This window comes from Salvelinus namaycush, unplaced genomic scaffold (assembly GCF_016432855.1).
Source record: "Salvelinus namaycush isolate Seneca unplaced genomic scaffold, SaNama_1.0 Scaffold1383, whole genome shotgun sequence".
Classification (NCBI taxonomy): domain Eukaryota; kingdom Metazoa; phylum Chordata; class Actinopteri; order Salmoniformes; family Salmonidae; genus Salvelinus; species Salvelinus namaycush.
The window spans coordinates 1-67,985 of record NW_024058101.1 but is presented as its reverse complement, the minus strand read 5'-3'; the positions used below and the strand labels follow the sequence as shown (position 1 = coordinate 67,985).

General features: G+C 42.1%; 1 protein-coding gene across 1 annotated transcript; it reads left to right on the top strand.

Annotated features, from left to right (window-relative positions):
- The first annotated feature begins 34,684 nt into the window (after positions 1 to 34,684).
- On the top strand, positions 34,685 to 56,639 carry LOC120036603 (NLR family CARD domain-containing protein 3-like). The gene is made up of 6 exons (XM_038982983.1): positions 34,685 to 34,882; positions 37,293 to 37,421; positions 38,080 to 38,208; positions 41,324 to 41,452; positions 41,922 to 42,044; positions 54,566 to 56,639. Exons 1-6 carry the CDS (start codon positions 34,743 to 34,745, stop codon positions 56,637 to 56,639), a joined length of 2,724 nt encoding a protein of 907 aa, XP_038838911.1. The 5' UTR covers positions 34,685 to 34,742.
- The last annotated feature ends 11,346 nt before the right edge of the window (positions 56,640 to 67,985 follow it).

Below are 67,985 nucleotides of genomic sequence, written 5' to 3'. Positions count from 1 at the left end.
GCCCTCACTGCCTTATCTAACTATCCCACCACTTAGCTGACAGTTCCAGTTAATGGAAAACCTGGGAATGCCCTCACTGCCTTATCTAAATATCCCACCACTTAGCTGACAGTTCCAGTTAATGGAAAACGTGGGAATGCACTCACTGCCTTATCTAAATATCCCACCACTTAGCTGACAGTTCCAGTTAATGGAAAACCTGGGAATGCCCTCACTGCCTTATCTAAATATCCCACCACTTAGCTGACAGTTCCAGTTAATGGAAAACCTGGGAATGCCCTCACTGCCTTATCTAACTATCCCACCACTTAGCTGACAGTTCCAGTTAATGGAAAACCTGGGAATGCCCTCACTGCCTTATCTAACTATCCCACCACTTAGCTGACAGTTCCAGTTAATGGAAAACCTGGGAATGCCCTCACTGCCTTATCTAACTATCCCACCACTTAGCTGACAGTTTCCAGTTAATGGAAAACCTGGAATGCCCTCACTGCCTTATCTAACTATCCCACCACTTAGCTGACAGTTCCAGTTAATGGAAACCTGGGAATGCCCTCACTGCCTTATCTAAATATCCCACCACTTAGCTGACAGTTCCAGTTAATGGAAAACGTGGGAATGCACTCACTGCCTTATCTAAATATCCCACCACTTAGCTGACAGTTCCAGTTAATGGAAAACCTGGGAATGCACTCACTGCCTTATCTAACTATCCCACCACTTAGCTGACAGTTCCAGTTAATGGAAAACCTGGGAATGCCCTCACTGCCTTATCTAAATATCCCACCACTTAGCTGACAGTTTCCAGTTAATGGAAAACCTGGGAATGCCCTCACTGCCTTATCTAAATATCCCACCACTTAGCTGACAGTTCCAGTTAACAGAAAACCTAGGAATGCCCTCACTGCCTTATCTAACTATCCCACCACTTAGCTGACAGTTCTAGTTAATGGAAAACCTGGAATGCCCTCACTGCCTTATCTAAATATCCCACCACTTAGCTGACAGTTCCAGTTAACGGAAAACCTGGGAATGCCCTCACTGCCTTATCTAACTATCCCACCACTTAGCTGACAGTTCTAGTTAATGGAAAACCTGGGAATGCCCTCACTGCCTTATCTAAATATCCCACCACTTAGCTGACAGTTCCAGTTAATGGAAAACCTGGGAATGCCCTCACTGCCTTATCTAACTATCCCACCACTTAGCTGACAGTTCCAGTTAATGGAAAACCTGGGAATGCCCTCACTGCCTTATCTAAATATCCCACCACTTAGCTGACAGTTCCAGTTAATGGAAAACGTGGGAATGCACTCACTGCCTTATCTAAATATCCCACCACTTAGCTGACAGTTCCAGTTAATGGAAAACCTGGGAATGCACTCACTGCCTTATCTAACTATCCCACCACTTAGCTGACAGTTCCAGTTAATGGAAAACGTGGGAATGCACTCACTGCCTTATCTAACTATCCCACCACTTAGCTGACAGTTCTAGTTAACGGAAAACCTGGGAATGCCCTCACTGCCTTATCTAACTATCCCACCACTTAGCTGACAGTTCCAATTAATGGATAATGGATAATGGATAACCTGGGAATGCCCTCACTGCCTTATCTAACTATCCCACCACTTAGCTGACAGTTCCAGTTAATGGAAAACCTGGGAATTCCCTCACTGCCTTATCTAACAATCCCACCACTTAGCTGACAGTTCCAGTTAATGGAAAACGTGGGAATGCCCTCACTGCCTTATCTAAATATCCCACCACTTGGCTGACAGTTCCAGTTAATGGAAAACCTGGGAATGCCCTCACTGCCTTATCTAAATATCCCACCACTTAGCTGACAGTTCCAGTTAATGGAAAACCTGGGAATGCCCTCACTGCCTTATCTAAATATCCCACCACTTAGCTGACAGTTCCAGTTAATGGAAAACCTGGGAATGCCCTCACTGCCTTATCTAACTATCCCACCACTTAGCTGACAGTTCCAGTTAATGTAGTTAATCTATGCTAGTCAGCTTTTTGTTTGTTTTGTTTGTGACTAGTTAGAGGTTAATGGAAAACGTGGGAATGCACTCACTGCCTTATCTAAATATCCCACCACTTAGCTGACAGTTCCAGTTAATTGATAACCTGGGAATGCCCTCACTGCCTTATCTAACTATCCCACCACTTAGCTGACAGTTCCAGTTAATGGAAAACCTGGGAATGCCCTCACTGCCTTATCTAAATATCCCACCACTTAGCTGACAGTTCCAGTTAACGGAAAACCTGGGAATGCCCTCACTGCCTTATCTAACTATCCCACCACTTAGCTGACAGTTCCAGTTAACAGAAAACCTAGGAATGCCCTCACTGCCTTATCTAAATATCCCACCACTTAGCTGACAGTTCCAGTTAATGGAAAACCTGGGAATTCCCTCACTGCCTTATCTAACTATCCCACCACTTAGCTGACAGTTCCAGTTAATGGAAAACGTGGGAATGCCCTCACTGCCTTATCTAACTATCCCACCACTTAGCTGACAGTTCCAGTTAATGGAAAACCTGGGAATGCCCTCACTGCCTTATCTAAATATCCCACCACTTAGCTGACAGTTCCAGTTAATGGAAAACGTGGGAATGCACTCACTGCCTTATCTAAATATCCCACCACTTAGCTGACAGTTCCAGTTAATGGAAAACCTGGGAATGCCCTCACTGCCTTATCTAAATATCCCACCACTTAGCTGACAGTTCCAGTTAATGGAAAACCTGGGAATGCCCTCACTGTCTTATCTAACTATCCCACCACTTAGCTGACAGTTCCAGTTAATGGAAAACCTGGGAATGCCCTCACTGCCTTATCTAACTATCCCACCACTTAGCTGACAGTTCCAGTTAATGGAAAACCTGGGAATGCCCTCACTGCCTTATCTAACTATCCCACCACTTAGCTGACAGTTCCAGTTAATGGAAAACCTGGGAATTATCTCACTGCCTTATCTAACAATCCCACCACTTAGCTGACAGTTCCAGTTAATGGAAAATGTGGGAATGCCCTCACTGCCTTATCTAAATATCCCACCACTTAGCTGACAGTTCCAGTTAATGGAAAACCTGGGAATGCCCTCACTGCCTTATCTAAATATCCCACCACTTAGCTGACAGTTCCAGTTAACAGAAAACCTAGGAATGCCCTCACTGCCTTATCTAACTATCCCACCACTTAGCTGACAGTTCTAGTTAATGGAAAACCTGGGAATGCCCTCACTGCCTTATCTAACTATCCCACCACTTAGCTGACAGTTCCAGTTAATGGAAAACCTGGGAATTCCCTCACTGCCTTATCTAACTATCCCACCACTTAGCTGACAGTTCCAGTTAATGGAAAACGTGGGAATGCCCTCACTGCCTTATCTAAATATCCCACCACTTAGCTGACAGTTCCAGTTAATGGAAAACCTGGGAATGCCCTCACTGCCTTATCTAAATATCCCACCACTTAGCTGACAGTTCCAGTTAATGGAAAACGTGGGAATGCACTCACTGCCTTATCTAAATATCCCACCACTTAGCTGACAGTTCCAGTTAATGGAAACCCTGGGAATGCACTCACTGCCTTATCTAACTATCCCACCACTTAGCTGACAGTTCCAGTTAATGGAAAACGTGGGAATGCACTCACTGCCTTATCTAACTATCCCACCACTTAGCTGACAGTTCTAGTTAACGGAAAACCTGGGAATGCCCTCACTGCCTTATCTAACTATCCCACCACTTAGCTGACAGTTCCAGTTAATGGAAAACCTGGGAATGCCCTCACTGCCTTATCTAACTATCCCACCACTTAGCTGACAGTTCCAGTTAATGGAAAACCTGGGAATTCCCTCACTGCCTTATCTAACAATCCCACCACTTAGCTGACAGTTCCAGTTAATGGAAAACGTGGGAATGCCCTCACTGCCTTATCTAAATATCCCACCACTTAGCTGACAGTTCCAGTTAATGGAAAACCTGGGAATGCCCTCACTGCCTTATCTAAATATCCCACCACTTAGCTGACAGTTCCAGTTAATGGAAAACCTGGGAATGCCCTCACTGCCTTATCTAAATATCCCACCACTTAGCTGACAGTTCCAGTTAATGGAAAACCTGGGAATGCCCTCACTGCCTTATCTAACTATCCCACCACTTAGCTGACAGTTCCAGTTAATGGAAAACCTGGGAATGCCCTCACTGCCTTATCTAACTATCCCACCACTTAGCTGACAGTTCCAGTTAATGTAGTTAATCTATGCTAGTCAGCTTTTTGTTTGTTTTGTTTGTGACTAGTTAGAGGTTAATGGAAAACCTGGGAATGCCCTCACTGCCTTATCTAAATATCCCACCACTTAGCTGACAGTTCCAGTTAATGGAAAACCTGGGAATGCCCTCACTGCCTTATCTAACTATCCCACCACTTAGCTGACAGTTCCAGTTAATGGAAAACCTGGGAATGCCCTCACTGCCTTATCTAACTATCCCACCACTTAGCTGACAGTTCCAGTTTATGGAAAACCTGGGAATGCCCTCACTGCCTTATCTAACTATCCCAGAGCTAAAGTTGTGTCGGTTCAACCATAGGTTAACGACCCTCTCTGCTTACTTAACCCACAACCCAACCTTCTCCAACCTGGCTGGAATGGTATTTATTTAAATGTAATTACCCCCTGTTTCAGGCTCCACAATCCCTCACTTATGAACTCCTATTGTTAATCAGATATAATAAAACAGAGTATAAGTTTACTTAGTTACAGTTCTATTTAAAATGAGGATATTGTTTAATCATTTATTCATAATATTCCTAACAATGAGTAATGTAGGGTACGGTGCCATTATAGCTGGTTTAACAGTATATACATATGAGATGAGTAATGTAGTGTATGTAAACATTATAGCTGGTTTAACAGTATATACATATGAGATGAGTAATGTAGGGTATGGTAACATTATAGCTGGTTTAACAGTATATACATATGAGATGAGTAATGTAGGATATGGTAACATTATAGCTGGTTTAACAGTATATACATATGAGATGAGTAATGTAGGGCATGAAACATTATAGCTCGTTTAACAGTATATACATATGAGATGAGTAATGTAGGGTAACATTATAGCTGGTTTAACAGTATATACATATGAGATGAGTAATGTAGGGTATGGTAACATTATAGCTGGTTTAACAGTATATACATATGAGATGAGTAATGTAGGGTAACATTATAGCTGGTTTAACAGTATATACATATGAGATGAGTAATGTAGGGTAACATTATAGCTGGTTTAACAGTATATACATATGAGGTGAGTAATGTAGGGTAACATTATAGCTGGTTTAACAGTATATACTTATGAGATGAGTAATGTAGGGTATGGTAACATTATAGCTGGTTTAACAGTATATACATATGAGATGAGTAATGTAGGATATGGTAACATTATAGCTGGTTTAACAGTATATACATATGAGATGAGTAATGTAGGGTATGAAACATTATAGCTGGTTTAACAGTATATACATATGAGATGAGTAATGTAGGGTATGACACATTATAGCTGGTTTAACAGTATATACATATGAGATGAGTAATGTAGGGTATGGTAACATTATAGCTGGTTTAACAGTATTACACCTCTTGATACTTACGGGTTCCAGCTTGTCTCCAGTAACCCAATGAATTGTTTTGCTTCTTCTCTGTGACGTAGGATCAATTCCCTGTTAAGAAATCCCCCTCCACTCTACCACATTTGGTTTGACCCAACAATTATCCTTGGACAATTCCAAATTTTATATGGCAACAACAAAAAATTATGCTTTCATTGTTTTCCAACATGATTTTAATGTATAAAATGTGTCTGCATTTTCCTTATAAATAGTTGTAAAAATAACAATAGAATCTCCAAATAAAACGCCACCCGTGGTGTAATCAAATGTCGACTGCATTATCTACCAAGGGAATTCTCTTCGATTATAATCACAGCCGTATATATTCCACCCCAAGCAGACACATCGATGGCCCTGAACGAACTTTATTTGACTCTTTGCAAACTGGAAACCACATATCCTGAGGCTGCATTCATTGTAGCTGGGGATTTTAACAAGGCTAATCTGAAAACAAAACTCCCTAAATTGTATCAGCATATCGATTGCGCAACCAGGGCTGGTAAAACCTTGGATCATTGCTATTCTAATTTCCGCGATGCATATAAGGCCCTCCCCCGCCCTCCTTTCGGAAAAGCTGACCACGACTCCATTTTGTTGCTCCCTGCCTACAGACAGAAACTAAAACAAGAAGCTCCCGCGCTCAGGTCAGTTCAACGCTGGTCCGACCAATCTGATTCCACGCTTCAAGACTGCTTCGATCACGCGGACTGGGATATGTTCCGCATTGCTTCCAACAACAACATTGACGAATACGCTGATTCGGTGAGCGAGTTCATTAGAAAGTGCATTGAGGATGTCGTTCCCATAGCAACGATTAAAACATTCCCAAACCAGAAACCGTGGATTGATGGCAGCATTCGTGTGAAACTGAAAGCGCGAACGACTGCTTTTAACCAGGGCAAGGTGACCGGAAACATGACCGAATACAAACAGTGTAGCTATTCCCTCCGCAAGGCAATCAAACAAGCTAAGCGTCAGTATAGAGACAAAGTAGAGTCACAATTCAATGGCTCAGACACAAGAGGTATGTGGCAGGGTCTACAGTCAATCACGGATTACAAAAAGAAAACCAGCCCCGTCTCGGACCAGGATGTCTTGCTCCCAGGCAGACTAAATAACTTTTTTGCCCGCTTTGAGGACAATACAGTGCCACTGACACGGCCCGCAACCAAAACCTGCGGGCTCTCCTTCACTGCAGCCGAGGTGAGTAAAACATTTAAACGTGTTAACCCTCGCAAGGCTGCAGGCCCAGACGGCATTCCCAGCCGCGTCCTCAGAGCATGCGCAGACCAGCTGGCTGGTGTGTTTACGGACATATTCAATCAATCCTTATCCCAGTCTGCTGTTCCCACATGCTTCAAGAGGGCCACCATTGTCCCTGTTCCCAAGAAAGCTAAGGTAACTGAGCTAAACGACTACCGCCCCGTAGCACTCACTTCCGTCATCATGAAGTGCTTTGAGAGACTAGTCAAGGACCATATCACCTCCACCCTTCCTGACACCCTAGACCCACTCCAATTTGCTTACCCACTCCAATTTGCAGAATTACACCATGGCTTGATGTTTTAATAACACCAGGTGGTGTAACTGCAGTAGCAGAATTACACCATGGCTTGATGTTTTAATAACACCAGGTGGTGTAACTGCAGTAGCAGAATTACACCATGGCTTGATGTTTTAATAACACCAGGTGGTGTAACTGCAGTAGCAGAATTACACCATGGCTTGATGTTTTAATAACACCAGGTGGTGTAACTACAGTAGCAGAATTACACCATGACTTGATGTTTTAATAACACCAGGTGGTGTAACTGCAGTAGCAGAATTACACCATGGCTTGATGTTTTAATAACACCAGGTGGTGTAACTGCAGTAGCAGAATTACACCATGGCTTGATGTTTTAATAACACCAGGTGGTGTAACTGCAGTAGCAGAATTACACCATGGCTTGATGTTTTAATAACACCAGGTGGTGTAACTACAGTAGCAGAATTACACCATGGCTTGATGTTTTAACAACAGCCCGAGGTGTAACTGCAGTAGCAGAATTACACCATGGCTTGATGTTTTAATAACACCAGGTGGTGTAACTGCAGTAGCAGAATTACACCATGGCCTGATGTTTTATTAACATCAGGTGGTGTAACTGCAGTAGCAGAATTACACCATGGCTTGATGTTTTAATAACACCAGGTGGTGTAACTGCAGTAGCAGAATTACACCATGGCTTGATGTTTTAATAACACCAGGTGGTGTAACTGCAGTAGCAGAATTACACCATGGCTTGATGTTTTAATAACACCAGGTGGTGTAACTACAGTAGCAGAATTACACCATGACTTGATGTTTTAATAACACCAGGTGGTGTAACTGCAGTAGCAGAATTACACCATGGCTTGATGTTTTAATAACACCAGGTGTTTACATATTTTAGCTGTCATTCAAACTTGGCAGACGTGAAACTAAAACTTAAGTTTAGCCTTTAATTCCGAATGGTTAAGATTAGAGTTAAAGTTAGGGATAGGATTAAAAAATACAACAAAAAACATTCTAGTGCTAGATTTGAACACTCCTCCTTTAGTGTGGTTCTTATATATACATGTAACATGTCTTACTGAGCCTTTCCATCAGTCCACTCCAGTTTATATATATATATATGTAACATGTCTTACTGAGCCTTTCCATCAGTCCACTCCAGTTTATATATATATATATATGTAACATGTCTTACTGAGCCTTTCCATCAGTCCACTCCAGTTTATATATATATATATGTAACATGTCTTACTGAGCCTTTCCATCAGTCCACTCCAGTTTATATATATATATATATGTAACATGTCTTACTGAGCCTTTCCATCAGTCCACTCCAGTTTTTATATATATATATGTAACATGTCTTACTGAGCCTTTCCATCAGTCCACTCCAGTTTATATATATATATATGTAACATGTCTTACTGAGCCTTTCCATCAGTCCACTCCAGTTTATATATATATATATGTAACATGTCTTACTGAGCCTTTCCATCAGTCCACTCCAGTTTATATATATATATATATGTAACATGTCTTACTGAGCCTTTCCATCAGTCCACTCCAGTTTATATATATATATATGTAACATGTCTTACTGAGCCTTTCCATCAGTCCACTCCAGTTTATATATATATATATGTAACATGTCTTACTGAGCCTTTCCATCAGTCCACTCCAGTTTATATATATATATATGTAACATGTCTTACTGGGCCTTTCCATCAGTCCACTCCAGTTTATATATATATATATGTAACATGTCTTACTGAGCCTTTCCATCAGTCCACTCCAGTTTATATATATATATATGTAACATGTCTTACTGAGCCTTTCCATCAGTCCACTCCAGTTTATATATATATATATGTAACATGTCTTACTGAGCCTTTCCATCAGTCCACTCCAGTTTATATATATATATATGTAACATGTCTTACTGAGCCTTTCCATCAGTCCACTCCAGTTTATATATATATATATGTAACATGTCTTACTGAGCCTTTCCATCAGTCCACTCCAGTTTATATATATATATATGTAACATGTCTTACTGAGCCTTTCCATCAGTCCACTCCAGTTTATATATATATATATGTAACATGTCTTACTGAGCCTTTCCATCAGTCCACTCCAGTTTATATATATATATATGTAACATGTCTTACTGAGCCTTTCCATCAGTCCACTCCAGTTTATATATATATATATATATGTAACATGTCTTACTGAGCCTTTCCATCAGTCCACTCCAGTTTATATATATATATATATGTAACATGTCTTACTGAGCCTTTCCATCAGTCCACTCCAGTTTATATATATATATATATGTAACATGTCTTACTGAGCCTTTCCATCAGTCCACTCCAGTTTATATATATATATATGTAACATGTCTTACTGAGCCTTTCCATCAGTCCACTCCAGTTTATATATATATATATGTAACATGTCTTACTGAGCCTTTCCATCAGTCCACTCCAGTTTATATATATATATATGTAACATGTCTTACTGAGCCTTTCCATCAGTCCACTCCAGTTTATATATATATATATGTAACATGTCTTACTGAGCCTTTCCATCAGTCCACTCCAGTTTATATATATATATATATGTAACATGTCTTACTGAGCCTTTCCATCAGTCCACTCCAGTTTATATATATATATATGTAACATGTCTTACTGAGCCTTTCCATCAGTCCACTCCAGTTTATATATATATATATGTAACATGTCTTACTGAGCCTTTCCATCAGTCCACTCCAGTTTATATATATATATATGTAACATGTCTTACTGAGCCTTTCCATCAGTCCACTCCAGTTTATATATATATATATATGTAACATGTCTTACTGAGCCTTTCCATCAGTCCACTCCAGTTTATATATATATATATATATATGTAACATGTCTTACTGAGCCTTTCCATCAGTCCACTCCAGTTTATATATATATATATATATGTAACATGTCTTACTGAGCCTTTCCATCAGTCCACTCCAGTTTATATATATATATATGTAACATGTCTTACTGGGCCTTTCCATCAGTCCACTCCAGTTTATATATATATATATGTAACATGTCTTACTGAGCCTTTCCATCAGTCCACTCCAGTTTATATATATATATTTGTAACATGTCTTACTGAGCCTTTCCATCAGTCCACTCCAGTTTATATATATATATATGTAACATGTCTTACTGAGCCTTTCCATCAGTCCACTCCAGTTTATATATATATATATGTAACATGTCTTACCGATCCTTTCCATCAGTCCACTCCAGTTTCTTCAACTGTCTTCTGACTGTGATTAGAGCGATGTTGATGTGCCATGAAGCCAGCAGATTACAGATGGTCTTTGCTGATCGCTCATCATCTTCATTCATCAGTGAGTCAATGGCTTGAATAGTCTCTCTGGAAATACAGTTGACAGTTGATGCATTGGTCCAGAGACAGGAGACAGCTGATACATTGGTCCAGAGACAGGAGACAGCTGATACATTGGTCCAGAGACAGGAGACAGCTGATGCATTGGTCCAGAGACAGGAGACAGCTGATACATTGGTCCAGAGACAGGAGACAGCTGATACATTGGTCCAGAGCCAGGCGACAGCTGATACATTGGTCCAGAGACAGGAGACAGCTGATACATTGGTCCAGAGCCAGGCGGTATTGGCATATTTACTACAGTATGTACTGTAGGCTGTGTTTACTACAGTATGTACTGTGGGCTGTGTTTACTACAGTATGTACTGTAGCCTGTGTTTACTACAGTATGTACTGTAGGCTGTGTTTACTACAGTATGTACTGTAGGCTGTGTTTACTACAGTATGTACTGTAGGCTGTGTTTACTACAGTATGTACTGTAGACTGTGTTTACTACAGTATGTACTGTAGGCTGTGTTTACTACAGTATGTACTGTAGACTGTGTTTACTACAGTATGTACTGTGGGCTGTGTTTACTACAGTATGTACTGTAGGCTGTGTTTACTACAGTATGTACTGTAGCCTGTGTTTACTACAGTATGTACTGTAGGCTGTGTTTACTACAGTATGTACTGTGGGCTGTGTTTACTACAGTATGTACTGTAGGCTGTGTTTACTACAGTATGTACTGTAGACTGTGTTTACTATGTACTGTAGGCTGTGTTTACTACAGTATGTACTGTGGGCTGTGTTTACTACAGTATGTACTGTAGGCTGTGTTTACTACAGTATGTACTGTAGGCTGTGTTTACTACAGTATGTACTGTAGTCAGTGTTTACTACAGTATGTACTGTAGGCTGTGTTTACTACAGTATGTACTGTGGGCTGTGTTTACTACAGTATGTACTGTAGGCTGTGTTTACTACAGTATGTACTGTAGGCTGTGTTTACTACAGTATGTACTGTGGGCTGTGTTTACTACAGTATGTACTGTAGGCTGTGTTTACTACAGTATGTACTGTAGGCTGTGTTTACTACATTATGTACTGTGGGCTGTGTTTACTACAGTATGTACTGTAGGCTGTGTTTACTACAGTATGTACTGTGGGCTGTGTTTACTACAGTATGTACTGTGGGCTGTGTTTACTACAGTATGTACTGTAGGCTGTGTTTACTACAGTATGTACTGTAGGCTATGTTTACTACAGTATGTACTGTAGACTATGTTTACTACAGTATGTACTGTAGGCTATGTTTACTACAGTATGTACTGTAGACTATGTTTACTACAGTATGTACTGTAGGCTATGTTTACTATGTACTGTAGGCTATGTTTACTACAGTATGTACTGTAGACTATGTTTACTACAGTATGTACTGTAGGCTATGTTTACTACAGTATGTACTGTAGGCTATGTTTACTACAGTATGTACTGTAGGCTGTGTTTACTACAGTATGTACTGTAGGCTGTGTTTACTACAGTATGTACTGTAGGCTGTGTTTACTACAGTATGTACTGTGGGCTGTGTTTACTACAGTATGTACTGCAGGCTGTGTTTACTACAGTATGTACTGTAGGCTGTGTTTACTACAGTATGTACTGTAGGCTGTGTTTACTACAGTATGTACTGTAGGCTGTGTTTACTACAGTATGTACTGTAGACTGTGTTTACTACAGTATGTACTGTAGGCTGTGTTTACTACAGTATGTACTGTAGGCTGTGTTTACTACAGTATGTACTGTAGGCTGTGTTTACTACAGTATGTACTGTAGGCTGTGTTTACTACAGTATGTACTGTAGGCTGTGTTTACTACAGTATGTACTGTAGGCTGTGTTTACTACAGTATGTACTGTAGGCTGTGTTTACTACAGTATGTACTGTGGGTTGTGTTTACTACAGTATGTACTGTAGGCTGTGTTTACTACAGTATGTACTGTAGGCTGTGTTTACTACAGTATGTACTGTAGGCTGTGTTTACTACAGTATGTACTGTAGACTGTGTTTACTACAGTATGTACTGTAGACTGTGTTTACTACAGTATGTACTGTGGGCAGTGTTTACTACGGTATGTACTGTAGGCTGTGTTTACTACAGTATGTACTGTAGGCTGTGTTTACTACGGTATGTACTGTAGACTGTGTTTACTACAGTATGTACTGTAGGCTGTGTTTACTACGGTATGTACTGTAGGCTGTGTTTACTACAGTATGTACTGTAGGCTGTGTTTACTACAGTATGTACTGTAGGCTGTGTTTACTACAGTATGTACTGTGGGCTGTGTTTACTACGGTATGTACTGTGGGCTGTGTTTACTACAGTATGTACTGTAGGCTGTGTTTACTACGGTATGTACTGTAGGCTGTGTTTACTACAGTATGTACTGTAGGCTGTGTTTACTACGGTATGTACTGTAGACTGTGTTTACTACAGTATGTACTGTAGGCTGTGTTTACTACGGTATGTACTGTAGGCTGTGTTTACTACAGTATGTACTGTAGGCTGTGTTTACTACAGTATGTACTGTAGGCTGTGTTTACTACAGTATGTACTGTGGGCTGTGTTTATTACAGTATGTACTGTGGGCTGTGTTTACTACAGTATGTACTGTAGGCTGTGTTTACTACAGTATGTACTGTAGACTGTGTTTACTACAGTATGTACTGTGGGCTGTGTTTACTACAGTATGTACTGTAGACTGTGTTTACTACAGTATGTACTGTGGGCTGTGTTTACTACAGTATGTACTGTAGACTGTGTTTACTACAGTATGTACTGTAGGCTGTGTTTACTACAGTATGTACTGTAGGCTGTGTTTACTACAGTATGTACTGTAGGCTGTGTTTACTACAGTATGTACTGTAGACTGTGTTTACTACAGTATGTACTGTGGGCTGTGTTTACTACAGTATGTACTGTAGACTGTGTTTACTACAGTATGTACTGTAGACTGTGTTTACTACAGTATGTACTGTAGGCTGTGTTTACTACAGTATGTACTGTAGGCTGTGTTTACTACAGTATGTACTGTAGACTTTGTTTACTACAGTATGTACTGTAGGCTGTGTTTACTACAGTATGTACTGTAGGCTGTGTTTACTACAGTATGTACTGTAGACTGTGTTTACTACAGTATGTACTGTAGGCTGTGTTTACTACAGTATGTACTGTAGACTGTGTTTACTACAGTATGTACTGTAGGCTGTGTTTACTACAGTATGTACTGTAGACTATGTTTACTACAGTATGTACTGTAGGCTATGTTTACTACAGTATGTACTGTAGACTATGTTTACTACAGTATGTACTGTAGACTATGTTTACTACAGTATGTACTGTAGACTATGTTTACTACAGTATGTACTGTAGACTATGTTTACTACAGTATGTACTGTAGGCTGTGTTTACTACAGTATGTACTGTGGGCTGTGTTTACTACAGTATGTACTGTAGGCTGTGTTTACTACAGTATGTACTGTGGGCTGTGTTTACTACAGTATGTACTGTAGGCTGTGTTTACTACAGTATGTACTGTGGGCTGTGTTTACTACAGTATGTACTGTAGGCTGTGTTTACTACAGTATGTACTGTAGGCTGTGTTTACTACAGTATGTACTGTAGGCTGTGTTTACTACAGTATGTACTGTAGGCTGTGTTTACTACAGTATGTACTGTAGGCTGTGTTTACTACAGTGTGTACTGTAGGCTGTGTTTACTACAGTATGTACTGTAGGCTGTGTTTACTACAGTATGTACTGTAGGCTGTGTTTATTACAGTATGTACTGTAGGCTGTGTTTACTACAGTATGTACTGTAGACTGTGTTTACTACAGTATGTACTGTAGGCTGTGTTTACTACAGTATGTACTGTAGGCTGTGTTTACTACAGTATGTACTGTAGACTGTGTTTACTACAGTATGTACTGTAGGCTGTGTTTACTACAGTATGTACTGTAGGCTGTGTTTACTACAGTATGTACTGTAGGCTGTGTTTACTACAGTATGTACTGTGGGCTGTGTTTACTACAGTATGTACTGTAGACTGTGTTTACTACAGTATGTACTGTAGGCTGTGTTTACTACAGTATGTACTGTAGACTGTTTACTACAGTATGTACTGTAGGCTGTGTTTACTACAGTATGTACTGTAGACTGTGTTTACTACAGTATGTACTGTAGGCTGTGTTTACTACAGTATGTACTGTAGACTGTGTTTACTACAGTATGTACTGTAGGCTGTGTTTACTACAGTATGTACTGTAGACTGTGTTTACTACAGTATGTACTGTAGGCTGTGTTTACTACAGTATGTACTGTAGACTGTGTTTACTACAGTATGTACTGTAGACTGTGTTTACTACAGTATGTACTGTAGGCTGTGTTTACTACAGTATGTACTGTAGGCTGTGTTTACTACAGTATGTACTGTAGACTATGTTTACTACAGTATGTACTGTAGACTGTGTTTACTACAGTATGTACTGTAGACTGTGTTTACTACAGTATGTACTGTGGGCTGTGTTTACTACAGTATGTACTGTAGGCTGTGTTTACTACAGTATGTACTGTAGGCTGTGTTTACTACAGTATGTACTGTAGGCTGTGTTTACTACAGTATGTAGTGTAGGCTGTGTTTACTACAGTATGTACTGTAGGCTGTGTTTACTACAGTATGTACTGTAGGCTGTGTTTACTACAGTATGTACTGTAGGCTGTGTTTACTACAGTATGTACTGTAGGCTGTGTTTACTACAGTATGTACTGTAGACTGTGTTTACTACAGTATGTACTGTAGACTGTGTTTACTACAGTATGTACTGTAGACTGTGTTTACTACAGTATGTACTGTAGGCTGTGTTTACTACAGTATGTACTGTAGGCTGTGTTTACTACAGTATGTACTGTAGGCTGTGTTTACTACAGTATGTACTGTAGGCTATGTTTACTTGTCAGACAGTAGCCTAATAAACAAATGCAGGCGTCTTCTATCTTCAAAATGCTTTATATGGTTTATTATCCACATGTTACAAGTGTGTGTGGGTGACCTCATGCAACCACAACATGTCCTATAAAGCTGTACAGTACTGTATTTCTTCATCAGCATCTTTATGCTTTCGTTAATAAAACAATGATAAAAATACTCTTTCAAAATGCAGATGTTTATTTAGTTATGGATCCATAACGAATTACTATGGGAATAAATATCACTGAATTACAGAAATATTGGAACAAAGTTGTCTAATGAAGGTTAACAGTTTGTTGCTTTCTGGAAAATTCTAGTACAGTGCCATTATGGCTATTAGCAGCGCTATTAGCAGAACAATAGACTTGTCTATTAGCAGAACATTAGACTTGTCTATTAGCAGGGCTATTAGCAGGACAATATACGTGTCTATTAGCAGGGCTATTAGCAGGACAATATACTTGTATATCAGGACAATATACTTGTCTATTAGCAGGGCTATTAGCAGAACAATAGACTTGTCTATTAGCAGAACAATAGACTTGTCTATTAGAAGGGCTATTATCAGGACAATATACTTGTATATCAGGACAATATACTTGTCTATTAACAGGGCTATTAGCAGGACAATAGACTTGTCTATTAGCAGGGCTATTAGCAGGACAATAGACCTGTCTATTAGCAGGGCTATTAGCAGGACAATAGACTTGTCTATTAGCAGGGCTATTAGCAGGACAATATACGTGTCTATTAGCAGGGCTATTAGCAGGACAATAGACGTGTCTATTAGCAGGGCTATTATCAGGACAATATATTTGTATATCAGGACACTAGACTTGTCTATTAGCAGGGCTATTAGCAGAACAATATACGTGTCTATTAGCAGGGCTATTAGCAGGACAATAGACCTGTCTATTAGCAGGGCTATTAGCAGGACAATAGACTTGTCTATTAGCAGGGCTATTAGCAGGACAATATACGTGTCTATTAGCAGGGCTATTAGCAGGACAATATACGTGTCTATTAGCAGGGCTATTAGCAGGACAATATACGTGTCTATTAGCAGGGCTATTAGCAGGACAATAGACTTGTCTATTAGCAGGGCTATTAGCAGAACAATAGACTTGTCTATTAGCAGGGCTATTAGCAGGACAATAGACGTGTCTATTAGCAGGGCATTTAGCAGGACAATAGACTTGCCAAGAAGGAGGGTAGGGTGACAATTCTATCGTCAAATGTATTTCTTAGTTAGGTTGGCTGTATCACAACCGTCCGTGATTGGTTGCAATTTCAGTTTAATCCACCAGAAAATACAGAACAAATAATACAACACATATTGTGGTTAAACTCAAATATACTAATTGATAAAAAAATATGTGGAAGGGGACAAGTATTATTATTGTTATTGTTAACCTGTTTTTCAGGCTGTGAATTCTGCAGACAACATTTCTAGGATGGGCTGTTAGAAGGACAATATATATTGGTCATATTGTTCATGGCTCCCGAGTGGCGCAGTGGTCTAAGGCACTGCATCACTACAGTCCCTGGTTTGAATCCAGGCTGTTTTGGCTGGCCAGGGATGTCCTTCTCTCCCTCTAAAAACAGAAATAAATATTTTGGCCTTTATAAATATTATTTTAGCCTTTATTCAGATTACAATCGCTCACTTTCTTTATAAAAAAAACCCGAAATAATCTCCAAAATATTGTTACATAGAGCCTAACCGTTGTGGACGACTGTTTCAGCACCGTTTCTGCTCTGACACAAGCATGGAGAAAATAAAATGTTCAATTATATTCCATTATATTATTTTTTTTTAAACGAAACCGTCTCCAAAATATTGTTCTATATTATCAAGTTCACGGCACAGTCATATAGCCCCGACACCTACATAAAGCTCAGTGACTCACTCATTCATATCTTTGGATCAAAATAAATAAGTACCTAGGGTCCTTTTTTCAGAATTTCCGCCTGACCTACGTGTCCAAAGTAAACTGCCTGTTACTCAGGCCCAGAAGACAGCATATGCATATAATTGGGAGCATTGGATAGAAAACACTTTGAAGTTTCAAATAATTTTTAATCATGTCTGAGACTATAACATAATTGATATGGCAAGCCAAAATCCGAAGAAAAATACTCTTATTATGGAAAGCTATGGGTCCTATGTAATTCCGGCTCCCAGATTGCAATTCCTATGGCTTCCACTAGATGTCAACAGTCTCTAATCAAGGTTTAAGGCTTGTTTTTTGAAAAACAAGAAAGAATTTGGAGTTTTGTTGGAGACCACCGGAACAAATTCAGTCTTTTGGCACGCAAGGAAGAGGGAGCGCACTTATTAATTTCCTATTGAACATACTACTTTCCGTATGAAATATTATAGTTTATTTACATTTTAGGGTATCTGAGGATTAGATAGAAACGTCGTTTGACTTGTTTGGACAAAGTTTAGCGGTAGCTTTTTGGATACCTTTGTCTGCATGTTGAACGAGTGGATTACTCAAATTGATGGCGCCAACTAAACTGACTTTTTGGGATATAAAAAAATATTTTATCTAACAAAACGACCATTCATGTTGTAGCTGGGACCCGTGGGATTGCAAACAGAGGAAGATTTTCAAAAGTAAGTGATTTATTTAATCGCTATTTATGATTTTGTGAAGCCTGTGCTGGTGACAAATATGTTGATGTGGGGCGCCATCCTCAGACAATCGCATGGTATGCTTTCGCTGTCTATTGTAAATTGGACAACACAGTTAGATTAACAATAATTTAAGCTTTTAAATGATATAAGATACTTTTATGTTAATGAATGTTTAATATTACGATTGTTTATTTGAATTGCGCCCTCCAACGTCACCGGATGTTGTCGACTGGTGTCCCACTAGCGGGACGCCTAGCCTTATTAATAAAGAAATGTTTTGGTTATCCTGATCTGGACACCATGTACAGTATTATAATAGCCCATTATGGACTGTTAGCGGGACAATATACCTTTACCAACACTTCTCTGTATTTTAATGCTTTGTGAATGGGGCCTCCTGATTGGATGGGGCCTCCTGATTGGATGGGGCCTCCTGATTGGATGGGGCCTCCTGATTGGATGGGGCCTCAGGAGTGGCGCAGCAGTCTAAGACACTACATCACAGTGTAAAATGCGTTGCTACAGATGCAGGTTTGATACCTGTGGAGGTTTCAGGTTTGATACCTGGGAGACCCGTAATTATTGGCGGTCACGTCATTGAACCATTTTGTTGTTGTTGATATACTGTAGGCCTATCGTAGGCGACATGAGTCTCACTAGTGTTGAGTAATGTTAAGGGAATCGCGGTCAACAACATTCAGTGAAATTGGAGGGTGCGCAATTCAAATAAATAATCGTAATATTAAAAGTGGTGTAGGTCTTATTTATTTAAAGAGCATATTGAAGTTAGAGGCAATAGGATTTGAAGCAATAGCCTACCTGCTGTAGTCAACTATTTTAGCACAGTCTCACGCTGCTCTGAGACAAGCACGTGGACTGGTCTTGATTAATCTATAACATTTTAATTTTCATTGAATCTCTGTTTGGGTTTTGGTTAGACTACAATTATACAATTAGGGTGTGGAAATGTTCTGCTCTTAATACTGTAGCCTACTACTGACCGTCACGTTGCACAGCGCCATATTTTCCGTTCCATCCTAACGGAAACCCAGAGGATTTTTCATTTTTCTTGAAATAGAAACATTATAATTCTTATAAAATGAATTAAGCAACATTTATTAAAATCAGTCCGATAAACTATGTTATTACAAAAAAAGGTTTTAAATTCTCTAGTACAGCCACTATTGAAGGCTATCGAATGATTCTCAAAGATACCTTCTGGTGGTCAAACTAGCACTAACTAGCATTAATGGTAACAGTGGCTGACACTTAAATAATAGAAGCTGTGCTGCAGTACGCTGCAACTTTTAAAGAACAAACCAATGTACGCTACATGGCCAAAGGTATGTGGACACCCCTTCATAAAGTTGGTGCTGTCTTTTCAATGATATTACCTTCTAACCTTGTTAAAGGAAAACAACCTTGAATCATGACTCATCATCCTTCTCTACAGGGGAAATGACATTACCTTCTAACCTTGTTAAAGGAAAACAACCTTGAATCATGACTCATCATCCTTCTCTACAGGGGGAAATGACATTACCTTCTAACCTTGTTAAAGGAAAACAACCTTGAATCATGACTCATCATCCTTCTCTACAGGGGGAAATGACATTACCTTCTAACCTTGTTAAAGGAAAACAACCTTGAATCATGACTCATCATCCTTCTCTACAGGGGGAAATGACATTACCTTCTAACCTTGTTAAAGGAAAACAACTTTGAATCATGACTCATCATCCTTCTCTACAGGGGGAAATGACATTACCTTCTAACCTTGTTAAAGGAAAACAACTTTGAATCATGACTCATCATCCTTCTCTACAGGGGGAAATGACATTACCTTCTAACCTTGTTAAAGGAAAACAACCTTGAATCATGACTCATCATCCTTCTCTACAGGGGGAAATGACATTACCTTCTAACCTTGTTAAAGGAAAACAACCTTGAATCATGACTCATCATCCTTCTCTACAGGGGAAATGACATTACCTTCTAACCTTGTTAAAGGAAAACAACCTTGAATCATGACTCATCATCCTTCTCTACAGGGGGAAATGACATTACCTTCTAACCTTGTTAAAGGAAAACAACCTTCAATCATGACTCATCATCCTTCTCTACAGGGGAAATGACATTACCTTCTAACCTTGTTAAAGGAAAACAACCTTGAATCACTACTCATCATCCTTCTCTACAGGGGAAATGGAAGCTCATCCAGAGTCCGCAGCTCATCATCCCATCGTCCTCTGAAAGGAGCATTAAACATGACAGCTGCTGAGATCTTATTAGCCTTTACTATTAGGAGGCACAGCCTTATAATAATAATAATATATAGTTAATAATAATCAGGAAAACCAAGTAGAAAACGCTGCACGCTGCAGTCCAGCCACCGCTGCAACCCCAACTTCCAAACAGGGATTCCAACCAAGTTGCAAGCATCCACTTTGGTTTCGGGGAATTTTTCTAAGCCGCAGTGGCAATGTATTCTGCAAGATCAGTCACATTAGAAGAGTGATCTGGGAGAACAAAAATACAACATTCATCCCCAATGATTGCACAAGGGCCCCCTTGACCTGCCAGAAGATAGTCAAGAGCCTCTCTGTTTTGCAGAGATAACTTTAGCAATTCTTTTAGTTCCCCATTCAATTGTTCCTGGGCATTTCTACTTGCATTGCCAATGTTCTCTATGTGTCTAGAGATGTCATGGATTTGGTCTAGGGCACATACAACTCCATACCCAGAGAAAAACACAGCAAAGAACCTGGAGGCAGGTGCCTGAGTGTGAGTGATGTCAGCTGGAGACCTCTTATCTCTCCTCATTCCAGGAAGTTTGTAGTCTCTAAACAGAGCCATCAGATCCCTCTGATTATTTGGAACGGTTCTCATAGCTGTCACCACAAACCCAACAGTACAGGTACCTCCCCAGTTCGAGGGCAGGCTATAGTAAGCCATCTTACCACACAGCCAATAGGTGCCATTTGGGGCTCCTCTCAGAGTTGTGCTATGTTTGTCAACCCACATTTTAAATGGTTCCTTATCTGCCTGACCATTCTCCTGTATTACTGTTAAATTGCAAGCATTTGATCCATTAAGGTTCATAATACAATTACATTTCAATTCACCCAAATGGTGATCTCCATATCCTCTAACACACCAAGGGGCAGTCATCACCCCAGCCAATGAAATGGGCGGGATTGAGACATTACCAGGCCTCAGGTAATAGGATACGTGGGGTTGATTATATACCTTAACATTGCTGGTCATAGTCTGGAAAGGAATTTTTCCTGCCAATGCTATAGTAAAGTTCACTCCTATTGGGACTCCCATAAGGGGCAGGCCTGCCCCTACCTTAACCGGACCCATCCCACACACCCAACAGTCCTTTTCTTTGGATGTTAGGTTGGCAACCATTTCTGCTCGAGATAAGAACGAATTGTCCTCTTGTTTTTGAGGTCCCAGCAGGGCTGTCCTTCTACGATGACCATCTACTTCTAGGCCATTACTACAGCTCTGCATTGATGCCTCTTGCTCAGGACTCCTTCTGTCATTACCATCTACTTCTGGGCCACTACTACAGGCCTGCGTTGGTCCTTTATGCTCAGGACTCCTTCTGTCATTACCATCTACTTCTGGGCCACTACTAGAGGCCTGTGTTAGTCCTTTATGCTCAGGACTCCTTCTGTCATTACCATCTACTTCTGGGCCACTACTAGAGGCCTGTGTTAGTCCTTTATGCTCAGGACTCCTTCTGTCATTACCATCTACTTCTGGGCCACTACTCCGGGCCTGCGTTGGTCCTTTTGGCTCAGGACTCCATCTGTCATTACCATCTACTTCTGGGCCACTACTCCGGGCCTGCGTTGGTCCTTTTGGCTCAGGACTCCTTCTGTCATTACCATCTACTTCTGGGCCACTACTCCAGGCCTGCGTTGGTCCTTTTGGCTCAGGACTCCATCTGTCATTACCATCTACTTCTGGGCCACTACTCCGGGCCTGCGTTGGTCCTTTTGGCTCAGGACTCCTTCTGTCATTACCATCTACTTCTGGGCCACTACTACAGGCCTGCGTTGGTTCTTTTGGCTCAGGACTCCTTCTGTCATTACCATTTACTTCTGGGCAACTACTCTGGGCCTGCATTGGCCCCTTTGGCTCGGGACTTATCTCTCCCTCTGTCAGTTTTCCCAGAAGAGGACAACCTACTGTTCTTATTAGCACTCCTGTGCTAACGTAGAGGAGGGCCACACTGCACCACCGGCCAATCTTCTTCTGGATCAGGAACTCGTCTGCAGTGCGACAGGTGGGTCCAGGTATCTCTCTCAGCAACCTTTACCACAGTGGGGGGGTCCAGGTATCTCTCTCAGCAACCTTTACCACAGTGGGAGGGGGGTCCAGGTATCTCTCTCAGCAACCTTTATCACAGTGGGGGGGGGGGGGGGGGGGGTGTCCAGGTATCTCTCTCAGCAACCTTTACCACGGTGGGGGAGGTGTGTCCAGGTATCTCTCTCAGCAACCTTTACCACAGTGGGGGGGGGGTCCAGGTATCTCTCTCAGCAACCTTTACCACAGTGGGGGGGGGGGGGGGGGGGGGGTCCAGGTATCTCTCTCAGCAACCTTTACCACGGTGGGGGAGGTGTGTCCAGGTATCTCTCTCAGCAACCTTTACCACAGTGGGGGGGGGGTCCAGGTATCTCTCTCAGCAACCTTTACCACAGTGGGGGGGGGGGGGGGGGGGGGGGGTCCAGGTATCTCTCTCAGCAACCTTTACCACAGTGGGGGGGTCCAGGTATCTCTCTCAGCAACCTTTACCACAGTGGGGGGGTCCAGGTATCTCTCTCAGCAACCTTTACCACAGTGGGGGGTCCAGGTATATCTCTCAGCAACCTTTACCACAGTGGGGGGGGGGGAGTCCAGGTATCTCTTTCAGCAACCTTTACCACAGTGGGGGGGGGGGGGTCCAGGTATCTCTCTCAGCAACCTTTACCACAGTGGGGGAGGTGGGTCCAGGTATCTCTCTCAGCAACCTTTACCACAGTGGGGGAGGGGGGTCCAGGTATCTCTCTCAGCAACCTTTACCACAGTGGGGGAGGTGGGTCCAGGTATCTCTCTCAGCAACCTTTACCACAGTGGGGGGGTCCAGGTATCTCTCTCAGCAACCTTTACCACAGTGGGGGGGGGTCCAGGTATCTCTCTCAGCAACCTTTACCACGGTGGGGGAGGTGTGTCCAGGTATCTCTCTCAGCAACCTTTACCACGGTGGGGGAGGTGTGTCCAGGTATCTCTCTCAGCAACCTTTACCACAGTGGGGGGGGGGGGGGGGGGGTGTCCAGGTATCTCTCTCAGCAACCTTTACCACGGTGGGGGAGGTGTGTCCAGGTATCTCTCTCAGCAACCTTTACCACAGTGGGAGGGGGGGAGTCCAGGTATCTCTTTCAGCAACCTTTACCACAGTGGGGGGGGGGGGGGTCCAGGTATCTCTCTCAGCAACCTTTACCACAGTGGGGGGGTCCAGGTATCTCTCTCAGCAACCTTTACCACAGTGGGGGGGGTCCAGGTATCTCTCTCAGCAACCTTTACCACAGTGGAGGGGGGGGGGGGGGGGGGGTCCAGGTATCTCTCTCAGCAACCTTTACCACAGTGGGGGGGTCCTCCAGGTATCTCTCTCAGCAGCCTTTACCACAGTGGGGGGTCCAGGTATATCTCTCAGCAACCTTTACCACAGTGTGGGGGGGGGGGTCCCGGTATCTCTCTCAGCAACCGTTACCACAGTGGGGGAGGGGGGTCCTGGTCTTGCATCACTGCAGTTCCTGGTTAGAATCCAGGCTGCATGATTGGGAGTCCCATAGGGTGGCGCACAATTGGCCCAGCGTCGTCAAGGTTTGGCTGGGGTAGGTCGTCAATGTTAATAAGAATTTGTTCTGTCTTACCTAGTTAAAAAAAAGTGATATAAAAATAAAATACCTTCCACTAGATGGCAGTAAACACCTGCTGTAACCTGACTTTACAGCAGTATCATTATGATATAAAAAGCTAAACTGATCTGAGATCAGCTCTCCTATGAATACTGTCACAGGTTTACAGCAGTATCATTACGATATAATAATCTAAACTGATCTGAGATCAGCCCCCCAATGAATACTGTCACATGTTTACAGCAGTATCATTATGATATAAAAAGCTAAACTGATCTGAGATCAGCTCTCCTATGAATACTGTCACAGGTTTACAGCAGCTGACAGTTGCAACTTCATCGATACTAACTCAAACTGACTTGGTTTAAATAAAGACAATATCTGTAAAGATAAAAAAGTATAAGGTTAAGTATTTCTGAACAATAATTTATTCATAAGGACAGAGTATGGGAATTAATACAAGAAATGAGATATTACTAGTTAGTAGAACTGTTACTTGAGCTGAGTTGCTGACAGACAGCAGTTTTCAAAGTGTAAACTAATCAGTAGGCCGACATGTTATCAGTAACACGTCTGGTAAAGATGGTGGAGGAGCTTTTCAATTATATGGTTTTATGTTTATCTCAGGGTTTCTCAATCCTTTTGTTCTTACCAGCACTTACAACACCTGATTCAACTAATCATCAAATATTTTAATACAGTTTAATATTTGAGGCATACAATTGAACACTCTCAAATTAAAAGCTTTTGGGTCTGGTAGACCTGTTAACAATTATTATATGCCTACAGTAATTCATATTTTGGAGAGAAAAATACACAACTGAACCTGGTTTCGAGTAAATTATAAGTTTAGCTAAAATAATGTAAGAGAGATGTATTGAAGAAAGACTATAATAAAATTGAAGCAAGATGCGGCACAATGTCAGGATTTACTGCTGTCGCATGAAACTGACTGTTTGCCCCACCCTCTGGTTACTGTTGTTATATGAAGGGGTGACGCCTTGACTGCAGTTGAAACTGACTGTTAGCCCCCCCCTCTGGTTACTGTTGTTATATGAAGGGGTGACGCCTTGACTGCAGTTGAAACTGACTGTTAGCGCCACCCTCTGGTTACTGTTGTTATATGAAGGGGAGACGCCTTGACTGCAGTTGAAACTGACTGTTAGCTCCACCCTCTGGTTACTGTTGTTATATGAAGGGGTGACGCCTTGACTGCAGTTGAAACTGAAAACAGAAAGTATCTGTACAGGGCCATTTTGAGATGACAGAGCAGCTCATAGTTTCATCTCTAAACTGCAACACAGTTTCACAGTAAAGTGAGTATTTCAGGTTAATAATATAGAATAAAGTAGAGGGAACATGTGGAATACAGTAAACTCCATCTTAAACAGACATCTCCAGCTTAAACAGACATCTCCAGTTTAAACAGACATCTCTAACTTAAACAGACATCTCTAACTTAAACAGACATCTCTAACTTAAACAGACATCTCTAACTTAAACAGACATCTCCAGCTTAAACAGACATCTCCAGCTTAAACAGACATCTCTAACTTAAACAGACATCTCTAGCTTAAACAGACATCTCCAGTTTAAACAGACATCTCCATCTTAAACAGACATCTCCATCTTAAACAGACATCTCCAGTTTAAACAGACATCTCCAACTTAAACAGACATCTCTTAACTTAATTAAACAGACATCTCTAACTTAAACAGACATCTCCAGTTTAAACAGACATCTCCAGTTTAAACAGACATCTCCATCTTAAACAGACATCTCCAGTTTAAACAGACATCTCCAGTTTAAACAGACATCTCCAGTTTAAACAGACATCTCTAACTTAAACAGACATCTCTAACTTAAACAGACATCTCTAACTTAAACAGACATCTCCAGTTTAAACAGACATCTCTAACTTAAACAGACATCTCTAACTTAAACAGACATCTCCAGCTTAAACAGACATCTCTAACTTAAACAGACATCTCCAGTTTAAACAGACATCTCCAGTTTAAACAGACATCTCTAACTTAAACAGACATCTCTAACTTAAACAGACATCTCTAACTTAAACAGACATCTCTAACTTAAACAGACATCTCCAGCTTAAACAGACATCTCCAGCTTAAACAGACATCTCCAGCTTAAACAGACATCTCTAACTTAAACAGACATCTCTAACTTAAACAGACATCTCTAACTTAAACAGACATCTCCAACTTAAACAGACATCTCCAGCTTAAACAGACATCTCCAGCTTAAACAGACATCTCTATCTTAAACAGACATCTCTAACTTAAACAGACATCTCCAGCTTAAACAGACATCTCTAACTTAAACAGACATCTCCAGTTTAAACAGACATCTCTAACTTAAACAGACATCTCCATCTTAAACAGACATCTCCAGCTTAAACAGACATCTCCAGCTTAAACAGACATCTCCAGCTTAAACAGACATCTCCAGTTTAAACAGACATCTCCAACTTAAACAGACATCTCTAACTTAAACAGACATCTCTAACTTAAACAGACATCTCTAACTTAAACAGACATCTCCAGCTTAAACAGACATCTCCAGCTTAAACAGACATCTCCAGTTTAAACAGACATCTCTAACTTAAACAGACATCTCTAACTTAAACAGACATCTCTAACTTAAACAGACATCTCTAACTTAAACAGACATCTCCAGCTTAAACAGACATCTCTAACTTAAACAGACATCTCTAACTTAAACAGACATCTCCAACTTAATCCCTGATCGTACCTGTTTCAATACGCAGAGACAATATCCCTGATCTGACCTGTTTCAATACGCAGAGACAATATCCCTGATCTGACCTGTTTCAATACACAGAGACAATATCCCTGATCTTACCTGTTTCAATACACAGAGGAAATATCCCCGATCTTACCTGTTTCAATACACAGAGACAATATCCCTGATCTGACCTGTTTCAATACACAGAGACAATATCCCTGATCTAACCTGTTTCAATACGCAGAGGCAATATCCCTGAGCTAACCTGTTTCAATACGCAGAGGCAATATCCCTGGTCTTACCTGTTTCAATACGCACGGGGCAATATCCCTGATCTTACCTGTTTCAATACACAGAGACAATATCCCTGATCTAACCTGTTTCAATACGCAGAGACAATATCCCTGATCTAACCTGTTTCAATACACAGAGACAATATCCCTGATCTAACCTGTTTCAATACACAGAGACAATATCCCTGATCTTCCCTGTGCACATAGCGATCTCTTGTTTTTAGGTAGGTTATACATAATATATCTCACAGACCAATTCACCCTGAATCAAACAAAAGGTTCTCCATGTGGGTTTATGATTCATCTCACAGACCAATTCACCCTGAATCAAACAAAAGGTTCTCCATGTGGGTTTATGATTCATCTCACAGACCAATTCACCCTGAATCAGACAAAAGGTTCTCCATGTGGGTTTATGATTCATCTCACAGACCAATTCACCCTGAATCAAACAAAAGGTTCTCCATGTGGGTTTATGATTCATCTCACAGACCAATTCACCCTGAATCAAACAAAAGGTTCTCCATTTGGGTTTATGATTCATCTCACAGACCAATTCACCCTGAATCAAACAAAAGGTTCTCCATTTGGGTTTATGATTCATCTCACAGACCAATTCACCCTGAATCAAACATAAGGTTCTCCATGTGGGTTTATGATTCATCTCACACCAATTCACCCTGAATCAAACAAAAGGTTCTCCATTTGGGTTTATGATTCATCTCACAGACCCATTTTCTTTTCATATTGCATCAACAGTTGTTTTTAACTTCTTCTGGCTGCAAGCCCGATGTCGGTACACTTATGACAACAGCCAGCTCAAGTGCAGGGCGCGAAATTCAAAATATATATTTTTTAAATATTTAACTTTCACACATTAACAAGTCCAATACAGCAAATGAAAGGTACACATCTTGTGAATCCAGCCAACATGTCCGATTTTTGAAATGTTTTACAGCGAAAACAGCACGTATATTTATGTTAGCTCACCACCAAATACAAAAAAGGACAGACATTTTTCACAGCACAGGTAGCATGCACAAAGCCAACCTAACTAACCAAGAACCAACCAAACTAACCAACAAACAACTTCATCAGATGACAGTCTTATAACATGTTATTCAATAAGTTTATGTTTTGTTCGAAAAATGTGCATATTTCAGGTATAAATCATAGTTTACATTGCAGCTACAATCAGAAATTGCACCGAAAGCAGACAGAATAATTACAGACACCAACGACAAATACCTAAATACTCATCATAAAACATTTCTGAAAAATACATAGTGTACAGCAAATGAAAGACAGGCATCTTGTGATTCCAGCCAATATTTCCGATTTATTAAGTGTTTTACAGCGAAAACACAATATAGCGTTATATTAGCTTACCACAATAGCCAGAAACACAAGCCCTTCTCCAGCAGTAAAAGTTAGCGATCGTGACAAACCAGTAAAAGATATATAATTTTTGACTAACCTTGATATTCTTCATCAGATGACAGTCCTATAACATCAGGTTATACATACACTTATGTTTTGTTCGAAAATGTGCATATTTAGAGCTGAAATCAATGGTTATACATTGTGCTAACTTAGCTACTTTTTCCCACAACGTCCAGATTTTTTTCTGACACTTTTTCTGACACACATATTCTGACCAAATAGCTATTCATAAACATAACTAAAAAATACATGTTTTATAGGAAATGATAGATCCATTAGTTCTTAATGAAATCGCAGTGTTAGAATTCTAAAAAATAACTTCATTACGACATCCAGCTTCGGTATAGCTAGAGTACCCAAAAGTTGGGCGCCGACGACTAATTCACATGTACGACAGATATATGAAATAGCATCATAAAATGTTTCTTACTTTTGCTGATCTTCCATCAGAATGTTGTACAAGGTGTCCTTTGTCAAGAACAATCGTTGTTTGGATTTAGAACGGCCACTTTCCCTCTCGATTTAGCAAGCACACTAGCCAAGTGGCACGAATCTCTCCATCGTCAACAAAGTCAGAGAACGGAACACGGCAAAACTCCCGAAAAAATTTCAATAATCTGATTAACATCCTACTGTCTATTGGCTTCAAGAGGATACTGCACTTTATCCATTACAACAATCTAAGCCCCCTTATCTGCTGGTTTAATCACTATATTCTGATTGATTTTCAATGTTTTTAGAGCTTGATTTAGTTGATTGGTAAGGTTAAGCTGATGTACAGGTCTGGTTCTGAATAGTGAAAAGGAAGCCACATCCCTACGTATAAGAGTCTGTATAGTTTCTGACACTGACTCCAACTGAGGTTCCCAATGTGAGGGGTTTGGAAATAGTATATGAGGAAAATCTGTTTCATATTCAAAATGATCTGATCAATCTTCTATGATAGACGTGTAGATCCCTCCGGAGCTCCCTGCAGTCCACCTGTTTAGGAGTTGGTATGAAAGTCAGTCCTCTTTCTAGAACCTCAGGAACACCATTCTTCCTCCTGCCCCACCTATTGTCCCTGTATAAATCAGGAACACCATTCTTCCTCCTGCCCCACCTATTGTCCCTGTATAAATCAGGAACACCATTCTTCCTCCTGCCCCACCTATTGTCCCTGTATAAATCAGGAACACCATTCTTCCTCCTGCCCTGACGTTCCACATGGTGGTCCTGATTTATACAGGGACAATAGGTGGGCAGGAGGAAGAATGGTGTTCCTGATTTTCACAATTCCTCTTTTTTCTTTAGAGCTTCAGATTGAGATTGTTGTTATTCTCAAATATGTTTTTCTTCTATTCTCCTCTTAACAATTGTAGCCCCATGCTTTTGCTGGGAATTGTCCACTGTTGCTGTCAATTTATTTGCTCCCAAAAAGACAAGAAGAAAAGTGTATTTGTCTAGTTTTAGCTGAGTCTCCAGTCAGAATCCATGTGGTTCATTTAAAAGTTTCTAAAAAGATTAAAAGTACATTTTTAAAAATGCGCTCCTGACGTTCCACCACATTAGACTTCTTCAGACAATGGACAAAAAGTAGCCAATCAAAGCTAAAGGAGAGCGATGAGCAGCATCATCAAACCACCGAGGCTGCAAGCCCCTGAACAAGGCAGTTAACCCACTGTTCCTAGGCTGTCATTGAAAATAAGAATTTGTTCCTGACGGACTTGCCTAGTTAAATAAATAAAATTCAAGCCCAACAGTGATGATGCTGCTGACTCCAGTTATCTCCGTGTCCAGAGTCTACCCACCCTTCCACAAGCCCAACAGTGATGATACTGCTGACTCCAGTTATCTCCGTGTCCAGAGTCTACCCACCCTTCCACAAGCCCAACAGTGATGATGCTGCTGACTCCAGTTATCTCCGTGTCCAGAGTCTACCCACCCTTCCACAAGCCCAACAGTGATGATGCTGCTGACTCCAGTTATCTCCGTGTCCAGAGTCTACCCACCCTTCCACAAGCCCAACAGTGATGATGCTGCTGACTCCAGTTATCTCCGTGTCCAGAGTCTACCCACCCTTCCACAAGCCCAACAGTGATGATGCTGCTGACTCCAGTTATCTCCGTGTCCAGAGTCTACCCACCCTTCCACAAGCCCAACAGTGATGATGCTGCTGACTCCAGTTATCTCCGTGTCCAGAGTCTACCCACCCTTCCACAAGCCCAACAGTGATGATACTGCTGACTCCAGTTATCTCTGTGTCCAGAGTCTACCCACCCTTCCACAAGCCCAACAGTGATGATGCTGCTGACTCCAGTTATCTCCGTGTCCAGAGTCTACCCACCCTTCCACAAGCCCAACAGTGATGATACTGCTGACTCCAGTTATCTCCGTGTCCAGAGTCTACCCACCCTTCCACAAGCCCAACAGTGATGATGCTGCTGACTCCAGTTATCTCCGTGTCCAGAGTCTACCCACCCTTCCACAAGCCCAACAGTGATGATACTGCTGACTCCAGTTATCTCCATGTCCAGAGTCTACCCACCCTTCCACAAGCCCAACAGTGATGATGCTGCTGACTCCAGTTATCTCCGTGTCCAGAGTCTACCCACCCTTCCACAAGCCCAACAGTGATGATGCTGCCAAGCTCCAGTTATCTTCGTGTCCAGAGTCTACCCATCCTTCCACAAGCCCAACAGTGATGATGCTGCTGAGTTCCAGTTATCTCCGTGTCCAGTCTACCCTCCCTTCCACAAGCCCAACAGTGATGATGCTGCCGAGCTCCAGTTATCTCCGTGTCCAGAGTCTACCCACCCTTCCACAAGCCCAACAGTGATGATGCTGCCGAGCTCCAGTTATCTCCGTGTCCAGAGTCTACCCACCCTTCCACAAGCCCAACAGTGATGATGCTGCTGAGTTCCAGTTATCTCCGTGTCCAGAGTCTACCCACCCTTCCACAAGACCAACAGTGATGATGCTGCTGAGCTCCAGTTATCTCCGTGTCCAGAGTCTACCCACCCTTCCACAAGCCCAACAGTGATGATGCTGCTGAGTTCCAGTTATCTCCGTGTCCAGAGTCTACCCACCCTTCCACAAGACCAACAGTGATGATACTGCTGAGCTCCAGTTATATCCGTGTCCAGAGTCTACCCACCCTTCCACAAGCCCAACAGTGATGATGCTGCTGAGCTCCAGTTATCTCCGTGTCCAGAGTCTACCCACCCTTCCACAAGCCCAACAGTGATGATGCTGCTGGGCTCCAGTTATCTCCGTGTCCAGAGTCTACCCACCCTTCCACAAGCCCAACAGTGATGATACTGCTGACTCCAGTTATCTCCGTGTCCAGAGTCTACCCACCCTTCCACAAGCCCAACAGTGATGATGCTGCTGACTCCAGTTATCTCCGTGTCCAGAGTCTACCCACCCTTCCACAAGCCCAACAGTGATGATGCTGCTGACTCCAGTTATCTCCGTGTCCAGAGTCTATCCACCCTTCCACAAGCCCAACAGTGATGATGCTGTCAAGCTCCAGTTATCTCCGTGTCCAGAGTCTACCCACCCTTCCACAAGAGCCGTCAGGATAATGGCTCCACAGCCCCCTCCACCTCCGACTGTTCCTGACTATCTTGGAACAGAGGTGCAGCCCAGATTAGCCTAGAATCCTACCGTAGCCGCAGGTTTTCTGTACAAAAATGTTAATTAAAATAAAAAATTATGCGTGGGTTCCATCTAATACGAGGGTATACTATATACACAAACATATGCCACAATAATCATATTACTTAAACAAGCACCTTATAAACTGCACAAGCACCAAAAACGCTGTTGTTTTGACAAGTAGCAATAAATCACTGATATCGATTAGGGGGGAAAATCAGGTTGTATGTGCTGTTGAAACTAACACAACTAAAAAAACACATGGAAATGGGAGATATATTTTACCTCACTGGTTAGAGGACAACCTGCAGAAAACAGTCAGCTACATTTTGGAGTGATGCATTTAGATTTAGGGGTGGCTAAACAAAGGAACAGTTAACTAGTCTGTATATTCTACTGATTCATATGGATACCAGTACATACATTGGCTGTAAAAGTGGGTAGAAACAGACATATAACTGTAGCTATGTGGTCTTTACTTGAGTGTGTTTCAGCAGGGTGAGGTCAGAGAGATGCTTCCAAGTCAGTATTTTTCTGAAGTCATAAAATCCTTTACAAAATCTGATGGGATGGATGTTCAACCCCATTAAAATGACCATCAGGTCTATATAGAACCTTTAAGTTAAGACCTCACAGATCTGTTCATGGCAAAGCAGCTCAATGAATGATACTAATTGATTCTTAAAGAATATAACTTATAAATCATGAGCCTCATCTTGAGGAGTCACCTGTGACAGTATTCATAAAGAGTAGGAGAGCTGATCTAGGATCAGTTTAGCCTTTTAGATCATAATGAATCAGATTACATGGAGAGGGGGACCTGATCCTAGATCATAATGAATCAGATTACATGGAGAGGGGGGACCTAATCCTAGATAATAATGAATCAGATTACATGGACAGAAGGACCTGATCCTAGATCATAATGAATCAGATTACATGGAGAGGGGGGACCTGATCCTAGATCATAATGAATAAGATTACATGGAGAGGAGGATCTAATCCTAGATAATAATGAATCAGATTACATCGAGAGGGGGACCTGATCCTAGATAATAATGAATCAGATTACATGGACAGGAGGACCTGATCCTAGATCATAATGAATCAGATTACATGGAGAAGGGGGACCTGATCCTAGATCATAATGAATCACATTACATGGAGAGGGGGGACTTGATCCTAGATCATAATTTATCAGATTACATGGAGAGGGGGGACTTGATCCTAGATCATAATGAATCAGATTACATGGAGAGGGGGACCTGATCCTAGATCATAATGAATCAGTTTACATGGACAGGGGGACCTGATCCTAGATCAGCACTCCAACTCTGGGATACTGCTTGTATGAAACCGAACACATCGTTGTAAAGTCTAGTTACAGCAGGTGTTTACTGCCATCTACTGGAAGATACCAATAAAACACTTTATTATCATGATGGGGTGACGTGACGGCTGAGCTGAAACAGAAAGTAAAGTTGTTCTTTTGGAAAGGATCCATTTTGAGGACAGAGCAGAAAACGCAATATGGAGAGAACTATAAAATAAAGTAAGTATCTTTGAACAATAATCTATTCTAATGGACAGAGTAAGAGAATGAATATCTGGAATGAGATATTACTAGTTAGTAGAACTGCTACTTGAGCTGAGTTGCTGACAGACAACAGTTTTCAAAGTGTAAACTAATCAGTAGGCCGACATGTTATCAGTAAAACGTACTGTTGTAAAGTCTAGTTACAGCAGGTGTTTACTGTTTTAATATGCTTGTACGATGGATCATTTAGCAATTTGATCTTTAGGTGTGAGTAGTATATAAAACAATTATTTAATAAAATATTGAATTTGAACTTTACTACTATAGCCCATAGAAACGCATTTCTAAATGGCAAATAAAAAAATAAATAATAAGAAATAAGGTTTTGAGATATAAGAAAGGAAATATATATATATTTATTTATTTTTACACATATACTATAAATACAAAAGTATGTGGACACCCCATCAAATTATTTCAGCCACACCCGTTGCTGACAGGTGTATACAATTCTGCACACGGCCATGCAATCTCCATAGACAAACATTAGCAGTAGAATGGCACTACTGAAGAGCTCAGTGACTTTAAACGTGACACCGTCATAGGATGCAACATTTCCAACAAGCTCGCCGCCATTGGACTCTGGAACAGTGGAAACACGTTCTCTGGAGTGATGAGTCACGCTTCACCATCTGTCAGTCCGACGGACGAATCTGGGTTTGGCGGATGCCAGGAGAACGCTACCTGCCTCAATGCATAGTGTCAACTGTAAAGTTTGGTGGATGAGGAATAATGGTTTGGAACTGTTTTTCATGATTCGGGCCCCGTAGTTCCAGTGAAGGGAAATCTTAGCGTATTATTAATGTATTATGTTTTCCAGAATCTCCAACCAAACTCAGTCTCTCCAGAGATCAGTCTCTCCAGTACCCAGTCATCTGTCCATGAAGAGTGACTTCTCTATGCATCATCCTATACATTTTAGTGATGGATCAGGGACCTTTGACCCCAGGTAAGTTACTGGTCAGAATTGATGATATTACTGTTGAAGAGGAGAATCTTCAGGATCTGAAACCAGATGTATTTTGTGTATCTGAGTATATACTGTAAATCATCTGCTTCTAATTTGTTGTTTATGTCATATATACACTGAGTGTACAAAACATTATGAACACCTGCTTTTTCCACGACATAGATTGACAAGGTGAATCCAGGTGAAATCTATGAACCCTTATTGATGTCTCTTGCTAAATCCACTTCAATCAGTGCCAGGTGCACCGATTTGTGTCAAGAACTGCAACGCTGCTGGGTTTTTCATGCTCAACAGTTTCCCGTGTGTCTCAAGAATGGTCCACCACCCAAAGGACATCCAGACTACTTGACACAACTGTGGGAAGCATTGGAGTCAACATGGGCCAGCATCCCTGTGGAACGCTTTCAACACCTTGAAGAGTCAATGCCTTGACGAGTTGAGGCTGTTTTGAGGGCAAAAAGGGAGGGGACACTCAATATTAGGAGTGTGTTCTTAATGTTTTGTACACTCAGTGTATGTTTGTTGCTTTCTGTAATAAATATGTTAATGCTTTATGTAATGTACAGTGGGGCAAAAAAGTATTTAGTCAGCCACCAATTGTGCAAGTTCTCCCACTTAAAAAGATGAGAGAGGCTTGTAATTTTCATCATAGGTACACTTCAACTATGACAGACAAAATGAGAAAAGAAAATCCAGAAAATCACATTGTAGGATTTTTGATGAATTTATTTGCAAATTATGGTGGAAAATAAGTATTTGGTCACCTACAAACAAGCAAGATTTCTGGCTCTCACAGCCCTTTAACTTCTTCTTTAAGAGGCTCCTCTGTCCTCCACTCGTTACCTGTATTAATGGCACCTGTTTGAACTTGTTATCAGTATAAAAGACACCTGTCCACAACCTCAAACAGTCACACTCCACTATGGCCAAGACCAAAGAGCTGTCAAAGGACACTAGAAACAAAATTGTAGACCTGCACCAGGCTGGGAAGACTGAATCTGCAATAGTTAAGCAGCTTGGTTTGAAGAAATCAACTGTGGGAGCAATGTTTAGGAAATGGAAGACATACAAGACCACTGATAATCTCCCTCGATCTGGGGCTCCACGCAAGATCTCCCCCCGTGGGGTCAAAATGATCACAAGAATGGTGAGCAAAAATCCCAGAACCACACGGGAGGACCTAGTGAATGAACTGCAGAGAGCTGGGACCAAAGCAACAAAGCCTACCATCAGTAACACACTACGCCGCCAGGGACTCAAATCCTGCAGTGCCAGACGTGTCCCCCTGCTTAAGCCAGTACATGTCCAGGCCCGTCTGAAGTTTGCTAGGGAGCATTTGGATGATCCAGAAGAAGATTGGGAGAATGTCAGATGGTCAGATGAAACCAAAATAGAACTTTTTGGTAAAAACTCAACTCGTCGTGTTTGGAGGACAAAGAATGCTGAGTTGCATCCAAAGAACACCATACCTACTGTGAAGCATGGGGGTGGAAACATCATGCTTTGGGGCTGTTTTTCTGCAAAGGGACCAGGACGACTGATCCGTGTAAAGGAAAGAATGAATGGGGCCATGTATCGTGAGATTTTGAGTGAAAACCTCCTTCCATCAGCAAGGGCATTGAAGATGAAACGTGGCTGGGTCTTTCAGCATGACAATGATCCCAAACACACCGCCCGGGCAACGAAGGAGTGGCTTCGTAAGAAGCATTTCAAGGTCCTGGAGTGGCCTAGCCAGTCTCCAGATCTCAACCCCATAGAAAATCTTTGGAGGGAGTTGAAAGTCCGTGTTGCCCAGCAACAGCCCCAAAACATCACTGCTCTAGAGAAGATCTGCATGGAGGAATGGGCCAAAATACCAGCAACAGTGTGTGAAAACCTTGTGAAGACTTACAGAAAACATTGACCTCTGTCATTGCCAACAAAGGGTATATAACAAAGTATTGAGATAAACTTTTGTTATTGACCAAATACTTATTTTCCACCATAATTTGCAAATAAATTCATTAAAAATCCTACAATGTGATTTCTGGATTTTCTTTTCTAATTTTCTCTGTCATAGTTGAAGTGTACCTATGATGAAAATTACAGGCCTCTCTCATCATTTTAAGTGGGAGAACTTGCACAATTGGTGGCTGACTAAATACTTTTTTTACCCCACTGTATGTTATCTATTGATATATAATGTTGATATATTTTAATGCTTTATGTAATGTATGTAATCTATTGATATATAATGTAGATATATTTTAATGCTTTAAGTAATGTATGTAATCTATTGATATATAATGTTGATATAGTTTAATGCTTTATGTAATGTATCTAATCTATTGATATATAATGTTTATATATTTTATGATGTAGTTTCAAGGTGATTCATTATGTTTTCCAGAATCTCCAACCAAACTCGGTCTCTCCAGAGATCAGTCTCTCCAGTACCCAGTCATCTGTCCATGAAGAGTGACTTCTCTATGGATCGTCCCATTTATTTTAGTGATGGATCAGGGACCTTTGACCCCAGGTAAGTTACTGGTCAGAAATGAAGATATTACTGTTGAAGCGGAGATTCTTCAGGATCTGAAACCAGATGTATTTTGTGTATCTGAGTATATACTGTAAATCATCTGCTTCTAATTTGTTGTTTATGTCATATATACACTGAGTGTACAAAACATTATGAACACCTGCTTTTTCCACGACATAGACTAACCAGGTGAATCCAGGTGAAATCTATGAACCCTTATTGATGTCTCTTGTTAAATCCACTTCAATCAGTGCCAGGTGCACCGATTTGTGTCAAGAACTGCAACGCTGCTGGGATTTTCACGCTCAACAGTTTCCCGTGTGTCTCAAGAATGGTCCACCACCCAAAGGACATCCAGACTACTTGACACAACTGTGGGAATCATAGGAGTCAACATGGGTCAGCATCTCTGTGGAACGCTTTCAACACCTTGTAGTGTCTATACCTTGATGAGTTGAGGCTGTTCTGAGGGCAAAAAGGGAGGGGACACTCAATATTAGGAGGGTGTTCTTAATGTTTTGTACACTCAGTGTATGTTTTTTGCTTTATGTAATAAAATATATTTGAATGCTTTATGTAATGTATGTTATCTATTGATATATAATGTTGATATATTTTGAAATCTAGTTACATGGTGATTCATTATGTTTTCCAGAATCTCCAACCAAACTCAGTCTCTCCAGAGATCAGTCTCTCCAGTTCCCAGTCATCTGTCCATGAAGAGTGACTTCTCTATGCATCATCCCATTTATTTTCGTGATGGATCAGGGACCTTTGACCCCAGGTAAGTTACTGGTCACAATTGATGATATTACTTTTGAAGAGGAGAATCTTCAAGATCTGAAACCAGATGTATTTTGTGTATCTGAATATATACTGTAAAGCATCTGCTTATCATTTGTTGTTTATGTCATATATTTTAAGACACTGAGTGAACAAAACATTATGAACACCTGCTTTTTCCATGACGTAGATTGACCAGGTGAATCCAATCAAATTTTATCAGTCACATGCGCCGAATTCAGCAGGTGTAAAACTTACAGTGAAATGCTTACCTACAAGCCCCTAACCAACAATGTAGTTTAAAAAAAAAGTATGAAGAAGAATAAGAGATAAAAGTCATGAGCAGCAGTAAAAATAACAATTGCGAGGTTATATACAAGGGGGTGCCGGTACAGAGTCAATGTGGGGGGGCACCGGTTAGTCGAGGTAATATGTACATGTAGGTAGAGTTATTAAAGTGACCATGTGTAGATAATAACAGAGAGTAGCAGCGGCGTATGGGGGGGGAGGGGGCGGGGGCAATGCGAATAGTCTGTGTAGCCATTTGATTAGATGTTCAGGAGTCTTATAGCTTGGGGGTAGAAGCTGTTCAGAAGCCTCTTGGACCTAGACTTGGCACTCCGGTACCGCTTGCCGTGCAGTAGCAGAGAGAACAGTCTATGACTACGGTGGCTGGAGTCTTTGACAATTTTTAGGGCCTTCCTCTGACACCGCCTGGTATAGAGGTCCAGGAAGCTTGGCCCCAGTGATGTACTGGGCCATTCGCATTACCCTCTGTAGTGCCTTGCGGTCGGAGGCCGAGCAGTTGCCATACCAGGCAGTGATGCCACCAGTCAGAATACTCTCGATGGTGCAGCTGTTGAACCTTTTGAGGATCTGAGGAGCCATGCCAAATCTTTTCAGTCTCCTGAGGGGGAATATGTTTTGTCGTGCCATTTTCACGACTGTCTTATTGTGCTTGGACCATGTTAGTTTGTTGGTGATGCGGACGCCAAGGAACTTGAAGCTCTCAACCTGCTCCACTACTGCCCCGTCGATGAGAAAGGGGGTGTGCTCGGTCCTCCTTTTCCTGTAGTCCACAATCATCCCCTTTGTCTTGATCATGTTGAGGGAGAGGTTGTTGTCCTGGGACCACACGGCCAGGTCTCTGACTTCCTCCCTATAGGCTGTCTCGTCGTTGTCGGTGATCAGGCCTACCACTGTTGTGTCATCAGCAAACTTAATGATGGTGTTGGATGAACAGGGAGTACAGGAGGGGACTGTTCACGCACCCCTGAAGGGCCCCTGTGTTGAGGATCAGCGTGGCGGATGTGTTGTTACCTACCCTTACCACCTGGGGGCGGCCTGTTAGGAAGTCCAGGATCCAGTTGTAGAGGGAGGTGTTTAGTCCCAGGGTCCTTAGCTTAGTAATGCTTAGTGATGCTTAGTGATGAGCTTTGAGGGCACTATGGTGTTGAACGCTGAGCTGTAGTCAATGAATAGCATTCTCACATAGGTGTTCCTTTGTCCAGGTGGGAAAGGGCAGTGTGGAGTGCAAGAGATTGCATCAACTGTGGATCTGTTGGGGCGGTATGCTAATTGGAGTGGGTCTAGGGTTTCTGGGATAATGGTGTTGATGTGAGCCATGACCAGCTTTTCAAAGCACTTCATGGCTACAGATGTGAGTGTTACGGGTTGCTAGTCATTTAGGCAGGTTACCTTGGTGTTCTTGTGCACAGGGACTATGGTGGTCTGCTTAAAACATGTTGATATTACAGACTCAGACAGGGAGAGGTTGAAAATGTCAGTGAAGACACTTGCCAGTTGGTCAGCGCATGCTCGCAGTACACGTCCTGGTAATCCGTCTGGCCCTGCGGCTTTGTGAATGTTGAACTGTTTAAATGTCTTACATCGGCTGCGGAGAGCGTCATCACACAGTCGTCCGGAAGAGTTGGTGCTCTCGTGCATGTTTCCAGCGAGCATAGAAGTAATTTAGCTTGTCTGGTAGGCTCGTGTCATTGGGCAGCTCTCGGCTGTGCTCCCTTTGTAGTCTGTAATGGTTTGCAAGCCCTGCCACATCCGACAAGCGTCGGAGCCGGTGTAGTTCGATTCGATCTCAGTCCTTTATTGATGCTTTGCCTGTTTGATGGTTCGTCGGAGGGCATAGTGGGATTTCTTATAGGCTTCCGGGTTAGATTCCCGCTCCTTGAAACATGAAAAGCTATGATCCCTTGTTGATGTCACTTGTTAAATCCACTTCAATCAGTGCCAGGCGCACAGATTTGTGTTAAGAACTGCAACGCTGCTGGGTTTTTCACACTTAACAGTTTTCCATGTGTCTCAAGAATGGTCCACCACCCAAAGGACATCCAGACTACTTGACACAACTGTGGGAATCATAGGAGTCAACATGGGCCAGCATCCCTGTGGAACGATTTCAACACCTTGAAGTGTCCATACCTTGATGAGTTGAGGCTGTTTTGAGGGCAAAAAGGGAGGGACACTCAATATTAGGAGGGTGTTCTTAATGTTTTGTACACTCAGTGTATGTTTTTTGCTTTATGTAATGACATATATTGTAATGCTTTATATAATGTATGTTATCTATTGATATATAATGTTGATATATTTTAATGCTTTATGTAATGTATGTAATCTATTGATATATAATGTTGATATAGTTTAATGCTTTATGTAATGTATGTAATCTATTGATATATAATGTTGATATATTTTAATGCTTTATGTAATGTATCTAATCTATTGATATATAATGTTGATATATTTTAATGCTTTATGTAATGTATGTAATCTATTGATATATAATGTTGATATAGTTTAATGCTTTATATAATGTATGTAATCTATTAATATATAATGTTGATATATTTTAATGCTTTATGTAATGTATGTAATCTATTAATATATAATGTTGATATATTTTATTGCTTTATGTAATGTATGTAATCTATTAATATATAATATTGATATAGTTTAATGCTTTATATAATGTATGTAATCTATTGATATATAATGTTGATATAGTTTAATGCTTTATGTAATGTATCTAATCTATTGATATATAATGTTTATATATTTTATGATGTAGTTTCAAGGTGATTCATTATGTTTTCCAGAATCTCCAACCAAACTCAGTCTCTCCAGAGATCAGTCTCTCCAGTACCCAGTCATCTGTCCATGAAGAGTGACTTCTCTATGGAACGTCCCATTTATTTTAGTGATGGATCAGGGACCTTTGACCCCAGGTAAGTTACTGGTCACAATTGATGATATTACTATTGAAGAGAAGAATCTTCAGGATCTGAAACCAGATGTATTTTGTTTGTCTGAATATATACTGTAAATTATCTGCTTATAATGTGTTGTTTATGTCATATATTTTAATACACTGAGTGTACAAAACATTATGAACACCTGCTTTTTCCATGACATAGACTGACCAGGTGAATTCAGGTGAAGCTATGATCCCTTATTGATGTTACTTGTTAAATCCACTTCTATCAGTGTAGATGAAGGGGGGGTTACAGGTTAAATAATTATTGTCAAGCCTTGAGACAATTGAGACATGGATTGTGTGTGTGTGCCATTCAGAGGGTGAATGAGCAAATCAAACTATTAAAGTGTCTTTGAACGGGGTCGTTGGTCTGAGGTTCACTGGTCTGTGAAGAATCTAACATTCTAGTAATGGCTCTGTGGACATGTTATTCATTCCAGAGGCTTCTACCACACTCAGACAGCACAGTATACTGTTCCCATCTGTCTGTCTATGAACAGTGACTTCTCCATGGATCGTCCTGTTAATTCCAGTGGTGGTGGATCAGTTACCTTTGACAGAAGGTACGTCACCACATTTTTGTTGTTGTTGTAATGTGTAATTTGAGAATGTTCAAGATGTCTCTCTCTCTCCTTTATCTCTGTAGTGGATGGTCTACTCTGTTAGAGGATCAGTATCTCTCTCTCTCCTTTATCTCTGTGGTCGATGGTCTACTCTGTTAGAGGATCAGTCTCCCTCTCTCTCCTTTAACTCGGTAGTGGATGGTCTACTCTGTTAGAGGATCAGTATCTCTCTCTCCTTTATCTCTGTATTGGATGGTCTACTCTGTTAGAGGATCAGTATCCCTCTCTCTTTTATCTCTGTAGTGTATGGTCTACTCTGTTAGAGGATCAGTATCTCTCTCTCCTTTATCTCTGTAGTGGATGGTCTACTCTGTTAGAGGATCAGTATCTCTCTCTCTCATTTATCTCTGTAGTGGATGGTCTACTCTGTTAGAGGATCAGTATCTCTCTATCCTTTATCTCTGTAGTGGATGGTCTACTCTGTTAGAGGATCAGTATCTCTCTCTCCTTTATCTCTGTAGTGGATGGTCTACTCTGTTAGAGGATCAGTCTCTTTCTCTCCTTTATCTCTGTAGTGGATGGTCTACTCTGTTAGAGGATCAGTATCTCTCTATCCTTTATCTCTGTAGTGGATGGTCTACTCTGTTAGAGGATCAGTATCTCTCTCTCCTTTATCTCTGTAGTGGATGGTCTACTCTGTTACAGGATCAGTCTCTCTCTCTCCTTTATCTCTGTAGTGGATGGTCTACTCTGTTAGAGGATCAGTATCTCTCTCTCCTTTATCTCTGTAGTGGATGGTCTACTCTGTTAGAGGATCAGTATCTCTCTCCTTTATCTCTGTAGTGGATGGTCTGCTCTGTTAGAGGATCAGTATCTCTCTCCTTTATCTCTCAAATGAAAACCTTTTGGGTTTGTATGACTGCTTACAATTATTAAAGTCCTACAGTAACTCACATTTTGGAGGAAAAAAACACAGCTTAACTTGGTTTCGAGTAAATTATATGTTTATCAAAAATAATGTAAGAGGGATGTCTTGAAGAAACGCGTCTGGGTTCAGAACTCTGTGTCTCAGTGCCCTGCAACAGTGGGAAGTTAGTTTTGCATGGCCCGGTGCTACAGGGGAGTGGACATTTATTTTAAGGACCAATGGAATGGTCTAAAATGCGCAAACTCTGCTCACCCGGGGAGTCGGGCAATGCAAAAGGAATTCACCCAGAGACCGTTACTTTATTTCCTTATATGAAATGTAAAGTAACTTTGTAGCCGACGCAGTTCCAGAATGTCTGTTGAAACTGTGTCTCATATGGAACGTTAGAACAGCGGTGGAAACAGAACTCAGTTCTCAAACTGGAGTAAAAGGAAAGATTCCTTCATAGAACATGACTCAAGTAAAAGTGAAAGTCACACAGTAAACTACTACTTCAGTAAAAGTCTAAAAGTATTTGGTTTAACTTTTACTTGGTACTCATCCCGGATCCGGGAGCACCCCCATCAGTAAAAAAGCTGACTAGCATAGCCTAGCATAGCGCCACAAGTAAATACTAGCGTCTAAATATCATGAAATCACAAGTCCAAGACACCAGATGAAAGATAGAATCCAGCCATCATTTCTGATTTTTAAAATGTTTTACAGGGAAGACACAATATGTATTTCTATTAGCTAACCACGATAGCAAAAGACTCAACTTTTTTCTCTCCACCATTTTCTTACTGCATAGGTAGCGTTCACAAATTCGACCAAATAAAGATATAAATAGTCACTAACCAAGAAAAAACTTCATCAGATGACAGTCTGATAACATATTTATTGTATAGCATATGTTTTGTTCGAAAAATGTGCATATTTCAGGTATAAATCACAGTTCTACATTGCAGCTGCAATCTGAAATAGCGTCGATGCAGCCACAATATTTACAGAGACCAACGTCAAATACCTAAATACGCATCATAAAACATTTCTGAAAAATACACAGCGTACAGCAAATGAAAGACCAACATCTTGTGAATCCAGCCAATATTTCAGATTTTTTAAGTGTTTTACAGCGAAAACACAATATAGCATTATATTAGCTTACCACAATAGCCAGAAACACAAGCAATTTACCAGCAGCAAAGGTTAGCGATCGTAACAATCCAGCAAAAGATATATAATTTTTGACTAACCTTGATAAACTTCATCAGATGACAGTCCTGTAACATCATATTACACAATGCATATAGGTTTTATTCGAAAATGTGCATATTTAGCAGCACAAATCGTGGTTATACAATGTGATCAGTAGCAACATTTCAGGCATTCTGGCCAGCGCCATCTTGGAGAGGCACCTAATCTAATCGATAACTAATCGTAAACTTGACTAAAAAATACAGGTTGGACAGCAAATGAAAGATGCATTAGTTATTAATGCAACCGCTGTGTTAGATTTTTAAAATTAACGTTACTAGACATACAGTGTGCGTTACAGCCAGACCAGTGCCGAAATTAATGGCGGACAAATCATTTTACATTTTTCCACAGAAATACTTATTAACATCATAAATAGCTCTTACTTTTGGACGAACTTCCATCAGAATCTTGGGCAAGTTGTCCTTTGTCCAAAAGAATCGTTGCTCGGTTGTAGAACGTCCTCTTCAACTTTGGAAATAGCAGCAAACATTAGCTATGTGGCGCAGACATGCCCAAATCTTCAAAACGCAATACTAAGGAAATTCCGAAAATCGCAATATACATAACTATATATATATAACTCGGTTTAAAATAACTTCGTTATGATGTTTCTAACACCTATATCGAATTAAATCAGAGCAGGATATATCTAAGGCCGATAACTTGAGCTTTTCAGAACGCCATGCTGAGGTCATGCTTTGCGCAATGACGAACAATGAAAAGAGTGCACCCCCCATGCCATGGGCTTTTATATGGTCTCAGATCTGCCTAGAAACTCCATTCCAATTCTCATTGGTTACTGACATCCAGGGGAAGGCGCGTGCAGTTCATGTCGACCCATAGGATACATACAGAGTTTTAAACTGATCCTAGAACAGTCAACATTTTCAGATTTTGCAGTACCTGTCAGGAATTTCGCTGCCAAACGAGTTCTGTTTCACTCAGAGAAATAATTCAAACGGTTTTAGAAACTAGAGTGTTTTCTATCCAATAGTAATAATAATATGCATATTGTACGAGCAAGAATTGAGTACGAGGCAGTTTAATTTGGGAACGATAAATGATAAAGTTGAAACAGCACCCCCTAGATTGAGAAAAGGTTAAAATATACTTAAGTATCAAAAGTAAATGTAAAGTAGTAATAATTAATTAAAAATTCCTTATATTAAGCAAACCAGACAGCACAATTTTCTTGTTATTTTAATTTACGGATAGCCAGGGTCACACTCCAACACTCAGACATCATTTAAAAACAAAGCATTTGTGTTTAGTGAGTCTGCCAGATCAGAGGCAGTAGGGATGACCAGGAATGTTCTCTGTTTAGTGAGTCCGCCAGATCAGAGGCAGTAGGGATGACCAGGGATGTTCTCTGTTTAGTGAGTCCGCCAGATCAGAGGCAGTAGGGATGACCAGGGATGTTCTCTTGATAAGTGTGTGAATTAGACCATTTTCTGTCCTGCTAAGCATTCAAAATGTAACAAGTACTTTTGGGTGTCAGTGAAAATGAAGGGAGTAAAAAGTACATTATTTTCTTCATGAATGTAGTGAAGTAAAAGTAAAAGTTGTTAAAATATAATTATTAAAGTAAAGGACAGATACCCCAAAAACTACTTCAGTAGTACTTTAAAGTATTTTTACTGAAGTACTTTACGCCACTGCATTAGAAGACAGATATATGTGTTGATTTGTAGGAAAGACGGGCAGATTCTGGTAGGTAGGCTACGAACTATTATAAAGTTAGGTCGTCGTCAGACATTCAACAGTCACAGTAGGTTTGAGCTACAGTATGATCACTAATCATGCCGACCAACCTGATGGTCTCTGTTGGAAATGTTGTGAAAAGTATCTGGCCTAGTTTATAAATATCTGGCATTACTCATCTCATATGTATATACTGTATTCTATACTATTCTACTGTATCTTAGTCTATGCATTACTCATCTCATATGTTATTCTATACTATTCTACAGTATCTTAGTCTATGTATTACTCATCTCATATGTATATACTGTATTCTATACTATTCTACTGTATCTTAGTCTATGTATTACTCATCTCATATGTATATACTGTATTCTATACTATTCTACTGTATCTTAGTCTATGTATTACTCATCTCATATGTATATACCGTATTCTATACTATTCTACTGTATCTTAGTCTATGTATTACTCATCTCATATGTATATACTGTATTTACTATTCTACTGTATCTCAGTCTATATATATTCATCATCTCATATGTATATACTGTATTCTATACTATTCTACTGTATCTTAGTCTATGTATTACTCATCTCATATGAATATACTGTATTCTATACTATTCTGCTTTATCTTAGTCTATGCCGCTCTGACATTGTGACCAATAACATTTGATTTGATTTAGATTAGGCTATATACATTACATGACCAAAAGTATGTGGACACCTGCTAGTCGAACATCTCATTCCAAAATCATAGCCATTCATATGGAGTTGGTCCCCCCCTTTGCTGCTATAACAGCCTCCACTCTTCTGGGAAGGCTTTCCACTAGATGTTGGAACATTGCTGTGGGGACTTGCTTCCATTCAGCCACAAGACCATTAGGGAAGTCGGGCACTGATGTTGGGTGATTAGGCCTGGCTCGCAGTCGGCGTTCCAATTTTTCCCAAAGGTGTTCGATGGGGTTGAGGTCAGGGCTGAAATAGCCGAATCCACTAATTTGAAGGGGTGTCCACATACTTTGTATATATAGTGTACATTCTCTGTCCTGCTACTGGTAGGACTATAACATTATGTGAACTGACCTGAACAGGTTTAGACTGGTCATCTATGATATGTAGGCTATAGCCGAGGTATAGACCAAGATCTACATATCACTAACAAACCACTATTATACATTATAACCTAGTCTACTTTACATAATATAACATCTACATATCACTAACAACCCACTACTATACATTATAACCTAGTCTACTTTACATAATATAACATCTACATATCACTAACAGACCACTACTATACATTATAACCTAGTCTACTTTACATAATATAACATCTACATATCACTAACAACCCACTATTATACATTATAACCTAGTCTACTTTACATAATATAACATCTCTTACTTGTTGCAAATTAACTTTCTGAATGGATCAATGATTTCCTCCTCAGATCAATCATGCCCTTCTGTCTATATTCTCATATACGTTTAGAAAATAACAGCTTGAAAGACAATAAATAGCCTACTGTTAGTGAATACAAATAATTGTGAGACATGGCCTTGTGTTGCTGTACTGTCTATAACTACCTTAACAAACAGTGACTTATTATTATTATTGACAGTTACCATGGAGATTAAATGTCACAACTACATGTTCATGTGATGCATTAAATCACCTGACTGTTTCTATGTCTGTTAGTAAATGTTTTTTCTCAAAGAGATAATGAATAAATGAGAACCATTCAAGAATTAGTTGTCAATGTGTTAACCACAACCAACATGCTGGATCTCTGTTTAGGGGTCAGTGCTCTAAAATGAGTCTCTCTGGGGAGAGAGAGGAGGGGGGCCCTGCCTCTAAAATGCATCTCTCTGGGGGACATGACACCAAAGCTAAGAGGTAAGATGACAATTTTATGAATAATATATTCATAATAATATATTACGTTTATTTCCAAAATAAATAGCTATCTCAAGATGAATGCACTTATTGTAAATCTCTCTGGATAAGAGCATCTGCTAAATCAGGGGTTCTCAATCCGGGGTCTGTGGAGGTACTGCAGGGGTTCTCAGTCCGGGGTCTGTGGAGGTACTGCAGGGGTTCTCAATCCGGGGTCTGTGGAGGTACTGCAGGGGTTCTCAATCCGGGGTCTGTGGAGGTACTGCAGGGGTTCTCAATCAGGGGTCTGTGGAGGTACTGCAGGGGTTCTCAATCAGGGGTCTGAGGAGGTACTGCAGGGGTTCTCAATCCGGGGTCTGTGGAGGTACTGCAGGGGTTCTCAATCCGGGGTCTGTGGAGGTACTGCAGGGGTTCTCAATCCGGGGTCTGTGGAGGTACTGCAGGGGTTCTCAATCCGGGGTCTGTGGAGGTACTGCAGGGGTTCTCAATCCGGGGTCTGTGGAGGTACTGCAGGGGTTCTCAATCCGGGGTCTGTGGAGGTACTGCAGGGGTTCTCCATCCGGGGTCTGTGGAGGTACTGCAGGGGTTCTCAATCCGGGGTCTGAGGAGGTACTGCAGGGGTTCTCAATCCGGGGTCTGTGGAGGTACTGCATGGGTTCTCAATCCGGGGTCTGTGGAGGTACTGCAGGGGTTCTCAATCTGGGGTCTGTGGAGGTGCTGCAGGGGTTCTCAATCCGGGGTCTGTGGAGGTACTGCAGGGGTTCTCAATCCGGGGTCTGTGGAGGTACTGCAGGGGTTCTCAATCCGGGGTCTGTGGAGGTACTGCAGGGGTTCTCAATCCGGGGTCTGTGGAGGTACTGCAGGGGTTCTCAATCCGGGGTCTGCGGAGGTACTGCAGGGGTTCTCAATCTGGGGTCTGTGGAGGTACTGCAGGGGTTCTCAATCCGGGGTCTGTGGAGGTACTGCAGGGGTTCTCACTCCGGGGTCTGTGGAGGTACTGCAGGGGTTCTCAATCCGGGGTCTGTGGAGGTACTGCAGGGGTTCTCAATCCGGGGTCTGTGGAGGTACTGCAGGGGTTCTCAATCCGGGGTCTGTGGAGGTACTGCAGGGGTTCCACGGCACCCTGACTGTACTCGTTACAATTTAAGACATTTGATAGAATTTTCACATGACACGACCACTTTGCCTACTCTTAATTATTGCCTAATATAATGGAATGCATATTTTATTAACCAATTCTGATGGTTGTTACAAGCAGAATTTTGACAATATTACCGTTATATCAACACACTCTTCACACCCGTTTAACAACTCTAAATATCTTTGGCATAGTAGACATCAAGTCCCTTGCCAATAATGTGGTCTACAACGTTGCAACAATGTTCATATTCATTGAACACATCTTACACCCTAGATGCCTTCAAATGCCCAATTTATAGCCACGCCCAATTTAGGATAATTTTTATAATGTGATGTTCTGCTCTAAAGGGATAACTTGAAATAACATGATGCAGATAATTAAATAATCAAAAGAGAAACGTGTTTGTTATACACTCTTAGAAAAGAAGGTTCCTTATAGAACCAAAAAGGCTTCTATCACTTCCTTAATATATTGAACCACTAAAAGTTAATAATGTTTTTGGGTTCAGTGAAGAAGATCCTGTAGAGTTCTGATCAACGAAAGGTGGATGTTTTGAGGATGTGAACCCAGCAGCCCTCCAGTGGTCAGATCAATTCCTCCCGTTTTTTCCAGCGCCCGGCCCGGGATTTGAACCAGCCACCTTTCAGCCACAGGTCCAACTCAGGCCACAGCTCCAACTCCTTAGCCGCTGGGCGAAAACCTGAATTAATCTTCAGAAATAAGCATGAGTTAATCTGCCAAAATGAAGACAAAATGCTATCCAGACATACATGGTATATACATAATATATATATTATACATAATTATTATACATAAATCATTGCCAAAAGCACAACACACACTGTTGCATGTAGGTCTATATTATTCATGGATGATCACATAGAAATATAAAACATTATTTTTAACTACTCCAAAGCAATTACATGTGGTGCAGGAACCACTGACTCACTGCATTATTCTATAGTATTATCAAGACACCTGCTGTTAACTCTTAACTACTTAGGACAGCTCACCAGGTGTCCTAAATATCTGCCGACTAGGTGGGACTAGAGACTTCATGCATAGCTTTAATTTATGCCCATAAGTGTAAAATGTCTTTATTCTCAGTACTTATACGACCAATTTTCTACTCTGAGACACTTTGGCGATATGGACCCAGATGTCAAAATATTGTTATAAAAAAAACTTTGAATGTTTGTTTAACATAGTAATAAAAAATGAATATTACTAATGTAACCCACTGTAAAGACTGGGTTTAGTTGATTGTGTTGCACTGCTCATGTCCGCGTTCTGGAACTGTCCGCGTCCCCGTACAGAACTGTCCGCGTCCACGTTCGGTGTGGCGCCAAGCATATTGTCCGGTTACGCGCAGAGTTGTCTGAGGTGATCTTGGGGAATAACGAGTTCACTACAGTGTTGAGACACCGAAGTTTATTGTTCAATTTGCTGTTTTCTTTACGGTCAGGGACAGTATGAGTGTAGCCAGATCCTTTTCACTCTCTATCCTTGTTTCATTTTGTGGTTCACCGGATTCGTCATTTTCATCGAGACGAGGTACAGAACGACCAGTTAGCTAGTCGGTACAGCTAGGTAAGCTAGCTAGCTACTATACCAGCAGCATCCTAGTTAACTTAGCTAACAATACATCATTCTCTCGTTGACGGATGCTGGCTACCTCTGTCTGGTTCTCCGCTCTTCACTAGATGGACGGTAACTTTAGTGTTTAACCCCTCTGTGTCCAAGGACCAATCTTTTGAATATTATTTTCAGGGCGCCTCAATAGCAGGTATTGAACCCCGGGTAAATAATCACTAGTCAGAACCTCAACCTTATTATACATACATTATAAAATATCATCTTAATATCTGATATTGCGAGTAAACAACCTCGGAATAGAAAAGACAAGAGTGTGTCTTCCAGCCCACCAATAAATTACATAATTCAACCCTCCCGGTTAGTAAATTTACCTCAACATGCCCCTGGAGAAGGCAGAGTAACGACACCAGACTTTAGCGGGGCTGACTACAAAGCTCGCGTCGTTAAATGAATTTCGTTGTTAAAAATGACATACTGCTCACGCGCGCCAACGAGCGTCTAGAAGTCAGTTCTATTTGTGACGCAGTTCGCGCTGCATCTCCTCATTGGTTTATAGAAGCAAGTACCCACGTGTCATCTCCTCATTGGTTTATAGAAGCAGGTACCCACGTGCCATCTCCTCATTGGTTTATAGAAGCAGGTACCCACGTGCCATCTCCTCATTGGTTTATAGAAGCAGGTACCCACGTGCCTTCTCCTCATTGGTTTATAGAAGCAGGTACCCACGTGCCATCTCCTCATTGGTTTATAGAAGCAGGTACCCACGTGCCATCTCCTCATTGGTTTATAGAAGCAGGTACCCACGTGCCATCTCATCATTTAGCAATAAACATAAATTAATATAACTTCTTTAAACAATAAAAGCTAATTTACGAACATTTCTGAAAATGGATATATAGCTTTTTGGAATGAAACTCTTCTTCTGTTTCCCATCTGAGCTCAGAGTAGATGAGAGATGTAATGTTTGTCTCTGTTGTGTTGAAGACCAATCAAGCAGGAGAGACCAGCCTCCTCTGTACCCAGCTGTGTGTCCATGAAGAGTGACTGGTCTATGGGTCGTCCTATAAACTTTAGAGAGGGGGACTTTTCTACTGAACAAAGGTAAGAAGAACTCATGGGTCCTGGTCAGTGAGTTAAACAACACTGTCTCTAGTCATTTCTCCTCTCCCATTTTCCCATTTATTGTTGTTGTTTTCATAATCCATAGGCTAATCCTTTTGTCCATTTTCATAGTCCTAAAACAATATTAAACAAACACAACATTTCCTCCCTGTGTGTGTGTGTGTGTGTGTGTGTGTGTGTGTGTGTGTGTGTGTGTGTGTGTGTGTGTGTGTGTGTGTGTGTGTGTGTGTGTGTGTTTGTGTACTCCCTGGAATGGGAGATGTAATCTCTATCCTGATTGCCTAGTCACTTTTACCCCTACCTACATGTACATATTACCTCAATTATAGTCTCATTATTACCTCAACTACCTGGTACCCTGCACATTGACTCAGTACTGGTACTCCTTATAGTCTCATTATTACCTCAACTACCTGGTACCCCTGCACATTGACTCAGTACTGGTACTCCTTATAGTCTCATTATTACCTCAACTACCTGGTACCCCTGCACATTGACTCAGTACTGGTACTCCTTATAGTCTCATTATTACCTCAACTACCTGGTACCCCTGCACATTGACTCAGTACTGGTACTCCTTATAGTCTCATTATTACCTCAACTACCTGGTACCCCTGCACATTGACTCAGTACTGGTACTCCTTATAGTCTCATTAATACCTCAACTACCTGGTACCCCTGCACATTGACTCAGTACTGGTACTCCTTATAGTCTCATTATTACCTCAACTACCTGGTACCCTGCACATTGACTCAGTACTGGTACTCCTTATAGTCTCATTATTACCTCAACTACCTGGTACCCCTGCACATTGACTCAGTACTGGTACTCCTTATAGTCTCATTAATACCTCAACTACCTGGTACCCCTGCACATTGACTCAGTACTGGTACTCCTTATAGTCTCATTATTACCTCAACTACCTGGTACCCCTGCACATTGACTCAGTACTGGTACTCCTTATAGTCTCATTATTACCTCAACTACCTGGTACCCTGCACATTGACTCAGTACTGGTTCTCCTTATAGCCTCATTATTACCTCAACTACCTGGTACCCCTGCACATTGACTACGTACTGGTACTCTTTATAGTCTCATTATTGTTGTTTTATTGTGTTATTGTTTGACTGGTACTGTATATATAGACATATTGATGTTTTATTGTGTTCTGTTTGACTGGTACTGTATATATAGACATATTGATGTTTTATTGTGTTCTGTTTGACTGGTACTGTATATATGGACATATTATCTAGAATTTTATGGCCTCATTATTGTTGTTTTATTGTGTTACTGTTTGACTGGTACTGTATATATAGACATATTGATGTTTTATTGTGTTACTGTTTGACTGGTACTGTATATATAGACATATTGATGTTTTATTGTGTTACTGTTTGACTGGTACTGTATATATAGACATATTGATGTTTTATTGTGTTACTGTTTGACTGGTACTGTATATATAGACATATTGTGAAGTATGTGACTCAATAGGCTCTGAAGGATTAAAGTGGAACTGAGATGAAGTGAATCAGTATCTGTATGTGATCAGGGACCTTTGACCCCAGGTAAGTTACTGGTCAGAATTTATGATATTACTGTTGAAGAGGAGAATCTTCAGGATCTGAAACCAGATGTATTTGGTGTATCTGAGTATATACTGTACTGCATCTGCTTATCATTTGTTGTTTATGTCATATATTTGAAGACACTGAGTGAACAAAACATTATGCACACCTGCTTTTTCCACGACGTAGACTGACAAGGTGAATACAGGTGAAGCTATGATCCCTTATTGATGTTACTTGTTAAATCCACTTCAATCTGTGTAGATGAAGGGGGGGAGACGGGTTAAATAATTAGCATCAAGCCTTGAGACAGCTGAGACATGGATTGTGTGTGTGTGCCATTCAGAGGGTGAATGAGCAAATCAAACTATTAAAGTGTCTTTGAACGGGGTAGTTGGTCTGAGACACACCGGTCTGTGAAGAATCTAACATTCTAGTAATGGCTCTGTGGATATGTTATTCATTCCAGAGGCTTCTACCACACTCAGACAGCACAGTATACTGTTCCCAGCTGTCTGTCTATGAACAGTGACTTCTCCATGGATCGTCCTGTTAATTCCAGTGGTGGTGGATCAGTTACCTTTGACCGAAGGTACGTCACCACATTTTTGTTGTTGTAATTTGAGAATGTTCAATATGTCTCTCTCTCTCCTTTATCTCTGTAGTGGATGGTCTACTCTGTTAGAGGATCAGTATCTCTCTCCTTTATCTCTGTGGTGGATGGTCTACTCTGTTAGATGATCAGTTTTTCTCTCTCTCCTTTATCTCTGTAGTGGATGGTCTACTCTGTTAGAGGATCAGAATCTCTCTCTCCTTTATCTCTGTAGTGGATGGTCTACTCTGTTAGAGGATCAGTATCTCTCTCTCCTTTATCTCTGTAGTGGATGGTCTACTCTGTTAGAGGATCAGTATCTCTCTCCTTTATCTCTGTAGTGGATGGTCTACTCTGCCAGAGGATCAGTATCTCTCTCTCTCCTTTATCTCTGTAGTGGATGGTCTACTCTGTTAGAGGATCAGTATCTCTCTCTCCTTTATCTCTGTAGTGGATGGTCTACTCTGTTAGAGGATCAGTATCTCTCTCTCCTTTATCTCTGTAGTGGATGGTCTACTCTGCCAGAGGATCAGTATCTCTCTCTCCTTTATCTCTGTAGTGGATGGTCTACTCTGTTAGAGGATCAGTATCTCTCTCTCTCCTTTATCTCTGTAGTGGATGGTCTTCTCTGCCAGAGGATCAGTATCTCTCTCTCCTTTATCTCTGTAGTGGATGGTCTTCTCTGCCAGAGGATCAGTATCTCTCTCTCCTTTATCTCTGTAGTGGATGGTCTACTCTGCCAGAGGATCAGTCCAGGTGTGCAGTGTGTCAGCAGGTTCTGAGGGATCCAGTGTCTATCACCTGTGGACACAGGTTCTGCAGACAGTGCATCACCAGATACTGGGAGAAACCTGCTCCTTCAGGAGACTATGACTGTCCTCAGTGTAGAAAGAGATCCAGGACACGTCCTGTACTACAGCCCCTGACTGAACCCAATGATGCAAGAGGCTCTGTAAACCATAAAGACAGTCTGCAGAGAGCTATAGTAAACCATAAAGACAGTCTGCAGAGAGCTGTAGTAAACCATAAAGACAGCCTGAGAAGGAGGTATGAATGTGTGATAGAAGGCATCGAAACAGCAGGGAACCAAACTCCCCTCAACAGGATTTACACAGAGCTCTACATCACAGAAGGAGAGAGTGAAGGGGTTAACAATGAACATGAGGTGTGGCAGCTAGAGACGGCATCCAGGACACCAACCTCACATGACACAGCAATCCACTGCAATGACATCTTTAAACCCTTACCTGGCCAAGAGAGAAGCATCAGAACTGTGCTGACGAAGGGCATCGCTGGCATCGGAAAAACTGTCTCTGTGCAGAAGTTCATCCTAGACTGGGCTGAAGGGAAGGCAAACCAAGATGTGGACATCATATTTGTGCTTCCTTTCCGGGAGCTGAACTTGATCAAAGATCTCCAGTACAGTCTTCTCAGACTTTTAAATGACTTCCACACAGAACTAGACATAGGCAATGCAAAGAAACTCACTGCCTGTAAAGCTATGTTCATCTTTGATGGTTTGGATGAAAGCAGACTTCCATTGGATATCCAGCGCAACGAAACAGTGTCTGATGTCACCCAGACATCATCTGTTGATGTTCTGCTGACAAACCTCATCAAGGGGAATCTGCTTCCCTCTGCTCTCCTATGGATAACCTCCCGACCAGCAGCAACCAATCAGATCCCCCCTAAGTGTGTTGACCAGGTGACAGAGGTACGAGGGTTCAATGACCCACAGAAGGAGGAGTACTTCAGGAAGAGATTCAGTGATGAGGACCTGGCCAGCAGAATCATCTCACACATAAAGACGTCAAGGAGCCTCCACATCATGTGCCACGTTCCAGTCTTCTGTTGGATTTCTGCAATAGTCCTTGAACACATGTTGAGTACAGACAAGAGGAGAGAGATGCCCACGACTCTGACTGAGATGTCCATACACTTCCTGCTCATTCAGACCAGCCTGAAGAACCAGAAGTATCATGGAAGAGATGAGATGGATCAAGAGGAGCTCATGGAGTCAGATAAGGAAATTATTCTGAAGCTGGGGAAGCTGGCGTTTGAAAATCTGGAGAAGGGTAATCTCATGTTCTATGAAGAAGACCTGAAAGAGGCTGGCCTTGATGTCAATGAAGCCTCAGTGTACTCAGGAGTGTGCACACAAATCTTTAAAGAAGAGTCTGTGTTATTTCAGAGAGTGGTGTACTGCTTTGTTCATCTGAGCATTCAGGAGTTTCTTTCGGCTGTCTACATGTACCATTGTTACACAACCAAGAACATGGATGCACTGAAGCCGTTCCTCAAGAGAAAGTCTAGAGTCGCGTCTGAAGAGCTAACCTTACATGAGCTGTTGAAGAGGACCGTGGATAAAGCCTTGGAGAGTAAGAATGGACACCTGGACCTTTTTGTCCGCTTCCTTCATGGCATGTCACTGGAGTCCAATCAGAAACTCCTACGAGGTCTGGTGACACAGACAGAAAGCAGTCCAGAGAGCGTCAAGAAAACAATTCGATCCCTTAAGGTGATGCAGAGGAAGAACATCTCCCCTGAGAGGTGCATCAATCTCTTCCACTGTCTGATAGAGATGAAAGACCATTCAGTACAGGAGGAAATCCAAGCGTACTTGAGGTCAGAGAACAGATCCAAAAACCTCACACATGCTCAGTGTTCAGCGCTGGCCTACATGCTGCAGATATCAGAGGAGGTTCTGGAGGTGTTTAACCTGAAGGAATACAAGACATCAGAGGAGGGTCGTAGGAGACTGCTCCCAGCTGTGAGAGGCTGCAGGAAAGCTCTGTAAGTATTCATGTAAATATCGCACACCAAAATAAATTGTAGTTATAGCAGTATTTTCATTGTCTGTAAGTAGTCATGTGACTATCCCTCAGACCAAACTTTACTGTATGTAGGAACAACAGTATTTTCATTGGCTGACTGGCTCTGTAAGTAGTCATGTGACTATCCCTCAGACCAAACTTTACTGTATGAAGGAACAACAGTATTTTCATTGGCTGAATAAACGTTCTATCAGCTGAAAACTCTTAAACTATAATACAAACTGATCAGAAATGTTATAGCATTGAACCATGAATGTACGATATACACATTATTTGTGTACGGGTAACAGTGTAATCAGGGAAAGCTAAGCGTAACATTTTAATACAACCTGTCTGTCATTGTATTTCTTCTGTGTTGGCAGACTCACTGGTTGTAAACTCACAGACACATCCTGTAAAGTGTTGGCCTCAGTTCTCAGTTCAAACCCCTCACACCTGAGAGAGCTGGACCTGAGTAACAATCACCTGAAGGATTCAGGAGTGAAGCTGCTCTCTGCTGGACTGGGGAATCCCCACTGTAAACTGGAGACTCTGAGGTCAGTGTTGTATATATGTTATATATAGTGTCATCGAAAATAGATATGAAGTGCACTGTATACTTACTACAATCTACATCTGATACCTCACTGTCTGTCTTTTGACTGATACTGCTTTTTAAACTGGTCTGGTCAGTCTACTCAAATATTTGTACTATACATTTTTCTATCTGCAAGCAAAATTTCAATAATTTGTCATTTCTTATCATGATACATTCATTAATTTATAGATATATATTGCAGGTTTCAGGACACTGATGTATCTGAATATGTTGAATAAATATATTGCCACTATTTTCACCACCAAAGAATATCAGTGTGATTTTAATATGATTTGACTCTGCAGGCTGTCAGGCTGTCTAGTCACAGAGGAAGGATGTGCTTCTCTGGTCTCAGCTCTGAGGTCAAACCCCTCACACCTGAGAGAGCTGGATCTGAGTAACCATCACATGAAGGATTCAGGAGTGAAGCTGCTCTCTGCTGGACTGGAGAATCCCCACTGTAAACTGGAGACTCTGAGGTCAGTATTGAATAAATGCATTGATTTTCACATTAGTATAACAAAATGACCATACAATTCTAGGAGGTAGAAGATGAATCTATATGTTGTTTGAGAGAATAAACCAAATGCATCTGCCATGGTCCTTCTGCACTACTGGTGTTAAATCAACAGTGTGTTTGTGAAGTCATGATGATCTCTTTGTCAGGCTGTCACGCTGTGGAGTCACAGAGGAAGGCTGTGCTTCTCTGGTCTCAGCTCTGAGGTCAAACCCCTCACACCTGAGAGAGCTGGATCTGAGTAACAATGACCTGAAGGATTCAGGAGTGAAGATGCTCTCTGCTGGACTGGGGAATCTCCACTGTAAACTGGAGACTCTGAGGTCAGTATTCCTGTAGTTGGTCAACAAGTGATAACTGTTCACCAGATCCACATGTGTTTACCAGACACAAATAGTCCACCCCATATGTGTTTGGACAGTGAAGCTTACAGTTTTACATTTGGTGCTATGCTCCAGCATTTTGGATTTGAGAGAGAATGTTTCATATTAGGTGACAGTACAGAATGTCACCTTTATTTGAGGTTAATGGTGAGAGGTTAGTATGTTTTGTTGTGGTCTCTGTTATTGGTAATGGTGAGAGGTTAGCATGTTTTGTTGTAGCCTCTGTTATTGGTAATGGTGAGAGGTTAGCATGTTTTGTTGTAGTCTCTGTTATTGGTAATGGTGAGAGGTTAGCATGTTTTGTTGTAGACTCTGTTATTGGTAATGGTGAGAGGTTAGCATGTTTTGTTGTAGCCTCTGTTATTGGTAATGGTGAGAGGTTAGTATGTTTTGTTGTAGTCTCTGTTATTGGTAATGATGAGAGGTTAGCATGTTTTGTTGTAGCCTCTGTTATTGGTAATGGTGAGAGGTTAGCATGTTTTGTTGTAGTCTCTGTTATTGGTAATGGTGAGAGGTTAGCATGTTTTGTTGTAGCCTCTGTTATTGGTAATGGTGAGAGGTTAGCATGTTTTGTTGTAGCCTCTGTTATTGGTAATGGTGAGAGGTTAGCATGTTTTGTTGTAGCCTCTGTTATTGGTAATGTGAGAGGTTAGCATGTTTTGTTGTAGTCTCTGTTATTGGTAATGGTGAGAGGTTAGCATGTTTTGTTGTAGCCTCTGGTATTGGTAATGGTGAGAGGTTAGCATGTTTTGTTGTAGCCTCTGTTATTGGTAATGGTGAGAGGTTAGCATGTTTTGTTGTAGCCTCTGTTATTGGTAATGGTGAGAGGTTAGCATGTTTTGTTGTAGTCTCTGTTGTTGGTAATGGTGAGAGGTTAGCATGTTTTGTTGTAGCCTCTGTTATTAGTAATGGTGAGAGGTTAGCATGTTTTGTTGTAGCCTCTGTTATTGGTAATAGTGAGAGGTTACCATGTTTTGTTGTATCCTCTGTTATTGGTAATGGTGAGAGGTTAGCATGTTTTGTTGTAGCCTCTGTTATTGGTAATGGTGATAGGTTAGCATGTTTTGTTGTAGCCTCTGTTATTGGTAATGGTGAGAGGTTAGCATGTTTTGTTGTAGCCTCTGTTATTGGTAATGGTGATCGGTTAGCATGTTTAGTTGTAGTCTCTGTTATTGGTAATGGTGAGAGGTTAGCATGTTTTGTTGTATCCTCTGTTATTGGTAATGGTGAGAGGTTAGTATGTTTTGTTGTAGCCTCTGTTATTGGTAATGTGAGAGGTTAGCATGTTTTGTTGTAGCCTCTGTTATTGGTAATGGTGAGAGGTTAGCATGTTTTGTTGTAGCCTCTGTTATTGGTAATGGTGAGAGGTTAGCATGTTTTGTTGTAGCCTCTGTTATTGGTAATGGTGAGAGGTTAGCATGTTTTGTTGTAGCCTCTGTTATTGGTAATGGTGAGAGGTTAGCATGTTTTGTTGTAGTCTCTGTTATTGGTAATGGTGAGAGGTTAGCATGTTTGGTTGTAGCCTCTGTTATTGGTAATGGTGAGAGGTTAGCATGTTTTGTTGTATCCTCTGTTATTGGTAATGTTGAGAGGTTAGCATGTTTTGTTGTAGCCTCTGTTATTGGTAATGGTGAGAGGTTAGCATGTTTTGTTGTAGTCTCTGTTATTGGTAATGGTGAGAGGTTAGCATGTTTTGTTGTAGCGTCTAACTTTCTCACTCATATTATTTTTTATTAATTTTATTTCACCTTTATTTAACCAGGTAAGCTAGTTGAGAACACATTCTCATTTACAACTGCGACCTGGCCAAGATAAAGCATAGCAATTCGAGACATACAACAGCACAGAGTTACACATGGAATAAACAAAACATAGTCAATAATACAGTAGAACAAAAGAAAACAAAAAGTCTATATACAGTGAGTGCAAATGAGGTAAGATAAGGGAGTTAAGGCAATAAATAGGCCATGGTGGCGAAGTAATTACAATATAGCAATTAAACACTGGAATGGTAGATGTACAGAAGACGAATGTGCAAGTAGAGATACTGGGGTGCAAAGGAGCAAGATAAGTACATAAATACAGTATGGGGATGAGGTATATAGATGGGCTATTTACAGATGGGCTATGTACAGGTGCAGTGATCTGTGAGCTGCTCTGACAGCTGGTGCTTAAAGCTAGTGAGGGAGTTATGAGTCTTCAGCTTCAGAGATTTTTGCAGTTTGTTCCAGTCATTGGCAGCAGAGAACTGGAAGGAGAGGCGGCCAAATGAGGAATTGGCTTTGGGGGTGACCAGATATACCTGCTGGAGCGCATGCTACGAGTGGGTGCTGCTATGGTGACCAGTGAGCTGAGATAAGGCGGGGCTTTACCTAGCAGAGACTTGTAGATGACCTGGAGCCAGATGGTTTGGCGACGAGTATGAAGCGATGGCCAGCCAACGAGAGCGTACAGGTCGCAGTGGTGGGTAATATATGGGGCTTTGGTGACAAAACGGATGGCACTGTGATAAACTGCATCCAATTTGTTGAGTAGAGTGTTGGAGGCTATTTTATAGATGACATCGCCGAAGTCGAGGATCGGTAGGATGGTCAGTTTTATGAGGGTATGTTTGGTTGCATGAGGGAAGGATGCTTTGTTGCGAAATAGGAAGCCGATTCTAGATTTCATTTTGGATTGGAGATGCTTAATGTGAGTCTGGAAGGAGAGTTTACAGTCTAACCAAAAACCTAGGTATTTGTAGTTATCCACATATTCTAAGGCAGAGGTCGGTCGGGCGGGTGCGGGCAGTGATCAGTTGGCCAGAAGTATACAGAATGGTGTCGTCTGCGTAGAGGTGGATCAAAGAATCACCAGCAGCGAGAGCGACATCATTGATGTATACAGAGAAGAGAGTCGGCCCGAGAATTGAACCCTGTGGCACCCCCATAGAGACTGCAAGAGGTCCGGACAACAGGCCCTCCGATTTGACACACTGAACTCTATCAGAGAAGTAGTTGGTGAACCAGGCAAGGCAATCATTTGAAAAACCAAGGCGTTTGAGTCTGCCAATAAGAATGTGGTGATTGACAAAGTCGAAAGCCTTGGCCAGGTCGATGAAAACGGCTGCACAGTAATGTCTCTTATCGATGGCGGTTATGATGTCGTTTAGGACCTTGAGAGTGGCTGAGGTGCACCCATGACCAGCTCTGAAACCAGATTGCATAGCGGAAAAGGTACGGTGAGATTCAAAGCGGTCGGTAATCTGTTTATTAACTTGGCTTTCGAAGACCTTAAAAGGGCAGGGCAGGATAGTAATAGGTCTGTAGCAATTTGGGTCTAAAGTGTCTCCCCCTTTGAAGATGGGGATGACTGCGGCAGCTTTCCAATCTTTGGGAATCTCAGACGATACGAAAGAGAGGTTGAACAGGCTTGTAATTGTGGTTGCAACAATTTCAGCAGATCATTTTAGAAAGAGAGGGTCCAGATTGTCTAGTTCAGCTGATTTGTAGTGGTCCAGGTTTTGCAGTTCTTTAAAAACATCAGCTATCTGGATTTGGGTGAAGGAGAAATGGGGGAGGCTGGGGCGAGTTGCTGTGGGGAGTGCAGGGCTGTTGACCGGGGTAGGGTTAGCCAGGTGGAAAGCATGGCCAGCCGTAGAAAAATGATTGTTGAAATTCTCAATTATAGTGGATTTATCGTGGTGACAGTGTTTCCTAGCCTCAGTGCAGTGGGCAGCTGGGAGGAGGTGCTCTTATTCTCCATGGACTTTACAATGTCCCAGAACTTTTTTGAGTTTGTGCTACAGGATGCAAATTTCTGCTTGAAAAAGCTAGCCTTAGCTTTCCTAACTGCCTGTGTATATTTGTTCCTGACTTCCCTGAAAAGTTGCATATCACGGGGGCTATTCGATGCTAATGCAGAATGCCACAGGATGTTTTTGTGCTGGTCAAGGGCAGTCAGGTCTGGAGAGAACCAAGGGCTATATCTGTTCCTGGTTCAATTTTTTGAATGGGGCATGTTTTTTTAAGATGGTGAGGAAGGCACTTTTAAAGAATGACCAGGAATCCTCTATTGACGGGATGAGGTCAATATCCTTCCAGGATACCCGGGCCAGGTCGATTAGGAAGGCCTGCTCGCTGAAGTGTTTTAGGGAGCGTTTGATAGTGATGAGGGGAGGTCGTTTGACCGCAGACCCGTTACGGATGCAGGCAATGAGGCAGTGATCGCTGAGATCTTGGTTGAAAACAGCAGAGGTGTATTTGGAGGGCAAGTTGGTTAGGATGATATCGTTGAGGGTGCCCGTGTTTACGGATTTGGGGTTGTACCTGGTGGGTTCATTGACAATTTATGAGAGATTGAGGGCATCAAGATTAGATTGATTAGATTGTAGGATGGCCGGGGTGTTAAGCATGTCCCAGCTTAGGTCACCTAGCAGCACGAGCTCTGAAGATAGATGGGGGGCAATCAGTTCACATATGGTGTCCAGGGCACAGCTGGGGGCAGAGGGTGGTCTATAGCAAGCGGCGACGGTGAGAGACTTGTTTCTGGAAAGGTGGATTTTTAAAAGTAGAAGCTGGAATTGTTTGGGTACAGACCTGGATAGTAGGACAGAACTCTGCAGGCTGTCTCTACAGTAGATTGCAACTCCACCCCATTTGGCAGTTCTATCTTTAAACAGATTCAGATCTGATTAAACCAACTCTTAGTTTCCTGATTCAGATCAGTTTAAACCAACTCTTAGTTTCCTGATTCAGATCTGTTCAAACCAACTCTTAGTTTCCTGATTCAGATCTGTTCAAACCAACTCTTAGTGTCCTGATTCAGATCTGTTCAAACCAACTCTTATTTTCGTGATTCAGATCTGTTTAAACCAACTCTCAGTTTCCTGATTCAGATCTGTTCAAACCAACTCTTAGTTTCCTGATTCAGATCTGTCTAAACCAACTCTTATTTTCCTGATTCAGATCTGTTTAAACCAACTCTTAGTTTCCTGATTCAGATCTGTCTAAACCAACTCTTATTTTCCTGATTCAGATCTGTTTAAACCAACTCTTAGTTTCCTGATTCAGATCTGTTTAAACCAACTCTTAGTTTCCTGATTCAGATCTGTTCAAACCAACTCTTATTTTCCTGATTCAGATCTGTTTAAACCAACTCTTAGTTTCCTGATTCAGATCTGTTTAAACCAACTCTTAGTTTCCTGATTCAGATCTGTTCAAACCAACTCTTATTTTCCTGATTCAGATCTGTTTAAACTAACTCTTAGTTTCCTGATTCAGATCTGTTCAAACCAACTCTTAGTGTTATTATTCATGATTTATTTATGATTTGTATTAATCAAGGCATAATCAGGATTAATTTAGTATTGTTTAGAAACGTGTTATCTACTCCCTTAGACAGAAAATTACTCCAGTCATCATCCACAGTTCAGTTACTGTTGGGCAAAACACAACCCAAAACACAACCAAAACAAACTGCAAATGCAACCAATGAGTTTGGAACCAAATACTACACTTTTGACTACTTTAATACACTAAAACGGGTATAGTCAGTCTACTCAAATATTTGTACTATACATTTTTCTCTCTGCAAGCAACACTTTGATATTTTGTCATTTCTAATAATGAAACATCCATTTATGAATAGATATGGCAGGTTTCAGGACACTGATATATCTGAATATGTTGAAAAAATATACTGCCACTATTTTCACCACCAAAGAATAGCAGTGTGATTTTAATATTATTTGACTCTTTGCAGGCTGTCAGGCTGTCTAGTCACAGAGGAAGGCTGTGCTTCTCTGGCCTCAGCTCTGAGGTCAAACCCCTCACACCTGAGAGAGCTGGATCTGAGTAACAATGACCTGAAGGATTCAGGAGTGAAGCTGCTCTCTGCTGGACTGGGGAATCCCCACTGTAAACTGGAGACTCTGAGGTCAGTATTCCTGTAGTTGGTCAACAAGTGATAACTGTTCACCAGATCCACATGTGTTTACCAGACACACATAGTCCACACCATATGTGTTTGGACAGTGAAGATTACAGTTTTACATTTGGTGCTATGCTCCAGCATTTTGGATTTGAGATAGAATGTTTCATATTAGGTGACAGTACAGAATGTCACCTTTTATTTGAGGTTAAAGGTGAGAGGTTAGCATGTTTTATTTTTCTAAATGGTGAAACAGACATGTATTAAACTACCCTCAAATAAAAGGTGATACCCTCAAAGAATAGCAGTGTGGTTTAAGGCACAAGGCGAGACCCAGATGGCACGGGAGGCAGATGGTTAGAGTCTTTGATATTTATTAATATACTAAAAGGGGTAGGCAAGAGAATGGTCGTGGACAGGCAAAAGGTCATAACCAGATCAGAGTCCAGAAGGTACAGTGTGGCAGACAGACTAGAGGTCAGGACAGGCAGAATGGTCAGGCAGGCTAGAGGTCAGGACAGGCAGAATGGTCAGGCAGGCTAGAGGTCAGGACAAGCAGAATGGTCAGGACAGGCAGAATGGTCAGGCAGACTAGAGGTCAGGACAGGCAGAATGGTCAGGCAGGCTAGAGGTCAGGACAGGCAGAATGGTCAGGCAGGCTTGAGGTCAGGACAGGCAGAATGGTCAGGCAGGCTAGAGGTCAGGACAGGCAGAATGGTCAGGCAGACTCGAGATCAGGACAGGCAGAATGGTCAGGCAGGCTAGAGGTCAGGACAGGCAGAATGGTCAGGCAGGCTAGAGGTCAGGACAGGCAGAATGGTCAGGCAGGCTAGAGGTCAGGACAGGCAGAATGGTCAGGCAGGCTAGAGGTCAGGACAGGCAGAATGGTCAGGCAGGCTAGAGGTCAGGACAGGCAGAATGGTCAGGCAGGCTAGAGGTCAGGACAGGCAGAATGGTCAGGCAGGCTAGAGGTCAGGACAGGCAGAATGGTCAGGCAGGCTAGAGGTCAGGACAGGCAGAATGGTCAGGCAGGCTAGAGGTCAGGACAGGCAGAATGGTCAGGCAGAATGGTCAGGACAGGCTAGAGGTCAGGACAGGCAGAATGGTCAGGCAGGCTAGAGGTCAGGACAGGCAGAATGGTCAGGCAGGCTAGAGGTCAGGACAGGCAGAATATTCAGGCAGGCAGAATGGTCAGGCAGGCTTGAGGTCAGGACAGGCAGAATGGTCAGGCAGGCTTGAGGTCAGGACAGGCAGAATGGTCAGGCAAACTTGAGGTCAGGCCAGGCAGAATGGTCAGGCAGACTATAGGTCAGGACAGGCAGAATGGTCAGGCAGGCTAGAGGTCAGGACAGGCAGAATGGTCAGGCAGGCTAGAGGTCAGGACAGGCAGAATGGTCAGGCAGGCTAGAGGTCAGGACAGGCAGAATGGTCAGGCAGGCTAGAGGTCAGGACAGGCAGAATGGTCAGGTCAGGCAGGCTAGAGGTCAGGACAGGCAGAATGGTCAGGCAGGCTAGAGGTCAGGACAGGCAGAATGGTCAGGCAGACTAGAGGTCAGGACAGGCAGAATGGTCAGGCAGGCTAGAGTTCAGGACATGCAGAATGGTCAGGCAGGCTAGAGGTCAGGACAGGCAGAATGGTCAGGCAGGCTAGAGGTCAGGACAGGCAGAATGGTCAGGTCAGGCAGGCTAGAGGTCAGGACAGGCAGAATGGTCAGGCAGGCTAGAGGTCAGGACAGGCAGAATGGTCAGGCAGGCTAGAGGTCAGGACATGCAGAATGGTCAGGCAGGCTAGAGGTCAGGACAGGCAGAATGGTAAGGCAGGCTAGAGGTCAGGACAGGCAGAATGGTCAGGCAGGCTAGAGGTCAGGACAGGCAGAATGGTCAGGCAGGCTAGAGGTCAGGACAGGCAGAATGGTCAGGACAGGCAGAATGGTCAGGCAGACTCGAGGTCAGGACAGGCAGAATGGTCAGGCAGGCTAGAGGTCAGGACAGGCAGAATGGTCAGGCAGACTAGAGGTCAGGACAGGCAGAATGGTCAGGCAGGCTAGAGGTCAGGACATGCAGAATGGTCAGGCAGGCTAGAGGTCAGGACAGGCAGAATGGTCAGGCAGGCTAGAGGTCAGGACAGGCAGAATGGTCAGGCAGGCTAGAGGTCAGGACAGGCAGAATGGTCAGGCAGGCTAGAGGTCAGGACAGGCAGAATGGTCAGGCAGGCTAGAGGTCAGGACAGGCAGACTGGTCAGGCAGACTCGAGATCAGGACAGGCAGAATGGTCAGGCAGGCTAGAGGTCAGGACAGGCAGAATGGTCAGGCAGGCTAGAGGTCAGGACAGGCAGAATGGTCAGGCAGACTAGAGGTCAGGACAGGCAGAATGGTCAGGCAGGCTAGAGGTCAGGACAGGCAGAATATTCAGGACAGGCAGAATGGTCAGGCAGGCTTGAGGTCAGGACAGGCAGACTCGAGGTCAGGACAGGAAGAATGGTCAGGCAGACTATAGGTCAGGACAGGCAGAATGGTCAGGCAGGCTAGATGTCAGGACAGGCAGAATGGTCAGTCAGGCTAGATGTCAGGACAGGCAGAATGGTCAGGCAGGCTAGAGGTCAGGACAGGCAGAATGGTCAGGACAGGCAGAATGGTCAGGCAGACTCGAGGTCAGGACAGGCAGAATGGTCAGGCAGGCTAGAGGTCAGGACAGGCAGAATGGTCAGGCAGGCTAGAGGTCAGGACAGGCAGACTGGTCAGGCAGACTAGAGGTCAGGACAGGCAGAATGGTCAGGCAGGCTAGAGGTCAGGGCAGGCTAGAGGTCAGGGCAGGCAGAATGGTCAGGCAGGCTAGAGGTCAGGACAGGCAGAATGGTCAGGACAGGCAGGCTAGAGGTCAGGACAGGCAGAATGGTCAGGCAGGCTAGAGGTCAGGACAGGCAGAATGGTCAGGCAGCTAGAGGTCAGGACATGCAGAATGGTCAGGCAGGCTAGAGGTCAGGACAGGCAGAATGGTCAGGCAGGCTAGAGGTCAGGACAGGCAGAATGGTCAGGCAGGCTAGAGGTCAGGACAGGCAGAATGGTCAGGCAGACTCGAGGTCAGGACAGGCAGAATGGTCAGGCAGGCTAGAGGTCAGGACAGGCAGAATGGTCAGGCAGACTAGAGGTCAGGACATGCAGAATGGTCAGGCAGGCTTAGAGGTCAGGACATGCAGAATGGTCAGGCAGGCTAGAGGTCAGGACAGGCAGAATGGTCAGGCAGGCTAGAGGTCAGGACAGGCAGAATGGTCAGGCAGGCTAGAGGTCAGGACAGGCAGAATGGTCAGGCAGGCTAGAGGTCAGGACAGGCAGAATGGTCAGGCAGGCTAGAGGTCAGGACAGGCAGACTGGTCAGGCAGACTCGAGATCAGGACAGCAGAATGGTCAGGCAGGCTAGAGGTCAGGACAGGCAGAATATTCAGGACAGGCAGAATGGTCAGGCAGGCTTGAGGTCAGGACAGGCAGACTCGAGGTCAGGACAGGAAGAATGGTCAGGCAGACTATAGGTCAGGACAGGCAGAATGGTCAGGCAGGCTAGATGTCAGGACAGGCAGAATGGTCAGGCAGGCTAGAGGTCAGGACAGGCAGAAATGGAAGGACAGGCAGAATGGTCAGGCAGACTCGAGGTCAGGACAGGCAGAATGGTCAGGCAGGCTAGAGGTCAGGACAGGCAGAATGGTCAGGCAGACTAGAGGTCAGGACAGGCAGAATGGTCAGGCAGGCTAGAGGTCAGGACAGGCAGAATGGTCAGGCAGGCTAGAGGTCAGGACAGGCAGAATGGTCAGCAGGCTAGAGGTCAGGACAGCGCCGAATGGTCAGGCAGGCTAGAGGTCAGGACAGGCAGAATGGTCAGGCAGGCTAGAGGTCAGGACAGGCAGAATGGTCAGGCAGGCTAGAGGTC

Bases quoted from the DNA above. Each gene is read 5' to 3' on its own strand.
- LOC120036603 (XM_038982983.1), top strand. From the start codon at position 34,743: ATGTTTTCCAGAATCTCCAACCAAACTCAGTCTCTCCAGAGATCAGTC. The intron at 34,883-37,292 runs GTAAGTTACTGG...TATGTTTTCCAG, and splicing joins TCAGGGACCTTTGACCCCAG to AATCTCCAACCAAACTCGGT. The intron at 42,045-54,565 runs GTACGTCACCAC...TTATCTCTGTAG, and splicing joins TCAGTTACCTTTGACAGAAG to TGGATGGTCTACTCTGCCAG.